The sequence below is a fragment of the Mesoplodon mirus genome (assembly GCF_964341445.2).
Source record: "Mesoplodon mirus genome assembly, contig: HAP1_SCAFFOLD_196, whole genome shotgun sequence".
NCBI classification, from domain to species: Eukaryota; Metazoa; Chordata; class Mammalia; order Artiodactyla; family Ziphiidae; genus Mesoplodon; species Mesoplodon mirus.
In genome coordinates, this window is record NW_028295695.1 from 875577 (window position 1) to 947665 (window position 72089).

Sequence of the window (72089 nt, forward strand, 5' to 3'; positions counted from 1 at the left end):
CAATGGAATGTCACTCAGACATAAAATCAATGTCATAAGACCAATAGCAGCATAATGAGTGGCTTTAGGTACGATGATGCTAAGTGAAATGAGCCACAAAGAAAAAGAAACTTATTGTAATATATCACTTATAGAGGAAATGTAAACATGGCTATACATGTACTGAATTTCAAAAGAGAACAGAGTTACACATTTAGAAAACACACTTATGCCTCCTTAAGGGGAAAGGTGACGTGGGGTGATGTGTAAAAGCAGAGTTTGAAATTAGCACAGATCCTATTCCATATACCAAATAGTTAATAGACAAGACCTACTCCTTTCTCAATGAACTTGACACAAAACACCCTATTCACTGAAGAGAAATATATCTGACTGGTAATAACCTTGAAACCTATGTATTTATATGTCTCCATAATGGAATCAATTGTATGTAGATTGGCATAAACACAGATCAATGGAACAGGACAGAAAGCCCAGAGATAAACCTACATACCTATGGCTATCTCATCTATGACAAAGGAGCTAAGGATATACAATGGAGAAAAGACAGTCTCTTCAGTAATTGGTGCTGGGAAAACTGGACCCCTACACATAAAAGAATGAAATTAGAACACTCCATAACACCATACACAAAAATAAACTCTAAATTGATTAGAGATCTAAATATAAGACCAGACACTATAAAACACTTAGAGGAAACCATAGGCAGAACACTCTATGACATAAATCACAGCAAGATCCTTTTGGACCCACCTCCTAGAGAAATGGAAATAAAAACAGAAATCAACAAATGGGACCTAATGAAACTTAAAAGCTTTTACACAGTACAGGAAAACATAAACAAGATGCAAAAACAACCCTCAGAATGGGAGAAAATATTTTCAAATGAAGCAATTGACAAAGGATTAATCTCCAAACTTTACAAGCACCACATGTAGCTCAATATCACAAAAACAAACAACCCAATCCAAAAACGGGCAGAAGACCTAAACAGACATTTCTCCAAAGAAGATATACAGATTACCAAGAAACACATGAAAGGATGCTGAACATCACTAATCATTAGAGAAATGCAAATCAAAACTACCCTGAGGTATCACCTCACAGCAGTCAGAGTGGCAATCATCAAAAAAATCTACAAAACAATAAATGCTAGACAGGCCTTTATTGGAGAAAATGGAACACACTTGCACTGTGGTTGGGAATGTAAATTGATATGGGCACTAGGGAGAACAGTACGGAGGGTCTTTAAATAACTAACAATAGAAGTACCATACGACACAACAATCCAACTACTGGGCATTTGCCTTGCGAAAACCATAATTCAAAAAGAGTTATGTACAAAAATGTTCATTGCAGCTCTATTTGCATTAGCCAGGACATGGAAGCAACCTAAGTGTTCATCGACAGATAAATGGATAAAGAACATCTGGCACATATATACAATCAAATATTACTCAACCATAAGAAGAAGCAAAACTGAGTTATTTGTACTGAGGTGGATGGACTTAGAATCTGTCCTACACAGTGAAGTAAGTCAGAAAGGGAAAAACAAATACTGTATGTTAACAGAGATATATGGAATCTAATGAAGAAAAGAAAAAGATTTTGAAGAACCTAGTGGCAGGAGAGGATTAAGGACACAGACATAGAGAAAGGACTTGAGGGCACCGGAAGGGGGATGGGTAAGCTCGTACGAAGTGAGAGAGTGGCATGTACATAAATACATTACCAAATGTAACACCGATAGCTACTGAGAATCAGCCACATAGAACAGGGAGATCAGCTCGGTGCTTTGTGACCACATAAAGGGGTGGGATATGGAGTGTGGGAGGGAGATGCAAGAGGGAGGGGATCTGGTGATATTTGTATATGTATAGCTGATTCACTTTTTTATACAGCAGAAACGAACACTCCATTGTAAAGCAATTATACTCCAATAAACGTGTAAAAGGAAAAAAAAAAAAAGAAAGCCCAAGGATAAACCTACACACTTATGGTCAACTAATCTATGACAAAGGAAGCAAGACTATACAATGGAGATAAGACAGTCTCTTCAATCATTGGTGCTGGGAAATATGGACAGCTACATGTAAAAGAATGAAATTAGAACACTCCCCAACACCATACATAAAAATATATTCCAAATGAATTAGAGACCTTAATGTAAGACCAGACAGTATAAAACTCTGAGAGGAAAACTTACGAAGGATACTCTGACGTAAATCACAGCAAGATCTTTTTTGATACACCTCCTATAGTAATGAAATAAAAAAGAAAACTAAACAGATGGGACTAATGAAACTTAAAAGCTTTTGCAAAGCAAAGGAAACTACAAACAAGACGAAAAGACAACACTCAGAATGGCAGAAAATATTTGCAAATGAATCAATGGACAAATGATTAATCTCCAATATATATAAACAGCTCATGCAGCTTAATATTAATAAAACAAACAACCCAATACAAAATGTAAGATCTAAATAGACATTTCTTCCAAGAAGACATAGAGATGGCCAGTACGCACATGAAAATCTGCTGAACATCAATAATTATTAGAGAAATGGAAATCGAAACTACAATGAGGTATCACGTCACACCTGTTAGAATGGGCATCATCAGAAAATCTACAAACAACAAATGCTGGAGAGGGTGTGGAGAAAAGGAACCTTATTCCACTATTGGTGGGAATGTAAATCGATACAGTCTCTATGGAGAACAGTATGGAGGTTCCTTAAAAAACTAAAAATAGAATTACCATATAATCCAGCAATCCCACTACTGGGCATATACCCAGAGAAAACCATAAATCAAAAAGACACATTCACCACAATGTTCACTGCAGCACTATTTACAATAGACAGGTAATGAAAGCAATCTAAGTGCCCACAGACAGACGAATGGATAAAGACGTGGTACATATATACAACGGAATATTACTCAGTCATACATAGGAATGAAATTGGATCATTTGTAGACACCTTGATGGATCTAGAGACTGTCATACAGAGTGAAGTAAGTCAGAAAGAGAAAAACAAATATTGTATATTAATGCATATATGTGGAACCTAGAAAAGTGGTACAGATGAACCAGTTTGCAGGGCAGAGATAGAGACAGATGTAGAGAACAAACATATGGACACCAAGGAGGGAACGCCATGTGAGGGTGGTGGTGGGATGAATTGGGAGACTGGGATTCACATGTGCACACTTATATGTATAAAATATATATCCAATAAGAACCTGCGGTATAAAAGAAATAAATTTAAAAAAATTAAAAATAAATAAATAACATTTAATAAAATAAAACAGAAAAAAAGTTTTTCCCTTCACATAGACGTCTTTATATTAATGCATTATTTCCATGTATATATCTCCAAATTAAAAAAAAAGAGGATTAAATAAAATCTAACTTGAACCAAAAAGAAAAAAAAAAAAAAAAACAGAACTCACCAGTTATACAGAGGAAAATTGTATCAGGGCACTGGCTCCAGGGGTAAAAAATTCTTAAGTTGGTCAGAGTTGGGAAATCGTCTCCCATGCCATCAGCAGTGCTCCCCCCCACAAGGAGCATCCTCATTGCAAAGCTGGGGGACAGTGTCGAGGCGTCTGTGAGTAAATGTGAGCTGATCCCCAGTCCTGCTGCAGCTGAACTCTTCCCACCCTTTCCAGGTAAAACACCTGAATATGTACAAGCACTTGCAAGCCTACAGGAAGGGCTGTGGAGCCACACTAGCGAGAGCACGCAGGCCGACTTGGTGCCTGCAGGCCAGCCAGGATGGTCCTGGCCCCAGATGCTCTTCTGGAAGCTTTCCATTTCCCTGCCTGAGATACCCCTCCTGCCACAGCCCCCACTGCTTTTTTACTTCCTCACCTCTGCCTGGGGAGAAATTCCAGTGGCAGGTATGGGTGACACATCCTCTTCTTTAGCAGGTGGCAGCCTGGCAACTCCTGCAGAAAGTCCAGCAGAGCCCAAATCACACTGGGCCACCCACAAAGCCACGGCCCCTCACTCCCTCCCACCACCCCAGCCCCGAAACTGCTGACGGGGCAGAGAATATGGCGTCAGTCACAGCTACAGGTGCTCTTGCTGACTGGAGAGGTGTTTATATTGACCTCAACCCAGGCACACCTGTGGGGTGGGGGCTGGCAGGCAGTGTCAGGCTGCCCAAATCAGCCAAACCTCACCCCTCAGGGGCTCACAGTTGCAGAAAATGAACCTTGCTAAACGGGTCAGTCCCAAGGAACAGTTGTGGGCCTTGAGAGTCAGGCTAGACAAGGGGCTGCAGCTGCGGCTTGTTTTCTTATCATTTTATCTGGTCCATGTGTGGAAAACAACTTCAAGAAGACCCTATCCTAATGAGAGGAACCCAGGAGTCAGGGAGAGGAGTGATTGTGGGTGGAGACAGAGGCCTGGTGCCCTGGCTGCAGTGGAAGTGTCTGGAAGACCAGGCAGGGAGAGGCTGCACAGAGTGATAGCCAGGGTCACAGACCTGTCAGAGCTACTGTTTGTTAGTTCAAGTCCTGCTCTGAGGTGTTCTGTGTCAGCTGTGAGCGACAGGTGAGCTGGGGGTTCTCTGCAAGGTGGGCTATGTGCACAGTTCCTGTGTGTCCAGCCCTGCTGGGGTACCTGCCCAGGGGAGTTCCGTATCCTGGGAAGGGCCTGACTATGAGAGCCCCATGGGCTGCTGGGTAGCTGCACAGGTGAGCTCCATACCCTGGGAGGGACTTGAACACGAGAGCCCCGTGGGCTGTGGGGTGCTGGATGCAGCCCAGGTGAGCTCCATATCCTGGGATTGGCCTGACCACGAGAGCCCCATGGGCTGCTGGAGACCTGGTAAAGGATATCAGGACAGTCAGTGAAGCCACCGAGGATATACATCTAGTAGATCCTATTTCCTAAACCCTGCTGCTCATTCTACCATCCAACAGGCCATGGCATTCTGTATTACACTTCAATGATGCCTTCTTCTGTATTCCATTCATCTCAGAGTCACAAGAATTTTTGGCTTGTGAGTGGCAGGACACAACATGCAACAAAACCAATAATGCTGGGCCGTCCTGCCCCAATGGTTCAAAAATCTCCACACCATCATTGGGGAAATGTCCTCTAAAGACCTAAAGGTTCTACCTCTGTAAAAGGGAACCCTCCTTCAATATGCAGATGACATTCTGATCGCCAGGCCTACTAAAGACGCCTCGGAACTACCTAGCCAAGAAAGGATAGAAGGTGTCCAAGAAACAGGCTCAAATATCCCAGGCTCATGTGACTTGCCTGGGCTTCATTCTCACAGATATTTGGAGAAACGCATCCCAGGATAGGGAAGAAGCCATTTGCAGCCTTACCTCTTTTAAACTAGAAGACAGCTTAGGGGTTCCTGGAGAGGCCAAGGTTTTCTGCATCTGGATCCCTAACTACAGTCTAATAGCTGGGCCTCTACCTGAAACACTGACACGAAAAGATGATGATCCTTTTGAATAGAATCCAGAAGCAGCCTTTCAAGAATGGAAAAAGCAGTCAATTCAGATCCTTGCCCAGGAACTCACTAATTTAGCTAAACCCTTTGACCTTTACATACCCGGTCAAAGGTTAATCACCCTTGGAGACTTAGTGCAAAAAAAGGGACCAATTGAAATGGAGCAACACAAGAATGCCCTTCAGGTATGATAAACTATGTTCACCAAGGGCTTTGCCCACTGACTCATCAGGCCAGGATACTGGGGTATCTAAAAAGCTGGAAATCAGCAGCCCACAAGTCCAGCTCCCTCCTAAGGGAATAGGACACCACGCGGTGATCCTAACCACCCATCATGTCCTGAAGTTGTAGGGGTCGCTCTGTGGACACACTGACCTCGAGTGAGGAGGCCCTCCAACTTCAACCTCCAGAGAGACAAATGGGGGCAACAGGCCCCCAAGATGACTCGTGTGACCATCACTTGACCTGGAGTTTCTCTCAGAAAACAAGAAGACTGTGCCCCGAAAGAGCAGACTACTGCTTGCAGGACTTACTGCTCCCAGAGGGGAGCTATTATGCTTGGCGGGGGAAACGTATATCACGCTTTCACCATAGAAAACCCTACAGACACCACGATGATGGTGGCCAATATGGCCGGCTGGACTGCTGGCTAATTCTAAAGACCGTTGACTCAGTGGACGTCATGGTCCTGGATCACCACTGACCCTGGACTGTCTGGGAGTTGCACGGGCAGGGCTCTGACACATGGTGCTGTTTGTACATTAGTTCAGGGACCTAATTAAAGAAAGCACAGACTACTGGTCAGAGCATCTAGGCTGGCAAAAAAGTCAGCCTAATGTCACTGAACAAATGTGGGGTGGGGTGAAACCTGCCACCACAGCATCTCTGCGCATCTCTTTCCTGGACCCTTAAAGGTCATTAGAATCTATAACACTTCCAATGCTGGTGCTCAGGCGGACGAGAAGTGAGGCAGCAGGCTTTGGGACAATCAACCTCACCTGGAGGCTGGTGGGGAGACGTTTTGCCCCTCCCCCTAGGTATCAGGGCTCCCACCACAGCATGAAGCAGTTACAAAAGAGGGGTCTTCACCCTCAACACCCCAAGAATGAGGAATGGAACAAAAAGCAGAGGAGGTGTTCGTCTCTGGCAACATTCATTAAAAATTCCTGGGAGATAAAAAGAGAATCTGGGCAATAAAATAAAGTCTAACCAGTTTTTCCTTTGAGCTTTGTCTAATTTCACATGCTCCTATGGTTCCGCATGCAGAGGTCCCACACCCGGCACTTCAGACCCGATTTCCTAGTGCAGAATGGCTGGGTCGACACCTCAGCTAGCGGGGTCACATGCAGACTCCACGGCATAGAGCCTGAGCTGCAGCCAACCCGGCCCTCGAGACCTCCATCCCCTAACTCCCACTGACGCTGCCGGGATACCTACTCAGCATCCCAGCCCACAGCCCGTGGGGGAGTGCACATTCTCACCTCTCCATTCGGTTTTCAAAATAATGTTTCCTTTGCTTCTGATCCAAACTCAGTCTTGATCTGTTGGCTCCAATGACACTGGGCATGGGGACTACTGTTGGGGTCCCCTCTGGATGATCAGTAACAGAAATTGAGAACTTTGTAATTTCATTGAACAGATGTGTGAGCCAAACTGTAGTTAACATAGAGCAGTGTATAATGCTCGGGTAAAATAAGATGTTTCTAAGACTTACATTTGATATTTCCATCACTTTACTATAAGCAAGTTCAGTGAAGACGTCTGTCTTATTTGTCAGGTCAACATTAGAGAAATGAAGTGATTTATTTCCATGGTTGTACATCGAATACTCTTGGCTGAAGCTTCAATCTTGTTTTGAATGCTTTTCCATTGAAAAGGATACCTCTCTTTCAGCTCCCCCATTTCTGAGAAGTATAAAATCTTATAATTTATTATTACCAAAGGGGAAAGGTAGGAGAAGGGATAAATTAACAGTTTGAGATTAACACATACACACTGCTATGTATAAAATAGATCATCAACAAGGAACTACTGTATAGCACAGGGAACTACACTGAATATTTTGCAATAACCTATAAGGGGAAATAATCTGAAAAAGAATCGATATTTTTATTGACATCATCTATCAATGACAGATAAAATGTAACCTAAGCAAGGCCGATGGTGAGTGCTTCTGAACCTGAAGATTTCAATCATCTAAAGTTTGGGCTCTGCCTATTTCCCAAGGCCCTTAATGGACATACGTGTAGCCGTAGCTTAAAAATTCCCCAGTTTGGGGTTCGGGGAGGCACTGATTTGGAAAAATCCCTGGTGTTCTCCTTCCATGCACGGGACCCTTCCTACAGCTAAAACATGCCTGTCACACCTAGAGGAGGTACACCGTTTGACCGGAAAGAGTTTGGAAAAGGCACCTCATCTCCTCATCGCCTGGTGCTCGGGTTCACCCCTCCAGCATCTTTCCTGACAATCTCCTCACTTGGGGATATCAGCACCGTCAACATCCTGTTGCACACAGTTTGGAATCTGTCCAGAGGATGAAGCGGAAGGATGAGAAAAATTTAGAGACAAGTCTTAGGTGTTTGGACAGGCACATGCCACTCTAATTTCCTATCCGGAAGACAAATTCATCAAAGGCTAGAATTACCCACAGAAAGAGAATAGGGCTAGAGGAAATCCTGCTGTTTTGTGTCGAGTTTCCAAAAACACAAGTTGAAAAATGGAACTCAGGGGCACTAAAATTCATGAAACTGCAGAGTTGAAAATATCTATTGTTGAAAAATGTCTTGAGGAAAGTCACAGTAAAGGACTTGTAAACAAGGGAGAGTGGCAGTAATCAGATTTGAAGAGGTAGAAAGGTCTCCCCATTAAAGCACAAGAAAAGGGGCTGAACATCGCCAATGATGCACTTGACCCAAAAGGGCGTATGCATTTTTTTCTGAATATATTCAAGTAAAGGCCATTCACACTTTTTATCCAACCAAACAGGTGGGCACTGGAAATCAATACTACAAAATGTATCACTTCACATCAGTCAGAAGGGCCATCCACATAAAGTGTGAACACCAGAAATGCAGGACTGGGTGAGGAGAAAAGGGAGCCCTGTGAGGCTGATAGTGGAAATGTAATTTGCCAACGGCCACTCTGGAGAAGTGTATTGTGTTTGCTAAAACATCTGAAAACTGAGCTACAGAGCATAGGGCACTTGCACTCATGGGTGTATACCTTGGGAAAAACAAAAAATGACAGAAAACAGGCACCCCAAAGTTTACCACCTCTCTGTTAAAAAGGGCCTCCACTTGGATATAACCTAAATGTCCCTGGAAGGATAAAATGGATAAAAGAGATGGGGTACTTATGTAGAGTGGAATATTACTCATCCAGAAATCAATGAAATAAGGCCAGTTGTAACAACTCTGGAGGAGTTACATACGATCATTCTAAGTGACACATGTCAGAAAGAAAAAGACACATATCATAAGATGACACTTAAAGGTGGAATCAAAAATGGCTACACATGAAATAAACTACAAAACAGAAACACAGTCAAATATGTAGAAAATAGACATAAGGCTGCTAAATGGGAAAGGTGGGGAATGGTGAGGTATTATCCAGGAGGTTGAAATTAGCAAAAATACCATTCCAATTACCAAATTGAATAACTGGCAAGGCCTACACGGTACCTCAAAGAACTGCACTCAGTCCACTCAAGTCACTGGAAAATAATACATATGACTCATAAGCATCTGAGAAAGAATTTATTGTTGTCTCACAGTACATGAATCAAGTGGATGTACAGCAGCAAAAAACAGAGCTTTGAAAATCAGCTGTAGCCAATATAAAAATAAATTTAAATATATTTATAAAAACAGTGAGACAGACAAAAATTCTTACAACTTGTTGAAGGGCTACGATGTAACATGGATTGAACACATGTAGACACACAGCAGGATGATATATAAGGCTGGAAGCTATGCACGCTAAGAGATGTTAGAGAGGCTGGGTGAGGAAATGCAGACCTTTTAAAGTAATACTGCCTGGTACCCATTCCATGGGTCCCAAATCTGCACTTTCAAGGGAATCTTCTGACAGTGAAAACATGCCTGGGAAACCGAGATGAATGTACACCGTGTGCTCAGGAGAGGTGTCTAAAATGCACCTCATTTTTGATCTCCTGGTGCTGGGGTTCGCCATTCCAGCCACATTACTAACAATCTCCCCACTTGGAGAATCAGCACCTTTAACCTCCTGTTTCACACAGTTTGCAAATTTTGCAGAGGATAAATGGGAAGAGGAGGAACCAATGAGAGATTAGCTGTAGTAGTTTTGACAGGCACATGTCACTCTAATTTCCCATTAGGAAGAAGAATTAACCAAAGGCTCAGCCTGCCTCCCCAGAATCAGAATAGGGCCGGAAGCAATCCAATGATTTGGCGGCCAGCTCACAAAAAAAGCGAGTTGCAAAATGGAGCTCAGGAGCAGACAATTCAAAGACCTGCAAAGATATAAATGATAACCAAAGTCCAAAAATATATTCAGGTAAGGCAACGAAGAGGTTCTGAATGAGAGGCAGAATTGCAGGAAACATTTTTCAAAAGGTAGATTGTACTCACATTTAAAGCATATGAAAAGCAGCAGAATTTCTAAAATGATGCAGTTGGGCAAAAGGGTGTATGCGTTTTTTTCGTGAATATCTTCAGGAAAAAAACACATACAGAGTTTTTGGCCAACCAAGCAAGAGGGAAATGCAAATCCGCACAATAAAGAAGTCTCAATTTCCACTGCTCAGAAAGTCCATCCAAAAAATGTGTACAAATCAAAAATGCAGGAGAGGCCATGGAAAACAGGGAGACTAGTCACGCTGATGGGTGGGGTATAAATATCCAAGAGCTACTCTGAAGAAGTGTATGCTGTTTCCTAAAACATCTAAAATACAAAGCCCCCGAGCAAAGGGGACTTCAACTCATGGACATATAACTTGGGAAGACTAAATATCAACAAGACACAGGCACCACAAAGTTTAGGGCTGTTCTGCATACAAGAACCTCAACTTCGGTACACCTAAAGTATCCCAGGAAAAAGAGAAATGCATAAAGAACTTGTGGTAATTTTGTACAACGGAATATCACTCAGACGTGAAATCAATGTCATAAGGCCAGTAGCAGCATAATGAGAGGATGTAGGTATGATGATTCTAAGGGAAATTAGTCACACAGAAAAAGAATCTTATCATAAGATATCACTTACAGAGGGAATGTCAACATCACAACACATGAACTGAATTAGGAAAGAGAGCAGCGTCTCACATTTAGAAAACACTCTTATGCCTCCTTAAGGGGAAAGGAGAGGTGGGGTGATGCATAAAACCAGAGTTTGATATTAGCACAGGTACCATTCCATAAACCAAATACAGAATAGACAAGACCTACACCTTCCTCAGTGAACGGGACTCAAAGCCCCTATTCCCCACAGAGGAATATATCTGATTAGTAAGAATCTTAAAACCTATGTACTGATATGCCTCTGTAAGGGAATCAAGTGTGTCTAGACCGGCATAAACACGTCAGTGAAAATCAGCTCAACCCCATTATAAAAATGAATTTCAAAAACAAAACAAAAAACAGCGAAATTCTTACACAATTCCTTCAGGGGTTCTGATGAAACCTAGAATGACCCTATCTGCAAAGACAGCTGGATGAGACATAAGGCTGGACACTTGGGACTGAGAGGACTGGTGAGATTGGGAGAGAAAATGCAGACCCTTTAAAGTAGTAATGCATGCCACCATTCCATGGGTCCCAAATTTCCAGGTAGAAGGGAATATCACTACAGTTATAACATGTATGGGAAACCTAGAGAATGGACACCCTGTGATGGCGAAAGGTTTCTGAAAGTCTCCTACTTTTTCCTCTCCTTGTGCTACAGTTTGGCATTCCAACTACTTTACTATCAATCTCCCAACTTAGGAGAGTCATCCCCTATAACCTCCTGGTTCGCACAGTTTGCTAATTGTGCAGAGGATGAAAGGGAAGAGGGAGAACCAATCAGAGAGTAGATGTAGGCCTTTGGACGGACACATGTCACTCTAAATTCCCGTCAGGAAGAAGAATTAACCAAAGCCTCAGCCACCCACAGGGAACCAGTATAGCCACCCCTGGAACCAGTATAGCTCCTGAAGCAAAATTGTGGATTTGCGGTCAGCTCCCAAAAATGGGATTTGAAAATTGGAGCTCAGGGGCAAAGCAAATCAAAAACCTGCAGAGTTATAAAGGACTACTCTCTTCCAAAAATCTGTTGAGGGAAGGCAACAAAGCGGACTTGAAAATGAGGCGGAATTGCACAAAACATATATCAAGAGGTAAATTGGAATCGCCTTTAAAGCACAGGAAAGGGATCACAAATTCGAGAATGATGCACTTGGCCAAAAACAGCATATGAATTTTCTCCTGAATATATTCAGGAGAAAAGGCATAGGCCCTTTTTGGCCAATCAAGCAAGTGTGCAATGCAAATCCACACTACAAAGAATTGTCACTTCCCACCGTTCAAAAAGGACATCCGAAAATCTGTAAAAACCAGAAAGGCAAGATAGAGATAACAAGGGCATAAAGCAATATGATCCCAAGTGTCATGGAGGATTGTGATGACAAGCACATGGAGCATTGTGATGACAAGATTATATATCATTTTGCTGTCAAAGGCATTGTGATGACAAGGTTCATGGAGCACTGTGATGACAAGCATCATGGAGCATTGTGATTACAGGGTTCATGGAGCATTGGGATGACAACGGCATGGAGCATTTTGATGACAAGATTCCCGGATCATTGTGTTGTCAGGGTTCATGGAGCATTGTGATGACAGTGGTCATGGAGCATTGTTATGGCAGAGGTCATGGAGCATTGTGATGAGAACGTCATGGTGCATTGGGCTGAAAATGTTCATGGATTATTGTGATGACAGGGGTCAAGGAGCATTGTGAAGACACGGTACTGCAGCATTGTGATGAGAAGACCATGGAGCCATGTGATGACAAGTCTCATGGAGCATTCTGATGAAAAGGGTCATGGAGCATTGTGATTACAGGGGTCTTGGAGCATTGTGATGACAAGGGCATGGAACATTGGGATGAGAATGTCATGGAGCGTTCTGATGACATGCATCATGGAGCTTTGTGATGACAAGGGCATGGAACATTGTGATTACAGGGCTCTTGGAGCATTGTGATGACAAGGGCAGTGAACAATGGGATGAGAATGTCATGGAGCGTTCTGATGACATGCATCATGGAGCTTTGTGAGGACAAGGGCATGGAACATTGTGATTACAGGGGCCTTGGAGCACTGTGAGGGAAAGGGCATGTAACATTGTGATGAAAAAGGCATGGAGCCTTGTCATGACAGGGTTCAAGGAGCATACTGATGACAAGTGTCAGGGACCTTTGTGATGACAAGGGTATTGAGCATTGTGATGACAAAGATCATGGAGCATTCTGATGAGAAGACCATGGATAATTGTGATGACGAGCGTCATGGAGCACAGTAATGACAAGGGGTATGGAGCATTGTGATGACAGTGGCCATGGAGCATTGTGATGACAAGTGTCATGGAGCATTCTGATGACAAGCTTGTGGAGTATTGTGATGACAATGGCATGGAGCATTGTGATGAAAAGGGCATGGAGCATTGTGATAAAAAAGGCATGAAGCCATTTCATGACAGGTTTCAAGGAGCATACTGACGACAAGTGTCAGGGAACATTGTGATGACAAGTGAATTGAGAATGGTGATGAAAAAGATCATGGAGCATTTTGACGAAAAGGGCATGGAGTATTGTGATGACAGGCATCATGGAGCGTTGTGATGACAAGTGCTATGGAACATTGTGATGACAAGTGCTATGGAACATTGTGATCACAAGGGTTTGGAGCATTGTGTTGATAGAAGTCATGGATAATTTTGTTTTCAAGGATCATGGAGCATTGGGATGACAAGGGCATGAAGCAATGTGATCCCAAGGTTCATGGAGGATTGTGATGACAATGGTAATGGAGTATTGTGATGAAAAGCAAATGGAGCATTGTGATGACAATGTCATGTAGCATTTTGCTGACACAGGCATGGAGCATTGTGATGATAAGGGTCATGGAGCACTGTGATGAGAAGCATCACGGATCATTGTGATTACAGGGGTCATGGAGCATAGGGATGGCAAGGCCATGGATCATTGTGATGACAAGTGTCATGGAGCATTGGGGTGAAAATATTCATGGAGCATTGTGATGACTAGGGAATGGTGCATTGTGATGACAAGAGTCCCGGATCACTGTGTTGTCAGGGGTCATGGAGCGTTGTGATCACAGTGGTCATGGAGCATTGTGATGATAGGGATCATGAAGCATTGTGATGAGAAGTTCCTGGAGAATTGGACTGAAAATGTTCAGGAAGTATTGTGAGGACAGGGGTCATGGAGCATTGTGATGACAAGGGAATGGAGCACTGTGATGAAAAGTTCCTGGAGCATTGTGATGAGAAGACCATGGAGCCTGGTAATAACAAGTCTCATGGAGCATTCTGATGAAATGGGGCATGGAGTATTGTGATTACAGGGGTCTTGGAGCATTGTGATGACAAGGGCATGGAGCACTGTGATTACTGGTGTCTTGGAGCATTGTGATGAAATTGGCATGGGTCATTGTTATGAAAATGGTATGGAGCCTTGTCTTGACATGTTTCCAGGAGCATACTGATGACAAGTGTCAGGGAGCATTGTGATGACAAGTTTATAGAGCATTGTGATGACAAAGGTCATGGAGCACTGTGATGAGAAGAGTATGGATAATTGTGATGATGAGCGTCATGGGGCATTGTGATGATAATTGTTATAGAACATTGTGATCACAAGGATTTGGAGCATTGTGATGAGACAGATGATCGAATATTTTTATTTCATAGTGATGACAAGAGCCTGAAGCATTATGATGATGGGCATGGTGCATTTTGATGACAGGGTTCATGAAGCATTGAGATGCAAAGGGGCATGGAGCATTGAGATTAGAGGGTTCATGGAGCATTGTGATGACAATGGCATGGATCATTGGGATGCCAAGTGTCATGGAGCTTTGTGATGACAAAGGTCATGGAGCAATTTGATGACAAGGGGTGGTGCAATGTGATGAGAAGGGCAGGGAGCATTGTGATGACAGGGTCATAGAGCAATTTAATGAAAAGTGTCATGAAATATTTTGATGACAGGGGTTATGGAACATTGTGATATCAGTGGTCATGGAACATTGTGATGATAAGTGCATGTAGCATTGCAAAGACAGGAGTCATGGAACATTGTGATGACAGTGGTGAGGGAGTATTGTGATGAATAGTGATGTAACATTGTGATATCTGTGGTGAGAGAGCATTTTGATGAGAAGTGCATGGAGAATTGTGATGACAAGTTTTATAGAGCATTGTGGTGACAAGATTGTGGAACACTGTGATGACAAGTGCAGGGTGCATTGTGATGACATGGGTCATGGTGCATTGTGCTGACAAGCGCATGGAGCATTGTGATGACAAGGGTCATGGAGCATTGTGCTGAGGAAGGCATAGAGCATTGTGATGACAAGGGTCAAAGAGCACTGTGATGAGAATTTCATGGAGCATTGTGGTTAAATATGTCACAGAGACTGTGGATGACGAGGGCATGGACCATTGTGATGACAAAGGTCATGAAGCATTGTGATGAATCGATTCATGGAGCATTGTGATGACAGGGGTCATAAAGCATTGTGATAACAAGGGCATGGAGCATTGTTATGACAAGGGCAGGGAACATTGCTCTAATAAGTTTCATGGATTATTGCGATGACAGTTGGAATGGCGCATTGTGATGACAAGGGCATGGAGCATTGTGATGACCAGGTCATGCAATATTGTGAAGACAGGTGTCAGGGAGCATAGTGATGACATATGTAATGGCCCATTGTGATGACAATGGCATGGAGCATTGTGATGCCAAGTGTCATGGGGGATTCTAATGACAATGGAAATGGAGCATTGTGATGACAATGGCTTGGAGCATTGTGATGACAAGGGTCAGGGAGCATTGTGCTGACAAGTGCATGGAGAATTGTGATGACAAGCGTCATGGAGCATTCTGATGACAATCTTGTGGAGTATTTTGATGACAATGGCATGGATCATTGTTATGAAAACGGCATGGGCATTGTGATGAAAAAGGCATGGAGCATTTTCGTGACAGGGTTCAAGGAGCATTCTGATGACAAGTGTCAGGGAGCATTGTGATGACAAGTGTATTGAGAATTGTGATGACAAAGGTCATGGGGCATTGTGATGAAATAGGTATGGAGTAATGTGATGACAGGCATCGTAGAGTGTTGTGATGACAAGTGTTATGGAATATTGTGATCAAAAGGGTTTGGAGCATTGTGATGACAGAGGTCATGGATCATTTAGATTTCAAGGAGCATGGAGCATTTTGATGACAACGGCATGAAGCAATGTGATCCCAAGGTTCATGGAGGACTGTGATGACAATGGGAATGGAGAATTGTGATGACAACCGCATAGAGCATTGCAATGACAAGGTCAGGTAGTATTTTGCCGACAAATGCATGGAGCATTGTGATGACAGGTGTCATGGCGCACTGTGATGACAAGCGTCACGGAGCATTTTGAATACAGGGTTCATGGAGCATTGGGATGACAAGGGCATGGATCATTGTGATGACAAGGGTCATGGAGCATTGGGCTGAAAATGTTAATGGAGTATTGTGATGACAGGGGTCATGGAGCATTTTGATGAGAAGGTCATGGAGCACTTTGATGAGAAGACAATGGAAACTTGTGATGACAAGTCTCATGGAGCATTCTGATGAAAAGGGACATGGAGCATTGTGATTACAGGGGTCTTGGAGCATTGTGATGACAAGGGCATGGAGCATTGTGATGAGAAGGCCATGGAGCATTCTGATGACATGCATCATTGAGCTTTATGATGACAAGGGCATGGAGCATTGTGATTACAGGTGTCTTGGAGCATTGTGATTAACATGGCATGGATCATTGTGATGAAAAAGGCATGGAGACGGGTCATGACAGGGTTAATGGAGCATACTGATGACAAGTGTCAGGGAGCATTGTGATGACAAGTGTATTAAGCATTGTGATGACAAAGGTCATGGAGCATTGTGATGAGAAGACCATGGATAATTGTGATGATGAGCGTCAAGGGGTGTTGTGATGATAAGTATTATGGAACATTGGGATCACCAGGGTTTGGAGCATTGTGATGACAGAGGTCATGGAGCATTTTGATTTCATTGTGATGACAATAGCCTGAAGCATTATGAGGATGGGCATGGTCCATTGTGATGACATGGTTCATGGAGCATTGAGATGAAAACACGCATGGAGCATTTTGATTACAAGGGTCTTGGAGCATTGTGATGACAAGGGCATAGAGAATTTTGATGACAGGACCATGGAACATTCTGAAGACATGCGTCATGTAGCTTTTTGATGACAAGACAAGCTTTTGGAGTATTTTGATGACAATAGCATGGAGCATTGTGATGAAAACGGCATGGGGCATTGTGATGAAAAAGTCATGGAGACTTTTAGTGACAGGGTTCAAGGACCATTCTGATGACAAGTGTCAGGGAGCACTGTGATGACAAGTGTATTGAGAATTGTGATCACAAAGGTCATGGAGCATTGTGATGAATAGGGCATGGACTATTGTGATGACAGGCATCATGGAGCATTGTGATGACAAGTGTTATGGAACACTGTGATCACAAGGTTTGGGAGCATTGTGATGACAGAGGTCATGGATCATTTTGATTTCAAGGAGCATGGAGCATTGTGATGACAAGGGCATGAAGCAATGGGATCCCAAGGTTCATGGAGGATAGTGATGACAATGGTAATGCAGTATTGTGATGACAAGCACATAGAGCATTGTAATGACAAGGTCATGTAGCATTTTGCTGACAAAGGCATAGAGCATTGTGATGACAGGTGTCATGGGGCACTGTGATGAAAAGCGTCACAGAGCATTGTGAATACAGGGGTCATGGAGCATTGGGATGACAAGGGCATGGATCATTGTGATGACAAGGGTCATGGAGCACTGGGCTGAAAATGTTCATGGAGTATTGTGATGAAAGGGGTCATGGAGCATTGTGATGACTAGGGAAAGGATCATTGTGATGACAAGAGTCCCGGATCATTGTGTTGTCAGGTGTCATTGAGTGTTGTGATGACAGTGATCATGGAGCATTGTGATGATATTGGTCTTGGAGCATTGTGATGAGAAGGTCATGGGGCATTGGGCTGAAAATATTCATGGAGTATTGTGATGACAGGCTTCATGGAGCATTGTGATGACAAGGGAATGGAGCATGGTGATGACAAGTTCCTGGAGCATTGTGATGAGATGACCATGGAGACTTGTGTTGACAAGTCTCATGGAGCATTCTGATGAAAAGGGGCATGGAGCATTGTGATTACAGGGGTCTTGGAGCATTGTGATGACAAGGGCATTGAGCTTTCTGTGGAGAAGGCCATGGAACATTCTGATGACATTCGTCATGGAGCTTTGTGATGACAAGGGCATGGAGCTTTGTGATTACAGGGGTCTTGGTGCATTGTGATGACAGAGGTAATGGAGAATTGTGATGAGAAGAGAATGGAGCATTGTGATTACAAGGTTTATGGAGCATTGCGATGACAAATTTCTGGACCGTTGGGATGAAAAGCGTGTTGCACATTGTGATGACAAGTGTCATGGAGCATTTTTCTAACAAAGGCATGGAGCATTGTGATGACAAGTGTCACGGAGCATTGTGATGAAAATTTCATGGAGCATTGTGGTTACAAAGGTAACAGTGCCTTGTGATAACACGGGTATCGACCATTGTGATGACAAATGTTATGAAGAATTGTGATGACTGGAGTCACGGAGCATTGTGATGACAGGGGTCATGGAGCATTGTGATGAAAAGAGCATGGAGCATTGTCCTGAGAATGGCATAGAGCATTGTGATGACATGTGTCATGGAGCCTTGTGATGACAAAGCGTCACGGAGCATTGTGAATACAGGGGTCATGGAGCATTAGGATGACAAGGGCATGGATCATTGTGATGACAAGGGTCATGGAGAATTGGGCTGAAAATATTCCTGGAGTATTGTGATGACGGGGGTCATGGAGCATTGTGATGACAATGGAATGGAGCATGGTGATGACAAGGTCCTGGAGCATTGTGATGAGATGACCAGGGAGACTTGTGATGACAAGTTTCATGGAGCATCCTGATGAAAAGGGGCATGGAGCATTGTGATTACAGGGTTCTTGGAGCATTGTGATGACAAGGGCATGGAGCATTGTGAGGAGAAGGCCATGGAACATTCTGATTACATGCGTCATGGAGCTTTGTGATGAAAAGGGCATGGAGCATTGTGATTACAGGGGTCTTGGAGCATTGTGATGACAAGGGTCATGGAGCCTTGTGATGAAAAGGCCGTGGAACATTGTAATGGCTGGTGTCATAGAGCATTGTTATGATAGAGGTAATGGAGCATTGTGATGAGAAGGTCATTGAGCATTGGTCTGAAAAGTTTCATGGATTATTGTGATGAGAGTGGGCATGGAGCATTGTGATGACAAGGGCACGGAACACTGTGATACATGGGTCATGGAGGATTGTAATCACAAGGGCATGGAGCATTGTGATGAGATGGGCATCGAGCATTGAGATGACAAGTGTCATGGTGCTTTGTGATGACAAGGGCAAGGAGCCATGTGATGAGAGGGTTCATGGAGCATTGTGATGACAATGTCATGGAGCCATGTGATGAGAGGGTTCATGGAGCATTGTGATGACAATGACATGGAGCATTGTGATGCCAAGTGTTATGGAGCTTTGTGATGACAAAGGTCATGGAGCATTTTGATGACAATGGTGTGGTGCATTGTGATGAGAATGGCAGGGAGCATTTTTATGACAGGGTCATGCAGCAATTTGATGAAAAGTGTAATGGTACATTTTGGTGACAGGGGTTATAGAACATTGTGATGCCAGGGGTCATGGAGCTTTGGGATGAAAAGGTTCATGGAGCATTTTGATGACAGGGGTTATGGAACATTGTGATATCAGGGGTCATGGAACATTGTGCAGATAAGGGGATGTAGCATTGTGATGACAGGGGTCATGGAACATTGTGATAACAGGGATGAGGGAGGATAGTGATGACTAGTGATGGAACATTGTGATATCTCATGTGAGAGAGCATTTGGATGAGAAGTTCATGGAGCATTGTGATTACAAGTTTTATGGAGCATAGCGATGATAAGTTTGTGGATCATTGTGATGAAAAGCACATGGCACATTGTGAGGACAAGGGGAATGGAGCATTGTTCTGACAAAGGCATGGAGCATTGTAATGACAAGGGTCACGGAGCACTGTGATGAAAAGTTCATGGAGCATTTTAGTTAAAATTGTCACAGAGCCTTGTGATATCGCGGGCATGGACCGTTGTGATGACAAACGTCATGAAGCATTGTGATGACTGGAGACACGGGGCAGTGTGATGACAGGGGTCATGGAGCATTGTGATGACAAGGGCATGGAGCACTGTGATGACAGGGGCATGGAGCATTGGTCTGACAAGTTTCATAGATGATTGTGATGACATTGGACATGGTGCATTGTGATGACAAGGGCATTGAGCATTATGATGACAAGGTCATGGAGTATTGTGAAGACAGTTGTCAGGGAGCACTGTGATGACATATCTCATGGTCCATTGCGATGACAATGGCATGGAGCATTGTGATGCGAAATGTAATGAAGGATTGTAATGACAAATATAATGGAGCATTGTGATGACTAGGGCTTGGAGCATTATGATGACAAGGGCCATTGAGAATTTTCATGACAATGTCGTGAAGCATTGTGATGACAAGGTCCTGGAGCATTGTGATGAGAAATCCTTGGAGCCTTGAGATGACAAGTCTCTTGGAGCATACTGATGAAAAGGGGCAAGGAACATTCTGATTACAGGGGTCTTGGAACATTGTGATAACAAGGGCATGGAGCATTGTGATGACAAGGGCATGGAGCATTGGTCTAATAAGATTCATGGATTATTGCGATGACAGTTGGAATGGCGCATTGTGATGACAAGGGCATGGAGCATTGTGATGACCAGGTCAGGCAGTATTGTGAAAAGAGGTGTCACGGAGCATTGTGATGACATATGTATTAGCCCATTGTGATGACAATGGCATGGAGCATTTTGATGCCAAGTGTCATGGAGGATTCTGATGACAAAGGTAAAGGAGCATTGTGATGACAATGGCTTGGAGCATACTGATGACAAGGTTCAGGGAGCATTGTGCTGACCAGTGCATGGATAATTGTGATGACATGGGTCATGGAGCATTCTGATAAAAAGCTTGTGGAGTATTTTGATGACAATGGCATGGAGCATTGTGATGAAAACGGCATGGGGCTTTGTGAAGAAAAATGCAAGTAGCCATTTTGTGACAGGGTTCAAGGAGCCTTCTGGCGACAAGTGTCAGGGAGCATTGTGATGACAAGTGTATTGAGAATTGTGATCACAAAGGTCATGGAGCATTGTGATGAAAAGGGCATGGAGTATTGTGATGACAGGCATCATGGAGCATTGTGATGAAAAGTGTTATGGAACATTGTGATCACAAGGGTTTGGAGCATTGTGATGACAGAGGTCATGGTTCATTTTGATTTCAAGGAGCATGGAGCATTGTGATGACAAGGGCTTGAAGCATTGGGATCCCAAGGTTCATGGAGGATAGTGATGACAATGGTAATGCAGTATGGTGATGACAAGCACATAGAGCATTGTAATGACAAGGTCATGTAGCATTTTGCTGACAAAGGCATAGAGCATTGTGATGACAGGTGTCATGGGGCACTGTGATGAAAAGCGTCACAGAGCATTGTGAATACAGGGGTCATGGAGCATTGGGATGACAAGGGCATGGATCATTGTGATGACAAGGGTCATGGAGCACTGGGCTGAAAATATTCATGGAGTATTGTGATGAAAGGGGTCATGGAGCATTGTGATGACTAGGGAAAGGAGCATTGTGATGACAAGAGTCCCAGATCATTGTGTTGTCAGGTGTCATGGAGTGTTGTGGTGACAGTGATCATGGAGCATTGTGATGATATTGGTCTTGGAGCATTGTGATGAGAAGGTCATGGGGCATTGGGCTGAAAATATTCATGGAGTATTGTGATGACAGGCTTCATGGAGCATTGTGATGACAAGGGAATGGAGCATGGTGATGACAAGGTCCTGGAGCATTGTGATGAGATGACCATGGAGACTTGTGTTGACTAGTCTCATGGAGCATTCTGATGAAAAGGGGCATGGAGCATTGTGATTACAGGGGTCTTGGAGCATTGTGATGACAAGGGCATGGAGCATTGTGTGGAGAAAGCCATGGAACATTTTGATGACATGCGTCATGGAGCTTTGTGATGACAAGGGCATGGAGCTTTGTGATTGCAGGGGTCTTGGTGCATTGTGATGACAGAGGTAATGGAGAATTGTGAGGAGAAGGGAATGGAGCATTGTGATTACAAGGTTTATGGAGCATTGCGATGACAAATTTCTGGACCGTTGGGATGAAAAGCGTGTCACACATTGTGATGACAAGTGTCATGGAGCATTTTTCTAACAAAGGCAGGAGCATTGTGATGACAAGTGTCACGGAGCATTGTGATGAAAATTTCATGGAGCATTGTGGTTACAAAGGTAACAGTGCCTTGTGATAACACGGGTATTGACCATTGTGATGACAAATGTTATGAAGAATTGTGATGACTGGAGTCACGGAGCATTGTGATGACAGGGGTCATGGAGCATTGTGATGAAAAGAGCATGGAGCATTGTGCTGAGAATGGCATAGAGCATTGTGATGACATGTGTCATGGAGCCTTGTGATGACAAGCGTCACGGAGCATTGTGAATACAGGGGTCATGGAGCATTAGGATGACAAGGGCATGGATCATTGTGATGACAAGGGTCATGGAGAATTGGGCTGAAAATATTCCTGGAGTATTGTGATGACGGTGGTCATGGAGCATTGTGATGACAATGGAATGGAGCATGGTGATGACAAGGTCCTGGAGCATTGTGATGAGATGACCAGGGAGACTAGTGATGACAAGTTTCATGGAGCATCCTGATGAAAAGGGGCATGGAGCATTGTGATTACAGGGGTCTTGGAGCATTGTGATGACAAGGGCATGGAGCATTGTGAGGAGAAGGCCATGGAACATTCTGATTACATGCGTCATGGAGCTTTGTGATGAAAAGGGCATGGAGCATTGTGATTACAGGGGTCTTGGAGCATTGTGATGGCAAGGGTCATGGAGCCTTGTGATGACAAGGCCGTGGAATATTGTGATGGCTGGTGTCATAGAGCATTGTTATGACAGAGGTAATGGAGCATTGTGATGAGAAGAGCATTGAGCATTGGTCTGAAATATTTCATGGATTGTTGTGATGAGAGTGGGCATGGAGCATTGTGATGACAAGGGCAGGGAGCATTGTGATGAGAAGGGCATCGAACATTGTGACGACAAGTGTCATGGTGCTTTGTGATGACAAGGGCATGGAGCCATATGATGAGAGGGTTCATGGAGCATTGTGATGACAATGACATGGAGCATTTTGATGCCAAGGGTCATGGAGATTTGTGATGACAAAGGTCATGGAGCATTTTGATGACAAGGGTGTGGTGCATTGTGATGAGAAGTGCAGGGAGCATTTTGATGACAGGGTCATGCAGCAATTTGATGAAAAGTACAATGGAACATTTTGATGACAGGGGTTATAGAACACTGTGATGCCAGGGGTCATGGAGCTTTGGGATGAAAAGTGTCATGGAGCATTTTGATGACAGTGGTTATGGAACATTGTGATGTCATGGGTCATGGAACATTGTGATGATAAGGGGATGTAGCATTGTGATGACAGGGGTCATGGAACATTGTGATAACAGGTGTGAGGGAGGATTGTGATGACTAGTGATGGAAAATTGTGATATCTCTGGTGAGAGAGCATTTGGATGAGAAGTTCATGGAGCATTGTGATTACAAGGTTTATGGAGCATAGCAATGACAAGGTTGTGGATCATTGTGATGAAAAGCGCATGGCACATTGTGATGACAAGGGTCATGGAGCATTGTTCTGACAAAGGCATGGAGCATTTGATGACAAGTGTCATGGAGCATTGTGATGAAAATTTCGTGGAGCATTGTGGTTTAAACTGTCACAGAGCCTTGTGATGACGCGGGCATGGACCGTTGTGATGACAAACGTTATGAAGCATTGTGATGACTGGAGTCACGGGGCATTGTGATGACAGGGGTCATGGAGCATTGTGATGACAAGGGCATGGAGCACTGTGATGACAGGGGCATGGAGCTTTGGTCTGACAAGTTTCATAGGAGATTGTGATGACAGTGGACATGGTGCATTGTGATGACTAGGGCATGGAGCATTGTGAAGACAAGGGCATGGAGTATTGTGAAGACAGGTGTCAGGGAGCATTGTGATGACCTATGTCATTGTCCATTGCGATGACAATAGCATGGAGCATTGTGATGCCAAATGTAATGGAGGATGTGATGACAAATATAATGGAGCAGAGTGATGACTAGGGCTTGGAGCATTATGTTGACAAGGGCCATTGAGAATTTTCATGACAATGTCGTGACGCATTCTGATGACAAGGTCCTGGTGCATTGTGATGAGAAAACCATGGAGGCTTGTGATGACAAATCTCAAGGAGCATACTGATGAAAAGGGGCCTGGAGCATTTTGATTACAGGGGACATGGAACATTGTGATACAAGGGCATGGAGCATTTTGATTACAGGTGACTTGGAACATTGTGATACAAGGGCATGGAGCATTGTGATGACAAGGGCATGCAGTATTGTGAAGAGTGGTGTCAGGGAGCATTGTGATGACATATGTAATGGCCCATTGTGATGACAATGGCATGGAGCATTGTGATGCCAAGTGTCATGGAGGATTCTAATGACAAAGGTAATGGAGCATTGTGATGACAAGGGTTTGGAGCATTGTGATGACAAGGGTCATTGAGCATTGTGTTGACAAGTGCATGGATAATTGTGATGACAAGAGACATGGAGCATTCTGATGACAAGCTTGTGGAGTATTTTGATGACAATTGCATGGAGCATTGTGATGAAAATTGCATGGGGCATTGTGATGAAAAAGGAATGGAGACTTTTGGTGACAGGGTTCAAGGAGCACTCTGACGACAATGTCAGGGAGCATTGTGAGGCAAAGTGTATTGAGAATTGTGATGACAATGGTCATGGAGCATTGTGATGAAAAGGGCATGGAGTATTGTGATGACAGGCATCATGGAGCTTTGTGATGACAAGTGTTACGGAACATTGTGATCACAAGGGTTTGGAGCATTGTGATGACAGAGGTCATGGATCATTTTGATTTCAAGGAGCAGGGAGCATTGTGATGACAAAGGCATGAAGCAATGTGATCCCAAGTTTCATGGAGGATTGTGATGACAATGGTAAAGGAGTATTGTGATGACAAGCGCAAAGAGCATTGTAATGACAAGGTCATGTAGCATTTTGCTGACAAATGCATGGAGCATTGTGATGACAAGTTTCTTGGAGCACTGTGATGACAAGCGTCACGGAGCATTGTGAATATAGGGGTCCTGGAGCATTGGGATGACAAGGGCATGGATCATTGTGATGACAAGGGTCATGGAGCATTGGGCTGAAAATGTTCATGGAGTACTGTGATGATATGGGTCATGTAGAATTTTGATTTCATTGTGCTGACAATAGCCGGAAGCATTATGATGATTGGCATGATGCATTGTGATGACAATGTTCATGGATCATTGAGATGAAAAGGGGCATAGAACATTGTGATTACAGTGTTCTTGGAGCCTTGTGATGAGAAGGGTCATGGATCCTTGTGATGACAAGGCCAAGGAACATCGTGATGGCAGGGGTCATGGAGCATTGTTATGAGAGGGGTAATGGAGCATTGTGATGGCAAGGGCATGGAGCATTGTGATGAGAAGGTCATGGAGCATTCTGATGACATGTGTCATGTAGCTATGTGAAGACAAGTGCATGGAGCAATGTGATGAGAGCGTTCATGGAGCATTGTGATGACAATGACATGGAAGATTGTGATGCCAAGGGTCATGGATCTTTGTGATGACAAAGGTCATGGAGCATTTTGATGGCAAGGGCGTTGTGCATTGTGATGAGAATGGCAGGGAGCATTGTGATGACAGGGTCATGGAGCAATTTGATGAAAAGTGTCATGGAACATTTTGATGACAGGTGTTATGGAACATTGTGATGTCATGGGTCATCGAACATTGTGATGATTTGTGCATGTAGCATTGTGATGAAAAGAGTCATGGTTCATTGTGATGACAGTGGTGACGGAGTATTGTGAAAAAATAGTTATGTAGCATTGTGATATCAGTGGTGAGAGAGCATTTTGATGAGAAGTGCATGGACCATTGTGATGACAATTATTATGGAGCATTGTGATGACAAGATTGTGGAGCACTGTGATGACAAGCGCATGGTTCATTGTGATGACATGTGTCACGGAGCATTGTGCTGACAAGCGCATGGAGCATTGTGATGGCAAGGGTCATGGAGCACTGTGCTGAGAAAGGCATAGAGCATTGTGATGACAAGGGTCAAAGAGCATTGTGATGAATAGTTCATGGAGCATTGTGGTTAAAATGGTCACAGAGACTGTTGATGACGAGGGCATGGACCATTGTGATGACCAAGGTCATGAAGCACTGTGATGACTGGAGTCACGGAGCATTGTGATGACAGGGGTCATGGAGCATTGTGATAAAAAGGACATGGAACATTGTTATGACAAGGGCATGGAGCATTGTGATGACGAAGTCATGCAGTATGGTGAAGACGGGTGTCAGGGAGCATTGTGATAACATATGTAATGGCCCATTGTGATGACGATGGCATGGAGCATTGTGATGCCAAGTGTCATGGAGGATTCTGATGACAAAGGTAATGGAGCACTGTGATGACAATGGCTTGGAGCATTGCGATGACAAGGGTCAAGGTGCGTTGTGCTGACAAGTGCATGGAGAATTGTGATGACAAGTGTCGAGGAAGACTCTGATGACAAGCTTTTGGAGTATTTTGATGACAGTTGCATGGAGCATTGTGTTGAAAACGGCATGGAGCATTGTGATGAAAAAGGCATGGAGCCTTTTCTTGACAGGGTTCAAGGAGCATTCTGATGACAAGTGTCAGGGGGCATTGTGATGACAAATGTATTGAGAATTGTGATGACAAAAGTCATGGAGCATTGTGATGAGAAGGCCATGGATAATTGTTATGATGATCGTCATGGGGTGTTGTGACGATAAGTGTTATGGAACATTGTGATCACAAGGTTTTGGAGCATTATGATGACAGAGGTCATGGAGAATTTTGATTTCATTGGGATGACAATAGCATGAAGCATTATGATGATGGGCATGATGCATTGTGATGACAGGATTCATGGAGCATTGAGATGAAAAGAGGCATGGAGCATTGTGATTACAGGGATCTTGGAGCATTGTGATGACAAGGGCATGGAGCATTGTGATTACAGGGTTCTTGGAGCATTGTGATGACAAGGGTCATGGAGCCTTGTGATGACTATGCCGTGGAACATTGTGATGGCAGTGGTCATGGATCATTGTTATGACAGAAGTAATAGAGCATTTTGATGAGAAGGGCATTGAGCATTGGTCTGAAATATTTCAAGGATTATTGTGATGAGAGTGGGCATGGAGCATTGTGATGAGAAGTGCACGGAAGACTGTGATACATGGGTCATGGAGGATTGTAATGACAGGGGCATAGAGCATTGTGATGAGAACGCATCGAGCATTGTGATGACATGTGTCATGGAGCTTTGTGATGACAAGGGCATGGAGCAATGTGATGAGAGGGTTCATGGAGCATTGTGATGACAATGACATGGAGCATTGTGATGCCAAGGGTCATGGTGCATTGTGATGAGAAGTGCAGGGAGCAGTTTGATGACCGGGTAACGCAGCAATTTGATAAAAAGTGTAATGGAACATTTTGATGGCAGGTGTTATACAACATTGTGATGTAAGGGGTCTTGGAGCTTTGTGATTACAAGTGTCATGGTGCATTGTGATGACTAGGGAATGGAGCAATGTGATGACAAGAGTCCTGGATCATTGTGTTTCAGGTGTCATTGAGTGTTGTGATGACAGTGGTCATGGAGCATTGTGATGATATTGGCCATGGAGCATTGGAATGAGTAGGTCGTGGAGCATTGGGCTGAAAATGGTCATGGATTACTGTGATGACAGGTGTCATGGAGCATTGTGATGACAAGTGTATTTGAGAATTTTTATGACAAAGATCATGGAGCATTGTGATGAGAAGACCATGTATAACTGTGATGACGAGCGTCATGGGGCATTGTGATGACAAGTGTTTTGGAATATTGTGATCACAAGGGTTTGGAGCATTGTTATGACAGAGGTCATGGAGCATTTTGATTTCATTGTGATGACAATAGCATGAAGCATTATGATGATGGGCATGGTGCATTGTGATGACAGGGTTCATGGATCATTGAGATGAAAATGGGCATACAGCATTGTGATTACAGGGTTCTTGGAGCATTGTGATGAGATGGGTCATGGAGCTTTGTGATGAAAAGGCCATGGAACATAGTGATGGCAGGGCTCATGGAGCATTGTTATGACAGGGGTAATGGAGCATTGTAATGGCACGGGCATGGAGCATTGTGATGAGAATGTCATGGAGCATTCTGATGACATGTGTCATGGAGCTTTGTGAAGACAAGGGCATGGAGCAATGGGATGAGAGCGTTCATGGAGCACTGTGATGACAATCACATGGAGCACTGTGATGCCAAGGGTCATGGATCTTTGTGATGACAAAGGTCATGGAGCATTTTGATGGCAAGGGCATTGTGCATTGTGATGAGAAGGGCAGGGAACATTGTGATGACAGGGTCATGGAGCAATTTGATGAAAAGTGTCATGGAACATTTTGATGACAGGTGTTCTGGAACATTGTGATGTCAGTGGTCATCGAACATTGTGATGATAAGAGCATGTATCATTGTGATGACAGCAGTCATGGAACATTGTGATGACAGGGGTGAGGGATTATTGTGACAAATAGTGATGTAGCATTGTAATATCAGTGGTGCGAGAGCATTTTGATGAGAAGTACATGGAGCACTGTGATGACAAATTTTATGGAGCATTGTGATAACAAGATTGTGGAGCACAGTGATGACAAGCGCATGGTGCATTGTGATGACATCTGTCATGGAGCATTGTGCTGACAAGCGCATGGAGCATTGTGATGACAAGGGTCAAAGAGCATTGTGATGAAAAGTTCATGGAGCACTGTGGTTAAAAAGGTCACAGAGACTGTTGATGACGAGGGCATGGACCACTGTGATGACAAAGTCATGAAGCATTGTGATGACTGGAGTAACGGAGCAGTGTGATGACAGGGGTCATGGAGCATTGTGATAACAACGGCATGGAGCATTGTGATGACAAGGGAATGGAACATTGGTCTAATAAGTTTCATGGATTATTTCGATGACAGTTGGAATGACACATTGTGATGACAAGGGCTTGGAGAATTGTGATGACCAGGTCATGCAGTATTGTGAAGACAGGTGTCAGGGAGGATTGTGATGACATATGTAATGACCCATTGTGATGACAATGGCATGGAGCATTGTGATGCCAAGTGACATGGAGGATTCTGATGACAAAGGTAATGGAGCATTGTGATGACAATGGCTTGGAGCATTGTGATGACAAGGGTCAGGGAGCATTGTGCTGACAAGTGCATGGAGAATTGTGATGACAAGGGTCATGGAGCATTCTGATGACAAGCTTGTGGAGTATTTTGATGACAATGGCATGGAGCACTGTAATGAAAACGGCATCGGGCATTGTGATGGAAAAGGCATGGAGACTTTTCATGACAGGGTTCAAGGAGCCTTCTGATGACAAGTGTCAGTGAGCATTGTGATGACAAGTGTATTGAGAATTGTGATGACAAAGGTCATGGAGCATTGTGATGAAAAGGGTATGGAGTATTGTGATGACAGGCATCATGGAGCATTGTGATGACAAGTGTTATGGAACAATGTGATCACAAGGTTTTGGAGCATTGTGATGACAGAGGTCATGGATCATTTTGATTTCTAGGAGCATGGAGCATTGTGATGACAAGGGCATGAAGCAATGTGATCCCAAGGTTCATGGAGGATTGTGATGACAATGGAAATGGAGTATTTTGATTACAAGTGCATAGAGCATTGTAATGACCAGGTCATGTAGCATGTTGCTGACAAAGGCATGGAGCATTGTGATGACATGTGTCATGGAGCACTGTGATGACAAGGGAATGGAGCATGGTGACGACAAGTTCCTGGAGCATTGTGATGAGAAGACCATGGAGACTTGTGATGACAAATCTCATGGAGCATTCTGATGAAAAGGGTCATGGAGCATTGTGATTGCATTGGTCTTGGAGCACTGTGATGACTAGTGCATGGAGCATTGTGATGAGAAGGCCATGGAGCATTTTGATCACATGCGTCATGGAGTTTTGTGATGACAAGGGCATGGAGCATTTGTGATTACAGGGATCTTGGAGCATTGTGATGAAAAGGGCATGGATCATTGTGATGAAATAGGCATGGAGCCTTGTCATGACAGGGTTCAAGGAGCATACTGACGACAAGTGTCAGGGAGCATTGTGATGACAAGTGTATTGAGCATTGTGATGACAAGATCATGGAGCTTTGTGATGAGAAGACCATGGTTAATTCTGATGATGAACGGCAGCATTGTGATGATAAATGTTATGGAACATTGTGATCACAAGGGTTTGGAGCATTATGATGACAGAGGTCATGGAGAATATTGATTTTATTGTGATGACAATAGCCTGAAGCATTATGATGATGGGCATGGTACATTGTCATGACAGAGTTCATGGAGGATTGAGATGAAAAGGGCGTGGAACATTCTGATGACATGCGTCATGGGGCTTTGTGATGACAAGTGCATGGGGCATTGTGATTTCAGGGGTCTGGAACATTGTGATGACAAGTGTTATGGAACCTTGTGATGACTAGGCCGTGGAACATTGTGATGGCAAGGGTCATGGAGCATTGTTATGACAGTGGTCATGGAGTATTTTGATTTCATTGTGATGACAATAGCATGAAGCATTATGATGATGGGCATGGTGCATTGTGATGACAGGGTTCATGGATCATTGAGATGAAAAGGGGCATAGAGCATTGTGATTAGAGGGTTCTTGGAGCATTGTGATGAGAAGGGTCATGGAGCTTTGTGATGACAAGGCCATGCAACATCGTGATAGCAGGGGTCATGGAGCATTGTTATGACAGGGATAATGGAGCATTGTGATGGCAAGGGCATGGAGCATTGTGATGCCAATTCATTGAGCATTTTCATGACAAGGGTGTGGTGCATTTTGATGAGAAGGGCAGGGAGCATTTTGATGACAGGGTCATGGAACAATTTGATGACAGGTGTTATGGAACATTGTGATGTCAGGGGTCATGGAGCATTTTTATGAAAAGGTTCATGGAGCAGTTTGATGACAGGTGTTATGGAACATTTTGATGTCAGGGGTCATCGAACATTGTGATGATAAGTGCATGTAGCATTGTGATGACAGATGCCATGAAACATTGTGATGACAGTGGTGAGAGAGTATTGTGACAAATAGTGATGTAGCATTGTGATATCAGTGGTGAGAGAGCATTTTGATGAGAAGTGCATGGATCATTGTGGTGACAAGTTTTATGGAGCATTGTGATGACAAATTTGTGGATCATTGTGATGACAAGTGCATGGTGCATTGTGATGACATGTGTCATGGAGCATTGTGCAGAGAAAGGCATAGAGCATTTTGATGACAAGGGTCAAAGAGCATTGTGATGAAAATTTCATGGAGCATTGTGATTAAAAAGGTCACAGAGACTGTTGATGACGAGGACATGGACAATTGTGATGACAAAGTTCATGAAGCATTGTGATGACTGGAGTCACGGAGCATTGTGATGAACGGGGTCATGGAGAATTGTGATAACAAGGGCATGCAGCATTGTGATGACAAGTGGATGGAACAGTGGTCTATTTAGTTTCATGGATTATTGTGATGACATTTGCAATGGGGCATTGTGATGACAAGGGCATGGAGAATTGTGATGCAAATTGTCATGTAGGATTCTGCTGTCAAAGATAATTGAGCATTGTGATGACAATGGCTTGGAGTATTGTGATGACAAGGATCAGGGAGCATTGTGCTGACAAGTGCATGGAGGTTTGTCATGACAAGGGTCATGGAACATTCTGATGACAAGCTTGTGGAGTATTTTGATGACAATGGCATGGAGCATTGTGATGAAAACGGCATGGGGCATTGTGATGAAAAAGACATGGAGCCTTTTCGTGACAGGGTTCAAGGAGAATTCTGACGACAAGTGTCAGTGAGCATTGTGATGACAAGTGTATTGAGAATTGTGATGACAAAGGTCATGGAGCATTGTGATGAAAAGGGCATGGATTTTTGTGATGACAGGCATCATGGAGCGTTGTGATGACAAGTGTTATGGAACACTGTGATCAGAAGGGATTTGAGCATTTTGATGACAGAAGTCATGGATCATTTTGATTTCAAGGAACATGGAGCATTGTGATGACAAGGGCATGAAGCAATGTGATCCCAAGGTTCATGGAGGATTGTGATGACAATGGTAATGGAGTATTGTGATGACAAGTGCATAGAGCATTGTAATGACAAGGGCATGTAGCATTTTGCTGACAAAGGCATGGAGCATTGTGATGACAGGTGTCATGGAGCACTGTGATGAAAAGCGTCACGGAGCATTGTGAATACAGGTGTCATGGAGCATTGGGATGACAAGGGCATGCATCACTGTGATGGCAAGGTTCATGGAGCATTTGGCTGAATATGTTCATGGAGTATTGTGATGACAGGGGTCATGGAGCATTGTGATGACAAGGGAATGGAGCATGGTGATGACAAGTTCCTGGAGCATTGTGATGAGAAGACCATGGAGACTTGTGATGACAAGTCTCATGGAGCATTCTGATGAAAAGGGTCATGTAGCATTTTGATTACAAGGGTCTTGCAGCATTGTGATGACAAGGGGATGGATTATTTTGATGACAAAGGCATGGAGCCTTTTCATGAGAGGGTACAAGGAGCATACTGACGACAAGTGTCAGGGAGCATTGTGATGACATATGTATTGAGCATTGTGATGACAAAGATCATGGAGCATTGTGATGAGAAGACCATGGATAATTGTGATGATGAGCGTCATGGGGTGTTGTGGTGATAAGTGTAATGGAACATTGTGATCACAAGGGTTTGGAGCATTATGATGACAGACATCATGGAGAATATTGATTTCATTGTGATGACAATAGCCTGAAGCATTATGATGATGGGCATGGTGCATTGTGATGACAGGGTTCATGGAGCATTGAGATGAAATGGGGCATGGAGCATTGTGTTTACAGGGGTCTTGGAGCATTGTGATGACAACGGCATGGAGCATTGTGATGAGAAGGCCATGGAACTTTCTGATGACAAGCGTCATGGAGCTTTGTGATGACAAAGGCATGGAGCATTGTGATTTAAAGGGCCTTCAGCATTGTGATGACAGGTGTCATGGAACCTTGTGATGACTAGTCCGTGGAACATTGTGATGGCAGGGGTCATGGTGCATTGTTATGAAAGAGGTAATGGAGCATTGTGATGAGAAGGGTATGGAACATTTGTCTGCAATGTTTCAGGGATTATTGTGATGAGAGTGGGCATGGAGCATTGTGATGACAAGGGTACGGAACACTATGATACATGGGTCATGGGGGATTGTAATGACAAGGGCATGGAGCATTGTGATGAGAAGGGCATCGAGCATTGTGATGACAAGTGTCATGGAGCTTTGTGACGACAAGGGCAATGAGCAATATGATGGGAGGGTTCATGGAGCATTGTGATGACAATGACATGGAGCATTGTGATTCCAAGGGTCATGGAGCTTTGTGATGACATGTCATGGAGCATTTTGATGACAAGGGAATGGTGCATTGTGATGAGAAGGGCAGGGTGCATTTTGATGACCGGGTCGTGCAGCATTTTGATGAAAAATGTAATGGAACATTTTGATGGCAGGGGTTATAGAACATTGTGATGTCAGGGGTCTTGGAGCTTTGGGATGAAAAGGATCATGGAGCATTTTGATGACAGGGGTTATGGAACATTGTGATGTCAGGGGTCATGGAACATTGTGAAGATAAGGGGATGTAGCAGTGTGATGACAGGTTCATGGAACATAGTGATTACAGGGGTGAGGGAGTATTGTGATGACTAGTGATGGAACACTGTGATATCTCTGGTGAGAGAGCATTTTAATGAGAAGTGCATGGAGCATTGTGATTACAAGTTTTATGGAGCATGGCAATGACAAATATGTGGGCCGTTGTGATGAAATGCGCGTGGCATATTTTGAAGACAATGGTCATGGAGCATTGTTCTCACAAAGAAATGGAGCATTGTGATGACAAGGGTCACAGAGAATTGTGATGAAATGTTTATGGATCATTGTGGTTACAAAGGTCACAGAGCCTTGTGATGACACGGGCATGGACCATTGTTATGACAAACGTTATGAAGCATTGTGATGACTGGAGTCACGGAGCATTGTGATGTCATGGGTCATGGAGCATTGTGATGACATTTGTCATGGAGCACTGTGCTGACAAGTGCATGGAGCATTGTGCTGACAAGGGTCATGGAGCGTTGTGCTGAGAAAGGCATAGAGCATTGTGATGACAAGTGTTAAAGAGCATTGTGAAGAAAAGTTCATGGAGCATTGTGGTTAAAATGTTCACAGAGACTGTTGATGATGAGGGCATGGACCATTGTGGTGACAAAGGTTATGAAGCATTGTGATGACTGGAGTCACGGAGCATTGTGATGGCAGGGGTCATGGAGTATTGTGATAACAAGGGCATGGAGCATTGTGAGGACAAGGGCATGGATCATTGGTCTAATAAGTTTCATGGATTATTGCGATGACAGTTGGAATGGTGCATTGTGATGACAAGGGAATGGAGCATTGTGATGACCAGGTCATGCAGTATTGTGAAGACAGGTGTCAGGGAGCATTGTGATGACATATGTAATGGCCCATTGTGATGACAATAGTATGGAGCATTGGGATGCCAAGTGTCATGGAAGATTCTTATGACAAAGGTAATGGAGCATTGTGATGACAATGGCTGGGAGAATTGTGATGACAAGGGTCATGGAACATTCTGATGACAAGCTTGTGGAGTATTTTGATGACAATGGCATGGAGCATTGTAATGAAAACGGCATGGGCATTGTGATGAAAAAAGCATGGAGCCTTTTCGTGACAGGGTTCAAAGAGCATTCTGATGACAAGTGTCAGGGAGCATTGTGACGACAAGTGTATTGAGAATTGTTGTGACAAAGGTCATGGAGCATTGTGATGAAAAGTGCATGGAGTATTGTGATGACAGTCATCATGGAGCGTTGTGATGACAAGTGTTATGGAACTTTGTGATCACAAGGGTTTGGAGCATTTTGATGACAGAGGTCATGGAGAATATTGATTTCATTGTGATGACAATAGCCTGAAGCATTATGATGATGGGCATGGTGCACTGTGATGACAGGGTTCAAGGAGCATTGAGATGAAAATGGGCATGGAACATTGTGATTACAAGGGTCTTGGAGCATTGTGATGAAAAGGGCATGGAGCATTGTGATTTCAGTGGTATTGAGCATTGTGATGACAAGTGTCATGGAACCTTGTGATGACTAGGCCGTGGAACATTGTATTGGCAGGGGTCATGGGGCATTGTTATGACAGGTGTAATGGAGCATTTTGATGAGAAGGGCATGGAACATTGGTCTGGAATGTTTCATGGATTTTTGTGATGAGAGTGGGCGTGAAGAATTGTGAGGATAAGGGCACAGAACACTATGATACATGGGTCATGCAGGATTGTAATGACAAGTGCATGGAGCATTGTGATGAGAAGGGCATCGAGCATTATGATGACAAGTGTCATGGAGCCTTCTGATGACAAGGGCATTGAGTAATGTGATGAGAGGATTCATGGAGCATTGTGATGACAATGACATGGAGCATTGTGATGCCAAGGGTCCTGGAGCTTTGTGATGACATGTCATGGAGCATTTTGATGACAAGGGCATGATGCATTGTGATGAGAAGGGCAGGCAGCATTTTGATGACCGGGTCATGCAGCAATTTGATGAAAAGTGTAATGGAATATTTTGATGGCAGGGGTTATAGAACATTGTGATGTCAGGGGTCTTGGAGCTTTGGGACGAAAAGGGTCATGGAGCATTTTGATGACAGGGGTTATGGAACATTGTGATGTCAGGTGTCATGGAGCATTTTGATGACAAGTGTTATGGAACATTGTGATCACAAGGGATTGGAGCATTGTGATGACAGAGGTCATGGATCATTTTGCTTTGAAGGAGCATGGAGCATTGTGATGACAAGGGCATGAAACAATATGAACCCAATGTTCATGGAGGATTATGATGACAATGGTAATGGAGTATTTTGATGACAAATGCATAGAGGATTGTAATGACAAGGCCATGTAGCATTTTGCTGACAATGGCATGGAGCATTGTGATGACAGGGGTCATGGAGCACTGTGATGACAAGCGTCACGGAGCATTGTGAAAACAGTGGTCATGGAGCATAGGGATGACAAGGACATGGATCATTGTGATGACAAGGGTCATGGAACATTGAGCTGAAAATGTTCATGGAGTATTGTGATGACAGGTGTCATGGAGCATTGTGATCACTAGGGAATGGAACATTGTGATAACAAGAGTCCCGAATCATTGTGTTGTCAGGTGTCATGGAGTGTTGTGATGACAGTGGTCATGGAGCATTGTGATGTTATTGGCCAATGAGCACTGTGATGAGAAGACATTGGGTAATTGTGATGTCGAGCATCATGGAGCACTGAAATGACAAGGGGCATGAAGCATTGTGATGACAGGTGTCACGGAGTATTGTGATGACAGGGGTCATGGAGCATTGTGATGACAAGGGCATGGAGCTTTGTGATGACATGTGCATGGAACATTGTGATGACAAGTGCATGGAGCATTGCAATGTCAAGTGGATGGAGAATTGTGATGACAAGAGCATGTAACGTTTTGATGAGAAGTGTCATGTAGCCTTGTGATTACAAGGACGTGGAGAATTGTGATGACAAGGGACATGGAGCATTGTGATAACCAGGGCATGGTGCATTGTTATGACATGGGTCATGGAGCATTATTATGAGAACGGCCATGGTGCATTCTGACATAAGATATCACTTATGAAGGGAATGTAAACATGGCTACATATGAACTGATTTAGGGAAGAGAAAAGAGTCTCAGATTTAGAAAAAAAATCTAACGCTTGCTTAAGGGGAAATAGAGGTGGGGAGATGCACAAAACATAACATTGATATTAGCACAGGTACCGTTCCATAGTCCAAAAACAGAAGAGACAAGCCCTACTCCTTCCTCAGGGAACGGAACTCAACATCCCTATTCCCCACAGAGAAATATATCTGACTAGTAAGAATTTTAAAACCTATGTATTCATATGTCTCTGTAAGGGAACCAAGTGTGTCTAGAACGATATAAACATGGCAGTGAGAATCAGCTCAAACCCACTATAGAAATGAATTTCAAAACAAAACATAAAAACAGTAAAATTCTTACACAATACCTTCAGGGGTTGTGATGAAACCTGGAATGACCCTATCTGCAATGACAGCTGGATGTGGCATAAGGCTGGTCACTTGGGACTGAGAGGATTGGTGAGATTGGGTGAAAAAATGCAGACCCTTTAAAGCAATAATGCCTGCCACCCATTCCATGGTTCCCAACTCTCCAGGTAGAAGGGAATATCACTACAGTTATAACGTGTATGGGAACCTAGAGAATGGAAACCAGCTGATGGTGAAAGGTTTCTAAAACTCTACTACTTTTTTCTCTCCTTGTGATCCAGTTTGACATTCTAACTGCTTTACTATCAATCACCCAACTTGGAAAGTCAGCCCCTATAACCTCCTGGTTCGCACAGTTGGCAAATTGTGCAGAGGATATAAGGGAAGACAGAGAACCAATGAGAGAGTACCTGTAGGCATTTGGACGGCCACATGTCTCTCTAAATTCCCGTCACAAAGAGGAATTAACCAAAGTCTCAGCCTGCCCCCCAGAACCAGTATAAGTCCAGAAGCAAAACGGTTGATTTGCAGTCATCTCACAAAAACGCGAGTTGAAAAATGGAGCTCAGGGCCACAGCAATTCACTAACCTGCAGAGTTATAAAGGACTACTCGTTTCGAAAAATCTGTTGAGGGAAAGCCACGAGGCGGAAGGGAAAATGAGGAAGAATGGCATGAAACAGATTTCAAGAGATACATTGGAATCGCCTTTAAACACAAGAAAAGCATTACAACTTTGAAAATTATGGAAATGGCCATAAAGGGCATATGGGTTTTCACGTGAATATATTCAGGAGAAAACGCATATGCCCTTTTTGGACAAGCAAGCAAACGGGCAATGCAATTCGGCACTACAAAGAAGTATCACTTCCCACTGTTCAAAAGGGACATGCGCAAAATGTGTAAAAGCCAGAAAGGCAAGACAGGCCCTGGAGAACAGGGAGCCTTGTTATGCTGATGGGCGGGATGTAAATTGCCAACTGCATCTCTGGAGGAGTGCTTCGTGTTCCCTAAAACAAGTAAACAACAGAGCTACAGAGCCAAGGGCACTTCCAGTCTAGGGAATATACCTTGGGAAAAATGAAAATCAATAAGACAGAGCCACCCCAAAATTTAGGGCTGCACTGCTTACAAAAACCTCAACTTTGGTGCACCTTAAATTCCCCAGGAAAGACAAAAATGGTTCAAGAAATTGTGGTAATTATGTAAGATGGAATATCCCTCAGCCATGAAATCAATGTCATAAGACAAGTAGCAGCAAAATGAGTGGATTCAGGTATGATGATTCTAAGTGAAATAAGTCACACAGAAAAAGAAACTTATCATAAGATATCACTTATGAAGAGCCTGTAAATATGGCTACACATCAACTGAGTTAAAAAAGAGAACAGAGTCTCACATTTAGAAAACACACTTATGCCTGCTTAAGGGGGAAGGAGAGGTGGGGTGATGCATAAAACCAGAGTTTGATATTAGTACAGGTACCGTTCCAAAAATCAAATGTGGAATAGACAAGACCTACAACTTCCTCAGTGAAAGGGACTCAGAAGCCCATATTCCCCGCAGAGGAATATATCTTACTAGTAAGAATTTTAAAACCTATGTATTGATATGTCTCCATAAGGGAATCAAGTGTGTCTAGAATGGCATAAACATGGCAGTGAGAATCAGCTCAAACCCACTATAAAAAGGACTTTCAAAAAAAACCCCAAAAAACAGGGAAATTCTTTACAATTCATTCAGGGTCTATGATGAAACCTGGAATGAACCTATCTACAGCAACAGCTGGAAGTGGCATAAGGCTGGACACCTGGGACTGAGAGGATTGGTGAGATTGGGTGAGCAAATGCACACCCTTTAATGCAATAATACGTGGCACCCATTCCATGGGTCCCAACTCTCCATGTTGAAGGGAATATTGCAACAGCTATAACATGTACCGGAAACCAAGAGAATGTACATTTCCAAAAACCTAATATGGAATAGACAAGACCTACACCTTCCTCAGGGAAAGGGACTCAACAACCCATATTCCCCGCAGAGGATTTTATCATACTATTAAGAATCTAAAAACCTATGTATTGTTATATCTCCATAAGGGAATCACGTATATCTAAACTGACATAAACATGGCAGTGAGAGTCAGCTCAACGCCACTATAAAAAGGAATTTCAAAATCAAAAGAAAAACACCGGGAAATTCTTTACAAGTCCTTCAGGGTCTCTGAAGAAACCTGGTATGACTCTACCTACAATGACAGCAGGATGTGGCATAATGCTGGACACTTGGGACTGAGAGGATTGGTGAGATTGTGTGAGCAATTGCAGACCCTTTAAAGCAATAATGCATGGCACCCATTCCATGTGTCCCAACTCTGCAGGTTGAAGGGAATTTTACTACAGCTATAACGTGTACAGGAAACCTAGAGATTGGACACACAGTGAGTAGGAAAGGTCTCTAAAACTCAACGAATAGTCCCTCTCCTGGTGCTCCAGTTTGACTTTCCAACTGCTTTACTATCAATCTCCCAACTTGCAGAGACAGCCTCTTTAACCTCCTGGTTCGCACAGGTTGCCAATATGGCAGAGCATGAAAGGGAAGAGGGTGAACGAATGAGAGAGTAGCTGTTAGGCATTTGGACGGGCACATGTCACTCTTATTTCCTGGGAGGAAAAAGAATTAACCAACGACTCAGCGACACGCCGGGAACCAGTATAGGTCCTGAACCAAAATTTTGGACTTGCATTCAGCACACAAAAAATGAGTTGAAAAATGGAGATCAGGGGCAGACTAATTCACAAACTGGCAGAGGAGTAATGGACCGCTATCGTGCAAAAATCTGTTGAGGGAAGGCAACGAGGTGGACTTGAAAGCGAGGCAGAATAGGCGGAAACAGATTTCAAGAGGTACGTTGGATGTGCCGTTAAAGCACAGGAAGAGGGGCAAAACTTCGACAATGATGCACTTGGCCAAAAAGGGCGTATGAGTTTTCTCCTGAATATTTTCAGGAGAAAACACATAGAACCTTTTTGGCCAGGCACGCAAACGGGCAATGCGCATCTACACTACAAAGAAGTATCACTTCCCACCGGTCAAAAGGGACATCCACAAAATGTGTAAAAACCAGAAACGCAAGACAGGCCCTGGAAAACAGGGATCTTTGTTATGATGATGGTGGGGACGTAAGATGCCAACTGCCTCTCTGGAGGAGTGCATTGTGTTCCCTAAAAAAATAAACAACAGAGCTACAGAGCCAAGGGCACTTCCAGGCTAAGGAATATAACTTGAGAAAATTGAAAACCAATAATCCAGAGCCACCCCAAAATTTAGGTTTGCACTGCTTAAAAGATCCTCAACTTGGGACCACCTTAAATATCTCAGGAAATACAAAAAGGGTTTAAGAAATTGTGGAACTTACGTACGAAGGAATATCCCTCAGCCATGAAATCAATGTCTTAAGGCCAGTAGCAGCCAAATGAGTGGATTCAGGTACGATGATTCTAAGTGAAATAAGTCACACAGAAAAAGAAACTTATCATAAGATGTCACTTATGAAGATCCTGTAAACATGGCTACACATGAACTGAGTTAGGAAAGAGAACAGAGTCTCACATTTAGAAAACACTCTCATGCCTCCTTAAGGGGGAAGGAGAGGTGGGGTGATGAATAAAACCAGAGTTTGATATAAGCACATGTACCGTTCCAAAAACCAACGATGGAATAGACAAGGCCTACACCTTCCTCAGTGAAAGGGTCCCAAAACCTCATATTTCCCGCAGAGGAATATATCTGACTAGTAAGAATATTAAAATCTATGTATTGATATGTCCCCATAAGGGAATCAAGTGTGTCTAGACTGGTATAAACATAGAAGTGAGAATCAGCTCAAACCCACTATAAAATGGAATTTCAAAAACAAAACAAAAATACAGGGAAATCCTTTACAATTCCTTCAGGGTCTCTGATGAAACCTGGAATGACCCTATCTACAACGACAGCTGGATGTGGCATAAGGCTGGACAGTTGGGACTGAGAGGATTGGTGAGACTGGATGAGCAAATGCAGACCCTTTAAAGCAATAATGTGTAGCACCCATTCCATGGGTCCAACTCTCCATGTTGAAGGGAATATTACTACAGCTATAACATGTACGGGAAACTTAGAGAATGGACACACTGTGAATATGAAAGGTTTCTATAAGTCAACTAATAGTCCCTCTCCTGGTGCTCTGTTTTGATTTCCAACTGCTTTACTATCAATCTCCCAACTTGGACAGACAGCCCCTTTATCCTCCTGGTTCACACAGGTTGCCAATTTGGCAGAGTATGAAGGGAAGAGGAAGAACCAATGAGAGAGTAGCTGTTAGGCATTTGGACAGGTACATGTCACTCTAATTTCCCGAGAGGAAGAAGAATTAACCAAAGTCTCAGCCACCCGCTTGGAACCAGTATAGGTCTTGAACCAAAACTTTGGACTTGCTGTCAGCTCCCAAATGACGAGTTAAAAAATGGAGCTCAGGGAAACAGCAATTCTCAAACTGGCAAAGGAGTAAAAGACCACTATCGTGCAAAAATCTGTTGAGGGAAGGCACCGAGGCGGACTTCAAAGAGAGGCAGAATAGCCGGAAACAGATTTCAAGAGGTACGTACGAAGTGCCTTTAAAGCACAGGAAGAGGGGCACAACTTCGACAATGATGCACTTGTCCAAAAAGGGCGTATAAGTTTTCTCCTGAATATATTCAGGCGAAAACACATACGCCCTTTTTAGCCATGCAAGCAAGCGGGCAATGCAAATCTGCACTACAAAGAAGTATCACTTCCCACCAGTCATAAGGGGCATCCGCAAAATATGTAAAAACCAGAAAGGCAAGACAGGCCCTGGAGAACAGGGTGCCTTCTTATGCTGATTGGCGGGAATAAGTTGCCAACTGCCTCTCTGGAGGAGTGCATTGTGTTCCATAAAACAAATAAACAACAGAGCTACAGAGCCAAGGGCACTTCCAGTCTAGGGAATATACCTTTAGAAAACTGGAAATCAGTAAGACAGAGTCACCCCTAAATTTAGGGCTGCACTTCTTTCAAGAACATCAACTTGGGTACACCTTAAATATCCCAGGAAAGACAAAAATGGTTCAAGAAATTGGGGTACTTATGTACAAGGAATATCCCTCCGCCATGTAATCAATTTCATAAGGCCATTAGCAGCAAAATGAGTGGATTCAGGTACGATGATTCTAAGTGAAATAAGTCACACAGAAAAAGAAAATTACCATAAGATATCACTTATGAAGATACTGTAAACATGGCTACACATGAACTGTGTTAGGAAAGAGAAGAGAGACTCACATTTAGAAAACATTCTTATGCCTACTTAAGGGGGATTGAGAGGTGGGGTGATGCATAAAACCAGAGTTTGAATTAGTACAGGTACCTTTCCAAAAACCTAATACGGAATAGACAAGACCTACATCTTCCTCAGGGAAAGGGACTCAACAACCCATATTCCCCTCAGAGGAATATATCTAACTATTAAGAATCTTAAAACCTATGTATTGATATATCCCCGTAAGGGCATCATGTATGTCTAGACTGGCATAAACATGGCAGTGAGAATCAGCTCAAACCCACTATAAAAAGGAATTTCAAAATCAAACCAAAAAAAACAGGGAAATTCTTTACAATTCCTTCAGGGTCTCTGATGAAACCTGGTATGACTCTATCTACAATGACAGCAGGATGTGTCATATGGCTGGACACTTGGGAATCAGAGGATTGGTGAGATTGGGTGAGCAAATGCAGAACCTTTAAAGCAATAATGTGTGGCACACATTCCATGGGTACCAACTCTCCAGGTTGAAGGAAATATTACTACAGCTATAACATGTACGGGAAACCAAGAGAATGGACCCACTGTGAACACGAAATGTTTCTAAAACTCAACTAATAGTCCCTCTCCTGGTGCTCCGGTTTGACTTTCCAATGGCTTTACTATCAATCTCCCAAATTGGAGAGACAGCCCCATTAACATCCTGGTTTGCACAGGTTGCCAATTTGGCAGAGGATGAAAAGGAAGAGGAAGAACCAATGGGAGAGTAGCTGTTAGGCATTTGGAGGGGCACATATCACACTAATTTCCCGGCAGGAAGAAGAATTATCCAAAGTCTCAGCCACCCGCCAGGATCCAGTATAGGTCCTGAACCAAAATTTTGGACTTGCATTCAGCTCACAAAAAACGAATTGAAAAATGGAGCTCAGGGGCGCAGCAATTCACAAATTGGCAGAGTAGTAAAGGACGACTATCCTGCAAAAATCTGTTGAGGGAAGGCAACGAGGCAGACTTGAAAGCGAGGCAGAATAGCCGGAAAGAGATTTCAAGAGGTACGTTGGAAGTGCCTTTAAAGGACAGGAAGAGGGGCACAACTTCGACAATGATGCACTTGGCAAAATAGGGCGTATGAGTTTTCTCCTGAATATATTCAGGAGAAAACACATACACACATTTTGGCCAAGCAAGCAAGCGGGCAATGCAAATCTGCACTACAAAGAAGTATCACGTCTCACCGGTCAAAAGGGGCATCCGCAAAATCTGTATAAACCAGAAAGGCAAGACAGGCACTGGAGAACAGGGAGCCTTGTTATGCTGATTGGCTGGAATAAGTTGCCAACTGCCTTTCTGGAGGAGTGCATTGTGTTCCGTAAAACAAATAAACAACAGAGCTACAGAGCCAAGGGCACTTCCAGTCTAGGGAATAAACCATAGGAAAACTGGAAATCAATAAGACAGAGCCACCCCCAAATTTAGGGCTGCACTTCTTTCAAGAACCTCAACTTGGTTACACCTTAAATTTCCCAGGAAAGACAAAAATGGTTCACGAAATTGTGCTACTTATGTAAAAGAAATATCCCTCAGCCATGTAATCAATGTCATAAGGCCATTAGCAGCAAAATGAGTGGATTCAGGTATGATGATTCTAAGTGAAATAAGTCACACAGACAAAGAAGCTTATCATAAGATATCACTTATGTAAATCCTGTAAACATGGCTACACATGAACTGAGTTAGGAAAGAGAACAGAGTCTCACATTTAGAAAACACTCTTATGCCTGCTTAAGGGGGAAGGAGAGGTGGGGTGATGCATAAAACCAGAGTTTGATATAAGCACATGTACCGTTCCAAAAACCTACTATGGAACACACAATACCCATACCTTCCTCAGTGAAAGGGACTCAACACACCATATTCCCCACAGAGGAATATATCTGACTAGTAAGAATCTTTAAACCTATGAATTGATATGTCTCCGTAAGGGAATCAAGTGTGCCTAGACTGGCATAAACATGGCAGTGAGAATCAGCTCAAACCCACTAAAAAAAGGAATTTCAAAAACAAATGAAAAAAACTGGGAAATTCTTTACAATTCCTTCAGAGTCTTTTTTTTTTTTTTTTTCTTTTTGCGGTATGCGGGCCTCTCACTGTTGTGGCCTCTCCCGTTGCGGAGCACAGGCTCTGGATGCGCAGGCCCAGCGGCCATGGCTCACGGGCCCAGCTGCTCCGCGGCATATGGGATCCTCCCAGACCGGGGCACGAACCCGTATCCCCTGCATCGGCAGGCGGACTCTCAACCACTGCGCCACCAGGGAGGCCCCCTTCAGAGTCTTTGATGAAACCTGGAATGACCCTATCTACAACGACTGATGGATGTGGCATAAGGCTGAGACACTTGGGACTGAGAGGATGAGTTAAATTGGGTGAGCAAATGCAGACCATTTAAAGCAATAATGTGTGGCACACATTCCAAGGGTCCCGACTCTCCAGGTTGAAGGGAATATTACTACAGCTGTAACACGTAAGGGAAACCTAGAGAATGGACACACTGTGAATAGGAAAGTTCTCTAAAACTCAACGAATACTCCCTCTCCTGGTGCTCAGGTTTGACTTTCCAACTGCTTTACTATCAATCTCCCAACTTGGAGAGACAGCCGCTTTAACCTCCTGGTGTGCAAAGTTTGCCAATTTGGCAAAGGATGAAAGGTAAGAGGGAGAACCAATGAGAGAGTAGCTGTTAGGCATTTGGAGGGGCACATGTCACTCTAATTGCCCGGCAGGAAGAAGAATTAACCAAAGTCTCAGCCACCCGCCGGAAACCAGTATAGGTCATGAACCAAAATTTTCGACTTGCGGTCAGCTCACAAAAAACGAGTTGAAAAATGGAGCTAGGGGCACAGCAATTCACAAACTGGCAGAGTAATAAATGACAACTATCGTCCAAAAATGTGTTGAGGGAAGGCAAAGAGGCAGACTTGAAAGCGAGGCAGAATAACAGGAAACAGATTTCAAGAGGTACATTGGAATCGCCTTTAAACACAGGAAGAGGGGCACAACTTCGAAAATGTTGCAGTTGGCCAAAAAGGGTGTATGCGTTTTCCCTGAATATATTCAATTCAAAACGCATATGCCCTTTTTGGCCAAGCAAGCAAGCAGGCAATGCAAATCTGCACTACAAAGAAGGATCACTTCCCACCAGTCAAAAGGGACATCTTCAAAATGTGAAAAAACCAGAAAGGCAAGACAGGCCCTGGAGAACAGGGAGCCTTGTTATGCTGATGGGCGGGATGTAAATTGCCAACTGCCTCTCTGGAGGAGTGCATTGTGTTCCCTAAAACAAGTAAACAACAGAGCTACAGAGCCAAGGGCACTCCCAGTCTTGGGAATATTCCTTGGGAAAACTGAAAATCAATAAGACACAGCCACCACATATTTTAGGGCTGCACTGCTTACAAGTACCTCAAGTTGGGTACAACTTAAATATCCGAGGAAAGAAAAAAATGGTTCAAGAAATTGTGGTACTTACGTATGATGGAATATCCCTCAGTCATGATATCAATGTCATAAGGCCAGTAGCAACAAAATGAGTGGATACAGGTACGATGATTCTAAGAGAAATAAGTCACACAGAAAAAGAAACTTATCATAAGATACCAAGTATGACGGTCCTATAAACATGGCTACACATGAACTGAGTTAGGAAAGAGAACAGAGCCTCACATTTAGAAAACTCTCCGTTGCCGGCTTAAGAGGGAAGGTGAGGTGGGGTGATGCATAAAACCAGAGTTTGATATTCGTACAGGTAACGTTCCAAAAACCAAATACGGAATAGACAAGACCTACAACTTCCTCAGTGAAAGGGACTCATCAAACCATATTCCACGCAGACGAGTATATCTGACAAGTAAGAATCTTAAAACCTATGTATTGATATGTCTCCATAAGGGAATCAAGTCTGTCTAGACTGGCATAAACATGGCAGTGATAATCACCTCAAACACACTATAAAAATGAATTCCCCCCGCAAAAAAAACTGGGAAATTCTTTACAATTCCTTCAGGGTCTCTGATGAAACCTGGAATGACCCTATCTACAATGACAGCTGGATGTGGAATAAGGCTGGACACATGGGACTGAGAGGAATGGTGAGATTGGGTGAGCAAATGCAGACCCTTTAAAGCAATAATGCATGGCACCCATTCCATGTGTCCCATGTCTCTAGGTTGAAGGGAATATTACTACAGCTATAACATGTACGGGAAACCTAGAGAATGGACACACTGTGAATACGAAAGGTCTCTAAAACTCAACGAAAAATCCCTCTCCTGGTGCTCCGGTTTGACTTTCCAACTGCTTTACTATCAATCTCCCAGCTTAGAGAGACAGCGCCTTTAACCTCCTGGTTCGCACAAGTTGCCAATTTGGCAGTGGATGAAAGGGAATAGGGAGAACCAATGAGAGAGTAGCTGTTAGGCATTTGGACGGGCACATGTCACTCTTATTTCCCGGGAGGAAGAAGAACTAAACAAAGTCTCAGCCACCCACCGGGAACCAGTATAGTTCCTGAACCAAAATATTGGACTTGCATTCAGCTCACAAAAATGAGTTAAATAATGGAGCAAAGGGGCACAGCAATTCACAAACAGGCAGAGTAATAAAGGACAACTATCGTCCAACAATCTGTTGAGGGAAAGCACCGAGGCGGACTTGAAACCGAGGCAGAATAGCAGGAAACAGATTTCAAGGGGTACGTTGGAACTGCCTTTAAAGCACATGAAGAGGGGCACAATTTTGACAATGATGCACTTGGCCAAAAAGGGCATAAGCGTTTTCTCCTGAATATATTCAGGAGAAAACACATACGCCCTTTTTGGCCAGGCAAGCAAGTGGGCAATGCAAAGCTGCACTACAAAAAAGTATCACTTCCCACCGGTCAAAAGGGACATCAACAAAATGGGTAAAATTCAGAAAGGCAAGACAGGCCCTGGAGAACAGGGAGCCTTGTTATGCTGATGGGCGGGATGTAAATTGCCAACTGCCTCTCTGGAGGAGTGCATTGTGTTCCCAAAACAAGTAAACAACTGATATACCGAGCCAAGGGCACTTCCAGTCTAGGGAATATACCTTGGGAAAACTGAAAATCAATAAGACAGAGCCACCCCAAAATTTAGGCCTTCACTGCTTACAAGAACCTCAACTTGGGTACACCTTAAGTATCCCAGGAAAGTTAAAAATGGTTTAAAAAATTTTGGTATTTACGTACGATGGAATATCCCTCAGCCATGAAATCAATATCATACGACCAGTAGCAGCAAAATGAGTGGATTCAGGTACGATGATTCTACGTGAAATAAGTCACACAGAAAAAGAATCTTATCATAAGATATCACTTATGATGGTCCTGAAAACATGGCTACACATGAAATGAGTTAGGAAAGAGAAGAGAGATTGACATTTAGAAAATATTCTTATGCCTGCTTAAGGGGGAAGGAGAGGTGGGGTGATGCATAAAACCAGAGTTTGATATAAGCACAGGTACCGTTCCAAAAACCAACTATGGAATAGACAAGACCTACACCTTCCTCAGTGAAAGGGACTCAAAACCCCATATTTCCCGCAGAGGAATATATCTGACTTGTAAGAATCTTAAAACCTATGTATTGATATGTCTCCGTAAGAGAATCAAGTGTGTCTAGACTGGCATAATCATGGCAGCGAGAATCAGCTCAAACCCACTATAAAAAGGAATTTCAAAAAGAAAACAAAAAAAAACAGGGACATTCTTTACAATTCCTTCAGGGTCTCTGATGAAACCTGGAATGACCCTATCTACAACGACAGCTTGATGTGGCATAAGGCTGGACACATGGGACTGAGAGGATTGGTGAGATTGGGTGAGCAAATGCAGACCCTTTAAAGCAATAATGCATGGCACCCATTCCATGGGTCCCAACTCTCCAGGTTGAAGGGAATATTACTACAGCTATAACATGTACGGGAAACCTAGAGAATGGACACACTGTGAATAAGAAAGGTCTCTAAAACTCAACGAATAGTCCCTCTCCTGGCGCTCCGGTTTGACTTTCCAACTGCTTTACTATCAATCTCTGAACCTGGAGAGACAGCACCTTTAACGTCCAGTTTCGCACAGGTGGCCAATTTCGCAGAAGATGAAAGGGAAAAGGGAGAACCAATGAGAGAGTAGCTGATAGGCATTTGGACGGGAATATGTCACTGTTATTTCCCTCGAGGAAGAAGAATTGACCAAAGTCTCAGCCACCCCCCGGGAACCAGTATAGGTTCTGAACCAAAATATTGGACTTGCGTTCAGCTCAGAAAAAACGAGTTAAAAATGGAGCTCAGGGGCACATCAATTCACAAACTGGCAGAGTAATAAAGGGCAACTATCGTCCAAAAATATGTTGAGGGAAGGCAACGAGGCGAATTTGAAAGGGAGGCAGAATAGCAGGAAACAGATTTCAAGAGGTACGTTGGAATCGCCTTTAAAGCACAGGAAGAGGGGCACAACTTCGACAATGATGCACTTGGCCACAAAGGGCGTATGCATTTTCTCCTGAATATATTCAGGAGAAAACGCATATGACCTTTATGGCCAAGCAAGCAAGTGGGCAATGCAAATCTGCACTACAAAGAACTATCACTTCCCACCGGTCAAAAGGGACATCCCAAAAATGGGTACAAACCAGAAAGGCAAGACAGGCCCTGGAGAACAGGGAGCCTTGTTATGCTGATGGGTGGCATGTAAATTGCCAACTGCCACTCTGGAAGAGTGCATTGTGTTCCCTAAAACAAGTAAACAACAGAGCTACAGAGCCAAGGGCACTTCCAGTCTAGGGAATATACCTTGGGAAAACTGAAAATCAATAAGACAGAGCCACCCCAAAATTTAGGGCTGCACTGCTTACAAGAACCTCAAATTGGGTACACCTTAAGTATCCCAGGAAAGGTAAAATTTGTTCAAAAAATTGTGGTACTTACGTATGATGGAATGTCCCTCAGCCATGAAAACAATGTCATAAGACCAGTAGCAGCAAAATGAGTGGATTCAGGTACGATGATTCCAAGTGAAATAAGTCACACAGAAAAAGAAACTTATCATAAGTTATCACTTATGAAGATCCTGTAAACATGGTTACACATGAACTGAGTTAGGAAAGAGAAGAGAGTCTCACATTTAGAACACACTCTTATGCCTGCTTAAGGGGGAAGGAGAGGTGGGGTGATGCATAAAACCAGAGTTTCATATAAGCACAGGTATCGTTCCAAAAACCAACTATGGAATAGACAAGACCTACAGCTTCCTCAGGGAAAGGGACTCAAAACCCCATATTTCCCGCAGAGGAATATATCTTACTAGTAAGAATCTAAAAACCTATGTATTGATATGTCTCCGTAAGGGAATCAAGTGTGTCTAGACTGGCATAAAGATGGCAGCGAGAATCAGCACAAACCCACTATAAAAAGGAATTTCAAAAACAAAACAAAAAAACAGCGAAATTCTTTATAATTCCTTCAGGATCTCTGATGAAACTTGGAATGACCCTATCTACAACGACAGCTGGAGGTGGCATAAGGCTGGATACATGGTATTGAGAGGATTGCTGAGATTCGTGAGCAAATGCAGACCATTTAAAAGAATAATGCATGGCATCAATTCCATGTTTGCCAAACTCCAGGTTGTAGAGAATATTACTACAGCTATAACCTGTATGTTAAACCAAGAGAATGGACACACTATGAATATGAAAAGTTTCTAAAACTCAACGAATAGTCCCTCTCCTTGTGCTCCAGTTTGACTTTCTAACTGCTTTACTATCAATCTCCCAACCTGGAGAGACAGCACCTTTAACCTCCTGGTTCGCACATGTTGCCAATTTGGCAAAGGAAGAAAGGGAAGAGGGAGAACCAAAGAGAGAGTAGCTGTTAGGCATTTGGACGGGCACAAGTCACTCTTATTTCCCAGGAGGAAGAAGAATTAACCAAACTCTCAGCCACCCACCGGAACCAGTATAGGTCCTGAACCAAAATATGGGACTGGCGTTCAGCTCACAAAAAACTAGTTAAATATGGAGCTATAGGGCAGAGCAATTCACAAACTGTCAGAGTAATAAAGGACAACTATCATCCAAAAATCTGTTGAGGAAAGGCAATGAGGCGGACTTGAAAGTGAGGCAGAATAGCAGGAAACAGATTTCAAGAGGTATGTTGGAATCGCCTTTAAAGCACAGGAAGAGGGGCACAACTTCGACAATGATGCACTTGGCCAAAAAGGGCGTATGCGTTTTCTCCTGAATATATTCAAGAGAAAATGCATATGCCATTTTTGGCCAAGCAAGCAAGCGGAGAATGTAAGTCTGCACTACAAAGAAGTATCACTTCCCACCGGTCCAAAGGTACATCCACAAAAATGGTAAAAACCAGAAATTCAAGTCAGGCCCTGGAGAACAGGAAGCCTTGTTATGCTGATGGGCGGGATGTAAATTGCCAACTGCCTCTCTGGAGGAGGGCATTGTGTTCCCTAAAACAAGTAAACAACAGAGCTACAGAGGCAAGGACACTTCCAGTCTGGGGAATATAGCTTGGGAAAACTGAAAATCAATAAGAGAGGGCCACCCCAAAATTTAGGGCTGCACTGGTTACAAGAACCTCAACTTGGGTACACCGTAAATATCTCACGAAATATAAAAATGGTTCAAAAAATTGTGGTACTTACGTATGATAGAACATCCCTCAGACAAGAAATGTATGTCATAAGACCAGTAGCAGCAAAATGAGTGGATTCAGGTACGATGATTCTAAGTGAAATAAGTCACACAGAAAAAGAAACGTATCATAAGATATCACTTATGAAGATCCTGTAAACATGGCTACACATGAAGTGAGTTAGGAAAGAGAACAGAGTCCCACATTTAGAAAACACTCTTATGCCTGCTTAAGGGGGAAGGAGAGGTGGGGTGATGCATAAAACCAGAGTTTGATATAAGCACATGTACCGTTCCAAAAACCAACTATGGAATAGAGAAGACTTACACCTTCCTCAGTGAAAGGGATTCAAAATCCCATATTTCCCACAGAGGAATATATCTGACTAGTAAGAATCTTAAAACCTATGTATTGATATGTCTCCATAAGGGAATCAAGTGTGTCTAGACTGGCATAAACATGACAGCGAGAATCATCTCAAACCCACTATAAAAGGGAATTTCAAAAACAAAACAAAAAAAACAGGGAAATTCTTTACAATTCCTTCAGGGTCTCTGATGAAACCTGGAATGACCCTAACCACAATGACAGCAGGATGTGGCATAAGGCTGGAAACATGGGAATGAGAGGATTGGTGAGATTGGGTGAGCAAATTCAGACCCTATAAAGCAATAATGCATGGCAACCATTCCATGGGTCCCAACTCTCCAGGTTGAAGAGTATATTACTACAGCTATAAAATGTACGGGAAACCTAGAGACTGGACACACTGTGAATACGAAAGGTCTCTAAAACTCAATGAATAGTCCCTCTCCTGGTGCTCAGGTTTGACTTTCCAACTGCTTTACTATCAATCTCCCAGCTTGGAGAGACTGAACCTTTAACCTCCTGTTTCTCACAGGTTGCCAATTTGGCAGAGGATGAAAGGGAAGAGGGAGAACCAATGAGAGAGTAGCTGTTAGGCATTTGGACGGGCACATGTCACTCATGTTTCCCGGGAGGAAGAAGAATTAACCAAAGTCTAAGCCACCCAACGGGAACCAGTATAGGTCCTGAACCAAAATATTGGACTTGTGTTCAGCTCACAAAAAACGAGTTAAAAAATGGAGCTCAGGGGCACAGCAATTCACAAACTGGCAGAGTAATAAAGGACAACTCTCGTACAAAAATCTGTTGAGGGAAGGCAATGTGGCGGAATTGAAAGCAAGGCAGAATAGAAGGAAACAGATTTCAACAGATACGTTGGAATCGCTTTTAAAGCACAGGAAGAGGGGCACAACTTCCAAAATGATGCACTTGCCCAAAAAGGGCGTATGCGTTTTTTCCTGAGTATTTTCAGGAGAAAACGCATACGCCCTTTTTGGCCAAGCAAGCAAGCGGGCAATGCAAATCTGCACTACAAAGAAGTATCACTTCCCAAAGGTCAAAAGGGATATCCACAAAATAGGTAAAAAGCAGAAAGGCAAGACAGGGCCTGGAGTACAGGGAGCCTTGTTATGCTGATGGGCGGGATGTAAATTGCCAGCTGCCTCTCTGGAGGAGTGCATTGTGTTCCCTAAAACAAGTAAACAACAGAGCTACAGAGACAAGGGCACTTCCAGTCTAGGGTATATAACTTGGGAAAACTGAATATCAGTAAGACACAGCCACCCCCAAATTGAGGGCTGCACCGCTTACAAGAACCTCAACTAGGCTACACCTTAAATATCCCAGGAAAGACAAAAATTTTTCAAGAGATTGTGGTAATTACATACGATGGAATATTTCTCTGCCATGAAATCAATGTCATCAGGCCAGTAGCATCAAATTTAGTGGATTCAGTTATGAGGATTCTAAGTGAAATTAGTCACAGAGTAAAATAAACTTATCATAAGATATCACTTATGAACGTCATGTAAACATGGCTACACATGAACTGAGTTAGTAAATAGAAGAGAGTCTCACATTTAGAAAACACTCTTACACCTGCTTAAGGGGTAAGGGGAGGTGGGGTGTTGCATAAAACCAGAGTTTGATATTAGTAAAGGCTCCATTCCAGAAACCAAATACAGAGTAGAAAAGATCTAAACCTTCCTCACTGAAAAGGAATCAACACCCCATACTTCCCTCAGAGGAATATATCTGACTAGTAAGAATCTTCAAACCTATATATTGATATGTCTCCGTAAGGGATCAAGTGTGTCTAGACTGGCATAAACATGGCAGTGGGAATCAGCTCAAACTCACTATAAAAAGGAATTTCAATAACAAAACAACAAAACAGGGAAATTCTTTACAATTCCTTCAGGGTCTCTGATGAAACCTGAAATGAACCTATCTACAACTACAGCTTGATTTGGCATAATGCTGGACATTTGGGACTGAGAGGATTGGTGAGACTGGGTGAGCAAACACAGACCGTTTAAAGCAATAATGCATGGCCTCCATTCCATGGTTCCATACTCTCCAGGTGGAAGGGAATATTACTACAGCTATAACATGTACAGGAAGCCTAGAGAATGGACACACTGTGTATACGAAAGGTTTCTAAAACTCAACTAATTGTCCTTCTCCTGGTGCTACAGTTTGACTTTCCAACTGCTTTACTATCAATCTCTCAACTTGGAGAGACAGCCCCTTTAACCTCCTCGATAACACAGGTTGCCAATTTGGCAGAGGATGAAAGGGAACAGGGAGAACCAATGAGAGAGTAGCTGTTAGGCATTTAGATGGGCAAATGTCACTCTAATTGCCCGGCAGGAAGAATAATTAGCCAAGGACTCATCCCCCTGCCGGGAACCAGTATAGGTCCTGAACCCAAATTTTGGACTTGCGGTCAGCTCACAAAAAACGATTTGATAAATGGAGCTCAGGGGCACAGCAATTCACAAACTGGCAGAGTAATAAAGGACAACTATCGTCCAAAAATATTTTGAAGGAAGGCAACGAGGCGGACTTGAAACCGAGGCAGAATTGCAGGAAACAGATTTCAAGTGGTACGTTGGAATCACCTGTAAAGCACAGGAAGAGGGGCACAATTTCGACAATGATTCACTTGGCCAAAAATGGTTTATTCGTTTTCTCCAGAATATATTCTGGAGAAAACGCATACACAGTTTTTGGACAAGCAAGCAGGCGGGCAATGCAAATCTGCACTACAAAGAAGTATCCCTTCCCACCGGTCAAAAGGGACATCTGCAAAATGTGTAAAAACCAGAAAGGCAAGAGAGGGCCTGCAGAACAGGGAGCCTTGTTATGCTGATGGGCGGGATGTAAGTTGGCAACTGCCTCTCTGGAGGAGTGCACTGTGTTCCCTAAAACAAGTAAACAACAGAGCTACAGAGCCAAGGGCACTTCCAGTCTAGGGAATATACCTTGGGAAAACTGAAAATCAATAAGACAGAGCCACCCCAAAATTTAGGGATGCACTGCTTACAAGAACCTCAACTTGGGTACACTTTAAGTATCCCAGGAAAGTTAAAAGTTGTTCAAAAAATTGTGGTATTTACGTACGATGGAATATCCCTCAGCCATGAAATCAATGTCATAAGACCAGTAGCAGCAAAATGAGTGGATTCAGGTATGATGATTCTAAGTGAAATAAGTCACACAGAAAAATAATCTTATCATACGATATCACTTAAGAAGATCCTGTAAACATGGCTACACATGAAGTGAGTGAGGAAAGAGAACAGTGTCTCACATTTAGAAAACACTCTTATGCCTGCTTAAGGGGGAAGGAGAGGTGGGGTGATGCATAAAACAAGAGTTTGATATAAGCACAGGTACCGTTCCAAAAACCAACTATGGAATAGACAAGACCTACAACTTCCTCGGGGAAAGGGACTCAAAATCGTGTATTTTCTGCAGAGGAATATATCTGACTAGTAAGAATCTTAAAACCTATGTATTGATATGTCTCCGTCAGGGAATCAAGTGTGTCTAGACTGGCATAAACACGGCAGTGAGAATCAGCTCAAAACCACTATAAAAAGGAATTTCAATAACAAAACAACAAAACAGGGAAATTATTTACAATTCCTTCAGGGTCTCTGATGAAACGTGGAATGAACATATCTACAACTACAGCTTGATGTGGCATAAGGCTGGACACTTGGGACTAAGAGGATTGGTGACACTGGGTGAGCGAACACAGACCGTTTAAAGAAATAATGCATGGCCTCCATTCCATGGTTCCAAACTCTCCAGGTTGAAGGGAATATTACTACAGCTATAACATGTACGGGAAACCTAGAGAATGGACACACTGTGTATACGAAAGTTTTCTAAAACTCAACTAGTTGTCCCTCTCCTGGTGCTACAGTTTGACTTTCCAACTGCTTTACTATCAATCTCCCAACTTGGAGAGACAGCGCCTTTAATCTCCTGGATAACACAGGTTGCCAATTTGGCAGAGGATGAAAGGGAACAGGGAGAACCAATGAGAGAACAGCTGTTAGGCATTTGGACGGGCACATGTCACTCTAATTGCCTGGCAGAAAGAAGAATTAACCAAAGACTCATCCCGCTGCCGGGAACCAGTATAGGACCTGAACTGAAATTTTGGACTTGTGGTCAGCTCACAAAAAACGATTTGATAAATGGAGCTCAGGGGCACAGCAATTCACAAACTGGCAGTGTAATAAAGGACAACTATCGTCCAAAAATCTTTTGACGGAAGACAACGATGTGGACTTGAAAGCGAGGCAGAATAGCAGGAAAAAGATTTCAAGGGGTACTTTGGAATCACCTGTAAAGCACAGGAAGAGGGGCACAACAACGACAATGATGCACTTGGCCAAAAATAGTGTATGTGTTTTCTCCTGAATATATTCAGGAGAAAACACATACGCCCTTTTTGGCCAAGCCACCAAGCAGGCAATGCAAATCTGCAGTACAAAGAAGTATCACTTCCCACCAGTCAATAGGGACATCCACAAAATGTGTAACAATCAGAAAGGCAAGAGAGAACCTGAAGAACAGTGAGCCTTGTTATGCTAATGGGTGGAATGTAAGTTGCCAACTGCCTCTCTGGAGGAGTGCATTGTGTTCCCTAAAACAAGTAAACAACAGAGCTACAGAGCCAAGGGCATTTCCAGTCTAGGGAATATACATTGGGAAAACTGAAAATCAATAAGACAGAGCCACCCCAAAATTTAGGGATACACTGCTTACAAGAACCTCAACTTGGGTACAACTTAAGTATCCCAGGAAAGATAAAAATGGTTCAAAAATTGTGGTACATACGTATGATGGAATATCCCTCAGCCATGAAATCAATGTCATAAGACAAGTAGCAGCAAAATGATTGGATTCAGGTACGATGATTCTAAGTGAAATAAGTCACACAGAAAAAGAAACGTATCATAAGATATCACTTATGAAGATCCTGTAAACATGGCTACACATGAAGTGAGTTAGGAAAGAGAACAGAGTCCCACATTTAGAAAACACTCTTATGCCTGCTTAAGGGGGAAGGAGAGGTGGGGTGATGCATAAAACCAGAGTTTGATATAAGCACAGGTACCGTTCCAAAAACCAACTATGGAATAGACAAGAGCTACACCTTCCTCAATGAAAGGGACTCAAAACCCCATATTTCCCGCAGAGGAATATATCTGACTAGTAAGTATCTTAAAACCTATGAATTGATATGTCTCCATAAGGGAATCAAGTTTGTCTAGACTGGCATAAACATGGCAGTGAGAATCAGCTTAAACCCACTATAAAAAGGAATTTGAAAAACAAAAAAACAGGGAAATTATTTACAATTCCTTCAGGGTCTCTGATGAAACCTGGAATGACCCTATCTACAATGACAGCTGGATTTGGCATAAGGCTGGACACATGGGACTGAGAGGATTGGTGAGATTGGGTGAGCAAATGCAGACCCTTTAAAGCAATAATGCATGGCACCCATTCCATGTGTCTCATCTCTCCAGGTTGAAGGGAATATTACTACAGCTATAACATGTATGGGAAACCTAGAGAATGGACACACTGTAAAAACGAAAGATCTCTAAAACTCAACGAATAATCCACCTCCTGGTGCTCCGGTTTGACTTTCCAACTGCTTTACTATCAATCTCCGAACCTAGAGAGACAGCACCTTTAACCTCCTGTTTTGCACAGGTTGCCAATATGGCAGAGGATGAATGGGAAGTGGGAGAACCAATGAGAGAGTAGCTGTTGGGCATTTAGACGGGCATATGTCACTCTTATTTCCCTGGAGGAAGAAGAATTAACCAAAATCTCAGCCACCCACCAAAAACCAGTATAGGTCCTGAACCAAAATATTGGAATTGCATTCAGCTTACAAATTAACGAGTTAAATAATGTAGCTCAGGGGCACAGCAATTCACAAAAAGGCAGAGTAATAAAGGGCAACTATCGTCCAACAATTTTTTGAGGGGAGGCAACGAGGCGGACTTGAAAACGAGGCAGAATAGCAGGAAACAGATTAAAGAGGTACGTTGGAATCGCATTTAAAGCACAGGAAGAGGGGCACAACTTCGACAACGATGCACTTGGCCAAAAAGGGCGTATGCGTCTTCTCCTGAATATATTCAGGAGAAAACCGCATACACCCTTTTTGGCCAAGCAAGCAAGTGGGCAATGCAAGTCTGCACTACAAAGAAGTATCACTTCCCACCGGTCAAAAGGGACATACACAAAATGGGTAAAATCCAGAAACACAAGACAGGCCCTGGAGAACAGGGAGCCTTGTTATGTTGATAGGCGGGATGTAAATTGCCAACTGCCTCTCTGGAGGAGTGCATTGTGTTCCCAAAAACAAGTAAACAACAGAGCTACAGAGCCAAGGGCACTTTCAGTATAGGGAATATACCTTGGGAAAACTGAAAATCAATAAGACAGAGCCACCCCAAAATTTAGGGCTACACTGTTCACAAGAACCTCAACTTCGGTACACCTTAAATATCCCACGAAATATAAATATGGTTCAAAAAATTGTGGTACTTACGTACGATGGAATATCCCTCAGCCATGAAATCAATGTCATAAGACCAGTAGCAGCAAAATGAGTGGATTCAGGTACGATGATTCTAAGTGAAATAAGTCACACAGAAAAAGAAACTTATCATAAGATATCACTTATGAAGATCCTGTAAACATGGCTACACATGAACTGAGTTAGGAAAGAGAAGAGAGTCTCACATTTAGAAAACACTCTTATGCCTGCTTAAGGGGGAAGGAGAGGTGGGGGGATGCATAAAACCAGAGTTTGATATAAGCACAGGTACCGTTCCAAAAACCAACTATGGAATAGAGAAGACTTACACCTTCCTCAGTGAAAGGGATTCAAAATCCCATATTTCCCGCAGAGGAATATATCTCACTAGTAAGAATCTTAAAACCTATGTATTGATATGTCTCAGTAAGGGAATCAAGTGTGTCTAGACTGGCATAAACATGGCAGTGAGAATCAGCTCAAACCCACTATAAAAAGTAATTTGAAAAACAAAAAATAATGGGAAATTCTTTACAGTGGCTTCAGGATTTCTTATGCAACCTGGAATGACCCTATCTACAATGACAGCTGGATGTGGCATAAGGCTGGACACATGGGACTGAGAGGATTGGTGAGATTGGGTGAGCAAATGCAGACCCTTTAAAGCAATAATGCATGGCACACATTCCATGGGTCCCATGTCTCAAGGTTGAAGGGAATATTACTACAGTTATAAAATGTACGGGAAACCTTGAGAATGGAAACACTGTGAATACGAAAGGTCTCTAAAACTCAAAGAATAGTCCCTCTCCTGGTGCTCCGGTTTGACTTTCCCACTGCTTTACTATCAATCTCCCAAATTGGAGAGACAGCACCTTTAACCTCCTGGTTCGCACCGGTTGCCAATTTGACAGAGGAGGCAATGGAAGAGGGAGAGCAAATGAGAGAGTAGCTGTTAGGCATTTGGACGGGCACATGTCACTCTTATATCCCGGGAGGAAGAAGAATTAACCAAAGTCTCAGCCACCCACCGAGAACCAGTATAGGTCCTGAAACAAAATTATGGATTTGCGTTCAGCTCACAAAAAACAAGTTAACAATGGAGATCAGGGGCACAGCAATTCAAAAACTGGCAGAGTAATAAAGGACAACTATCGTCCAAAAATCTGTTGAGGGAAGGAAACATGGCGGACTTGAATGCGAGGCAGAATAGCAGGAAACAGATTTCACGAGGTACGTAGGAATCACCTTTAAAGCACAGGAAGAGGGGCACAACATCGACAATGATGCACGTGGCCAAAAAGTGCGTAAGCTTTTTCACCTGAATATATTCAGGAGAAAACGCATACAGCCTTTTTGGCCAAGCAAGCAAGGGGGCAATGCAAATCTGCACTACAAAGAAGTATCACTTGCCACCGGTCAAAAGGCACATCCACAAATTGGGTAAACACCAGAAAAGCAAGACAGGCCCTGGAGAAAAGGGAGCCTTGTATGCTGATGGGCGGGATATACATTGACAACTGCCTCTCAGGAGGAGTGCATTATGTTCCCTAAAACATGTAAACAACAGAGCTACAGAGCCAAGGGCACTTCCAGTCTGGGGAATATACCTTGGGAAAACTGAAAATCAATAAGACAGAGCCACACCAAAATTTAGGGCTGTACTGCTAACAAGAACCTCAACTACGGTACACATTAAATATACCAGGAAATATAAAAATGATTCAAAATTGTTGTACTTACATAGGATGGAATATCCCTCAGTCATGAAATCAATAACAAAAGACCAGTAGAAGCAAAATGAGTGGATTTAGGTACGATGATTCTAAGTGAAATAAGTCACACAGAAAAAGAAACGTATCATAAGATATCACTTATAAAGTTCCTGTAAACATGGCTACACCTGAACTGAGTTAGGAAAGAGAACAAAGTCTCACATTTAGAAAACACTCGTATGCCTGCTTAAGGGGGAAGGAGAGGTGTGGGGATTCATAAAACCAGAGTTTGATATAAGCACAGGTACCATTCCAATCACCAACGATGGAATAGACAAGATCTACATCTTCCTCAGTGAAAGGGACTCAAAACCCCATATTTCCCGCAGAGGAATATATCTGACTAGTAAGAATCTTAAAACCTATGTATTGATATGTCTCCGTAAGAGAATCAAGTGTTTCTAGACTGACATAATCATGGCAGCGAGAATCAGCTCAAAACCACTATAAAAAGGAATTTCAAAACAAAACAAAAAAACAGGGAAATTCTTTACAGTTCCTTCAGGGTCTCCTTTGAAACCTGGAATGACCCTATCTAAAACGACAGCATGATGTGGCATAAAGCTGGACACATGGGACTGAGAGGCTTGGTGAGATTGGGTGAGCAAATACAGACCCTTTAAAGCAATAATGCATGACACCCATTCGATGGGTCCCAACTCTCAAGGTTGAAGGGAATATTACTACAGCTATAACATGTATGGGAAACCTAGAGAATGGACACACTGTGAATACGAAAGGTTTCTAAAACTCAATGAATAGTGCCTCTCCTGGTGCTCCAGTTTGACTTTCCAACTACTGTACTATCAATCTCCAAACTTGGAGAGACAGCAACTTTAAACTCCTGGTGCGCTCAGCTTGCCCATTTGGCAAAGGATGAAAGAGAAGAGGGAGAACCAATGAGAGAGTAGCTGTTAGGCATTTGGACGGGCACCTGTCACTCTTATTTCCTGGGAGGAAGAAGAATTAACCAATGTCTCAGCCACCCACCGGGAACCAGTATAGGTCCTGAAGCAAAATATTGGACTTGTGTTCAGCTCACAAAAAACGAGTAAAAAAATGGAGCTATGGGGCAGAGCAATTCACAAACTGGCAGAGTATTAAAGGCCAGCTATCATCCAAAAATGTGTTGAGGGAAGGCAACGAGGCGGACTTGAATGCGAGGCAGAATAGCAGGAAACAGATTTCAAGAGATTGTTGGAATCGCCTTTAAAGCACAGGAAGAGGAGCACAACATCGACAATGATGCACTTGGCCCAAAAGGGCATATTCGTTTTCTCCTGAGTATATTCAGGAGAAAAGGCATACGCCCTTTTGGGCCAAGCAAGCAAGTGGGCAATACAAGTCTTTACTACAAAGAAGTATCATTTCCAACCGGTCAAAAGGAACATCCACAAAATGGGTAAAATTCAGAAAGGCAAGACAGGCCCTGGAGAACAGGGAGCCTTGTTATGCTGATGGGTGGGATGTAAATTGCCAACTGCCTCTCTGCAGGAGTGCACTGTGTTCCCTAAAACAAGTAAACAACAGAGCTACAGAGCTAAGGACACTTCCAGTCCAGGGAATATACCTCGGGAAAATTGAAAATCAATAAGACAGAGCCACCCCCAACTTTAGGGCTGCACTGCTTACAACAACCTCAACTTGGGTACATCTTAAATATCCCAGGAAATATAAAAATGGTTCAAAAAATTGTGGTACTTGCGTACGACGGAATATCCTTCAGCCATGAAATCAATGTCTTAATTCCAGTAGCAGCAAAATGAGTGGATTCAGGTACGATGATTCTAAGTGAAATAAGTCACACAGAAAAACAAACTTATCATAAGATATCACTTATGAAGGTCCTGTAAACTTGGATACACATGAACTGAGTTAGGAAAGAGAATAGAGTCTCACATTTAGAAAACACTCTTATGCCTGCTTAAGGGGGAAGGAGAGATGTGGTGATGCATTAAACCAGAGTTTGATATAAGCACAGGTACCGTTCCAAAAACCAACTATGGAATAGACAAGACCTACACCTTCCTCAGTGAAAGGGACTCAAAACACCATATTTCCCGCAGAGGAATATATCTGACTCGTAAGAATCTTAAAAACTATATATTGATATGTCTCCATAATGAATTATGTGTGTCTAGACTGGCATAAACATGGCAGCGAGAATCAGCTCAAACCCACTGAAAAAAAGGAATTTCAAAAACAAAACAAAAAAACAGGAAATTTCTTTACAATTCCTTCAGGGTCTCTGATGAAACCTGGAATGACACTATCTACAACGATAGCTAGATGTGGCATAATGCTGGACCCATGGGACTGAGATGATTGGTGAGATTGTGTGAGCAAATGCAGACCCTTTAAAGCAATAATGCATGGCACCCATTCCATGGGTCCCAACTCTCCAGGTTGAAGGGAATATTACTATAGCTATAACATGTATGGGAAACCTAGAGAATGGACACACTGTGAATACGAAAGGGCTCTAAAACTCAACGAATACTCCCCCTCCTGGGGCTCCGGTTTGATTTTCCAACTGATTTACTATCAGTCTCCAACCCTGGAGAGACAGTAACTTTAACCTCCTATTTCGCACAGGTTGCCTATTTGGCAGAGGATGAATGGGAAGAGGGAGAACCAATGAGAGAGTAGCTGTTAGGCATTTGAACGGGCACATGTCACTCTTATTTCCCGGGAGGAAGAAGAATTAAACAAAGTTTCAGCCACCCACCGAGAACCAGTATAGGTACTGAACCAAAATATTAAACTTGCGTTCAGCTCATAAAAAACGAGTTAAATAATGTAGCCCAGGGGCACAGCAATTCACAAACAGGCAGTGTAATAAAGGACAACTATCTTCCAAAAATCTGTTGAGGGAAGGCAACGAGGCGGACTTGAAAGCGAGGTAGAATAGCAGGAAACAGATTTCAAGCGGTACATTGGAATCACCTTTAAACCACAGGAAGACGGGCACAACTTCGACAATGATGCACTTGGCCAAAAAGGGCGTATGCGTTTTCACCTGAATATGTTCAGGAGAAAACGCATACGACCTATTTGGCATAGAAAGCAAGTGGGCAATGCAAATCTCCACTACAAAGAAGTATCCCTTCCCATCGGTCATAAGGGACATCCACAAAATGGATAAAATCCAGAAAGGCAAGACAGGCATTGGAGAACTGGGAGCCTTTTTATGCTGACGGGCGGGATGTAAATTGCGAACTGCCTCTCTGGAGGAGTGCACTGAGTTCCCTAAAACAAGTAAACAACAGAGCTACAGAGCCAAGGGCAATTCCAGTCTAGGGAATATACCTTGCGAAAACTGAAAATCAATAAGACCGAGACACCCCAAAATTTAGGGCTGCACTGCTTACAAGAAACTCAACTTGGGTACACCTTAAGTATCCCAGGAAAGGTAAAAATTGTTCAGAATATTGTGGTACTTACGTATGATGGAATATCCCTCAGCCATGAAATCCATGTCATAAGACCAGTAGCAGCAAAATGAATGGATTCAGGTACCATGATTCTAAGTGAAATAAGTCACACAGAAAAGGAAACTTATCATAAGATATCACTTGTTTAAGATCCTGTAAACATGGCTACACATGAACTGAGTTAGGAAAGAGAACAGAGTCTCACATTTAGAAAACACTCTTATGCCTGCTTAAGGGGGAAGGAGAGGTGGGGTGATGCATAAAACCAGAGATTGATAAAAGCAGAGGTACTTTTCCAAAAACCACCTATGGAATAGTCAAGACCTACACCTTCCTCAGTGAAAGGGACTCAAAACCCCATATTTCCCGCAGAGGAATATATCTGACTAGTAATAATCTTAAAACCTATGAATTGATATGTCTCCGTAAGGGAATCAAGTGTTTCTAGACTGGCATAAACATGGCATCGAGAATCATCTCAAACCCACTATAAAAAGGAATTTCAAAAACAAAACAGAAAAACAGGGAAATTCTTTACAATTCCTTCAGGGTCTCTGATGAAACGTGGAATGACCCTGTCTACAATGACAGCTGGATGTGGCATAAGGCTGGACACATGGGAATGAGAGGATTGGTGAGATTCAGTGAGCAAATGCAGCCACTTTAAAACAATAATGAATGGCACCCATTCCATGGGTCCCAACTCTCCAGGTTGAAGGGAATATTACTACAGATATAACATGTATGTGAAACCTAGAGAATGGACACATTGTGAATACGAAAGGTCTCTAAAACTCAACGAATAGTCCCTCTCCTGGTGCTCTGGTTGGACATTCCAACTGCTTTACTATCAATCTCCCAAATTGGAGAGACAGCCCCTTTAACCTCCTGGTTCGCACAGGTTGCCAATTTGGCAGAGGATGAAAGGGAAGAGGGAGAACCAATGAGAGAGTAGCTGTTAGGCATTTAGACGGGCACATGTCACTCTTATTTCCGGGGCGGAAGAAGAATTGACCAAATACTCAGCCACCCACAGGGAACAAGTATAGGTTCTGAACCAAAATATTGGACTTGCGTTCAGCTCAGAAAAAACGAGTTAAAAATGGAGCTCAGGGGCACAGCAATTCACAAATTGGCAGAGTAATAAAGGACAACTATCATCGCAAAATCTGTTGAGGGAAGGCAACGAGGCTGAATTGAAAGCGAGACAGAATAGCAGGAAACCGATTACAAGAGGAATTTTGGAATCGGCTTTAAAGGACAGGAAGAGGGGCACAACTTCGACAATGATGCACTTGGCCAAAAAGGGCGTATGTGTTTTCCCCTGAATATATTCAGGAGAAAACGCATACGCCATTTTTAGCCAAGCAAGCAAGTAGGCAATGCAAATCTGCACTACAAAGAAGTATCACTTCCCACCTGTCAAAAGGGACATCCACAAAATGGACAAAAATCAGAAAGGCAAGACAGGCCCTGCAGAACAGGGAGCCTTTTTATGCTGATGGGCGGGATGTAAGTTGCCAACTGCCTCTCTGGAGGAGTGCATTGTGTTCCCTAAAACAAGTAAACAACAGAGCTACAGAGCCAAGAGCACTTCCAGTCTAGGGAATATACCTTGGGAAAACTGAAAATCAATAAGACAGAGCCACCCCAAATTTAGGGCTGCACTGCTTACAAGAACATCAACTTGGGTTCACCTTAAGTATCCCAGGAAAGATAAATATGGCTCAAAAAATTGTGGTACTTATGTACAATGGAATATCCCTCAGCCATGAAATCAATGTCATAAGACCAGTAGCAGCAAAATGAGTGGATTCACGTACGATGATTCTAAGTGAAATAAGTCACACAGAAAAAGAAACTTATCATAATCTATCTCTTATGAAGATCCTGTAAACATGGCTACACATGAACTGAGTAAGGAAAGAGAACAGAGTCTCACATTTGGAAAACACTCTTATGCCTGCTTAAGGGGGATTGAGAGGTGGGGTGATGCATAAAACCAGAGTTTGATATAAGCACAGGTTCCGTTCCGAAAACCAACTATGGAATAGACAAGACCTACCTATACCTTCCTCAGTGAAAGGGACTCAAAACACCATATTTCCTGCAGAGGAATATATCTGACTAGTAAGAATCTTAAAACCTATGTATTGATATGTCTCCATAAGGGAATCAAGTGTGTCTAGACTGGCATAAACATGGCAGCAAGAATCAGCTCAAACCCACTATAAAAATGAATTTCAAAACCAAAACAAAAAACAGGGAAATTCTATACAACTCCTTCAGGGTCTCTGATTAAACGTGGAATGACCCTGTCTACAATGACAGCTGGAGGTGGCATAAGGCTGGACACTTGGGACTGAGAGGATTGGTGAGATTGGGTGAGCAAATGCAGACCCTATAAAGGAATAATGCATGGCACCCATTCCATGGGTCCCAACTCTCCAGGTTGAAGTGAATATTACTACAGATATAACATGTACGGGAAACCTAGAGAATGGACACACTGTGAATACAAAAGTTCTCTAAAACTCAACGAACAATCCCTCTCCTGGTGATCCGGTTTGACTTTCCAACTGCTTTACTATCAATCTCCCAACTTGGAGAGACAGCCCCTTTAACCTCCTGGTTGGCACATGTTGCCAATTTGGCAGAGGATGAAAGGGAAGAGGGAGAACCAATGAGAGAGTAGCTGTTAGGCATTTGGACGGACACATGTCACTCTTATTTCCCGGGAGGAAGAAGAATTAACCAAAGTCTCAGCCACCCCCTGAAAACCAGTATAGTTTCAGAACCAAAATATTGGACTTGCGTTCAGCTCACAAAAAAACGAGATAAAAATGGAGCTCAGGGGCACAGCAATTCAAAAACTGGCAGAGTAATAAAGGGCAACTATCATCCAAAAATGTGTTGAGGGAAGGCAACCAGGTGGACTTGAAAGCGAGGCAGAATAGCAGGAAACAGATTACAAGAGGTACGTTGGAATCACCTGTAAAGCACAGGAAGAGGGGCAAAACTTCTACAATGATGCACTTGGACAAAAAGGGCGTATGCTTTTTCGCCTGAACATATGCAGGAGATAACGCATACGCCCTATTTGGCCAAGCAAGCAAGCGGGCAATGCAAATCTGCACTACAAAGAAGTATCACTTCCGACCGGTCAAAAGGGACATCCACAAAATGTGTAACAACTAGAAAGGCAAGACAGGCCCTGGAGAACAGGGAGCCATGTTATGCTGATGGGCGGGATGTAAATTGCCAACTGCCTCACTGGAGGAGTGCATTGTGTTCCCTAAAACAAGTAAACAACAGAGCTACAGAGCCAAGGGCACTTCCAGTCTAGGGAATATACCTTGGGAAAAATGAAAATCAAAAAGACAGAGCCACCCTCAAACTTAGGGCTGCACTGCTTACAAGAACCTCAGCTTGGGTACACCTGAAATATCCTAGGAAATATAAAAATGGTTCAAAAAATTGTGTTACTTACGTACTAGGGAATATCCCTCAGCCATGAAATCAATGTCATAAGACCAGTAGCAGCAAAATGAGTGGATTCAGGTACGATGATTCTAAGTGAAATTAGTCACACAGAAAAATAAGTTTATCATAAGATACCACTTATGAAGATCCTGTAAACATGGCTACACTTGAACTGAGTTAGGAAAGAGAACAGAGTCTCACATTTAGAACACACTCTTATGCCTGCTTAAGGGGGAAGGAGAGGTGGGGTGATGCATAAAACCAGAGTTTGATATAAGCACAGGTACCGTTCCAAAAACCAACTATGGAATAGACAAGACCTACCTATACTTTCCTCAGTGAAAGGGACTCAAAACCCCATATTTCCGGCAGGGGAATATATCTGACTAGTAAGTTTCTTAAAACCTATGTATTGATATGTCTCCGTAAGGGAATCAAGTGTGTCTATACTGGCATAAACATGGCAGCAAGAATCAGCTCAAACCCACTATAAAAAGGAATTTCAAATACAAAACAAAAAAACAGGGACATTCTTTACAATTCCTTCAGGGTCTCTGATGAAACCTGGAATATCCATGTCTACAATGACATCTCGATGTGGCATAAGGCTGGAAACTTGGGACTGAGAGGATTGGTGAGATTGGGTGAGCAAATGCAGACCCTTTAAAGCAATAATGCATGTCACCCATTCCATGGGTCAGAACTCTCCAGGTTGAAGGGAATATTACTACAGCTATAACTTGTACGGGAAACCTAGAGAATGGACACACTGTGAATACGAAAGGTTTCTAAAACTCAACGAATAGTCCCTCTCCTGGTTCTCTGGTTTGACTTTCCAACTCATTTACTATCAATCTCCCAACTTGGAGAGACAGCCCCTTTAACCTCCTGGTGTTCACAGTTTGCCCATTTGGCAGAGGATGAAAGGGAAGAGGGAGAACCAATGAGAGAGTTGCTGTTACGCATTTGGACTGTCATATGTCACTCTAATTTCCCGGCAGGAAGCAGAATTACCCAAAGTTGTAGCCACCCACCGGGAACAAGTATAGGCCCTGAACCAAAATTTTAGACATGCGTTCAGCTCACAAAAAACTAGTTAAAAAATGGAGCTCAAGGGCACAGCAATTCACAAACTGCCAGAGTAATAAAGGACAACTATAATCCAAAAGTCTGTTGAGGGAAGGCAACGAGGCGGATTTGAATGCGAGGCAGAATAGCAGGAAAGAGATTTCAAGAGGTACGTTGGAATCACCTGTAAAGCACAGGAAGAGGGGCACAACTTCGACAATGATGCACTTGGCCAAAATGGGCATATACATTTTCTCCTGAATATATGTAGGAGAAAACGCATATGCCCTTTTTGGCCAAGCAAGCACGCGAGCAATGCAAATCTGCACTACAAAGAAGTATCACTCCCGACCGGTCAAAAAGGACATCCACAAAATGTGTAAATGCCAGAAAGGCAAGACAGGCCCTGGAGAACAGGGAGCCTTGTTATACTGATGGGAGGGATGTAAATTGCGAACTGCCTCACTGGAGGAATGCATTGTGTTCCCCAAAACAAGTAAACAACAGAGCTACAGAGCAAAGGGCACTTCCAGTCTAGGGAATATACCTTGGGAAAATTGAAAATCAATAAGACAGAGCCACCCCCAAATTTAGGGCTGCACTGCTTACAAGAACCTCAACTTGGGTACAACTTAAATATCCAAGGAAAGATAAAAATGGTTCAAAAAATTGTGGAACTTACGTACGATGGAATATCCCTCAGCCATGAAATCAATGTCATAAGACCAGTAGCAGCAAAATGAGTGGATTCAGGTACGATGATTCTAAGTGGAATAAGTCACACAGAAAAAGAAGCTTATCATAAGATATCACTTATGAAGATCCTGTAAACGTGGCTACACATGAACTGAGTTAGGAAAGAGAACAGAGTCTCACATTTAGAAAACACTCTTATGTCTGCTTAAGGGGGAAGGAGAGGTGGGGTGATGCATAAAACCAGAGTTTGATATAAGCACAGGTACCGTTCCAAAAACCAACTATGGAAGAGACAAGACCAACCTATACCTTCCTCAGTGAAAGGGACTCAAATCCCCATATATCCAGCAGAGGAATATATCTGACTAGTAAGAATCTTAAAACCTATGTATTGATATGTCTCTGTAAGGGAATCAAGTGTGTCTAGACTGGCATAAACATGGCAGCGAGAATCAGCTTAAACCCACTATAAAAAGGAATTTCAAAAACAAAACAAATAAACAGGGACATTCTTTCCAATTCCTTCAGGGTCTCTGATGAAACCTGGTATGTCCCTGTCTACAATGACAGCTCAATGTGGCATAAGGCTGGACACTTGGGACTGAGAGGATTGGTGAGATTGGGTAAGCAAATGCAGACCCTTTAAAGCAATAATGCATGGCACCCATTCCATGGGTCCCAACTCTCCAGGTTGAAGGGAATATTACTACAGCTATAACATGTACGGGAAACCTAGAGAATGGACACACTGTGAATACGAATGGTCTCTAAAACACAATGAATAGTCCCTCTCCTGGTTCTCCGGTTTGACTTTCCAACTGCTTTACTATCAATCTCCCAACTAGGAGAGACAGCCCGTTTAACCTCCTGGTTCTCACAGTTTGCGAATTTGGCAGAGGATGAAAGGGAAGAGCGAGAACCAATGATAGAGTAGCTGTTAGGAATATGGACGGGCATATATGACTCTAATTTCCCGGCAGGAAAAAGAATTAACCAAAGTCTCAAACACCCTCTGGGAACCAGTATAGCTCCTGAAACAAAATTTTGTACTTGCATTCAGCTCACAAAAAACGAGCTGAAAAATTGAGCTCAGCGGCAGAGCAATTCACAATCTGGCATAGTAATAAAAGCCAACTATCGTCCAGAAATTTGTTGAGGGAAGGCAACGAAGCGGACTTGAAAGTGAGGCCGAATAGCAGGAAACAGATTTCAAGAGGTACGCTGGAATCGTCTGTAAAGCACAGGAAGAGGGGCACAACTTCGACAATGATGCACTTGGCCAAAAAGGGCATATGGATTTTCCCCTGAATATATGCAGGAGAAAATGCATACGCCCTTTTTGGCCAAGCAAGCAAGCAGGCAATGCAAATCTTCACTACAAAGAAGTATCACTTCCCACTTGTCACAAGGGACATACACAAAATGGTTAAAAACCATAAATTCAAGACAGGCCCTGGAGAACAGGGAGCCTTTTTATGCTGATGGGCGGGATGTAAATTGCCAACTGCCTCTCTGGAGGAGGGCATTGTGTTCCCTAAAACAAGTAAACAACAGAGCTACAGATCCAAGGACACATCCAGTCTAGGGAATATACCTTGGGAAAACTGAAAATCAGTAAGACAGATCCACCCCAAAATTTAGGGCTGCACTGCTTACAAGAACCTCAACTTGGGTACACCTCAAATATCCCAGGAAATATAAAAATGGTTCAAAAAATTGTGGTACTTACGTACGATGGAATATCCGTCAGCCATGAAATCAATGTCATAAGACCAGTAGCAGCAAAATGAGTGGATTCAGGTTCGATGATTCTAAGTGAAATAAGTCACACAGAAAAAGAAACTTATCATAAAATATCACTTATGAATATCCTGTATACATGGCTACACATGACCTGAGTTAGGAAAGAGAACAGAGTCTCACATTTAGAAAACACTCTTATGCCTGCTTAAGGGGGAAGGAGAGGTGGGGTGATGCATAAAACCAGAGTTTGATATAAGCACATGTACCGTTTCATAAACCAACTATGGAATAGACAAGACCTACACCTTCTTCAGTGAAAGGGACTCAAAACCCCATATTTCCCGCAGAGGAATATATCTGACTAGTAAGAATCATAAAACCTATGTATTGATATGTCTCCATAAGGGAATCAAGTGTTTTAGACTGGCATAAACATGGCAGAGAGAATCAACTCAAACCCACTATAAAATGGAATTTCAAAAACAAAACAAAAAAACAGGGAAATTCTTTACAATTTCTTCAGGGTCTCTGATGAAACCTGGAATGACCCTATGTACAACGACAGCTGGATGTGGCATAGGGCTGGACACATGGGACTGAGAGGATTGGTGAGATTGGGTGAGCAAAGGCAGACCCTTTAAAGCAATAATGCATGGCAACCATTCCATGGGTCCGAACTCTCCAGGTTGAAGGGAATATTACTACAGCTATAACATATATGGGAAACCTAGAGAATGGACACACTGTGAATATGAAAGGTCTCTAAAACTCAACGAATATTCCCTCTCCTGGTGCTCCAGTTTGACTTTCCAACTGCTTTACTATCAATTTCTGAACCTGGAGAGACAGCACCTTTAACCTCCTGTTTCGCTCATGTTGCCAATTTTGCAGAGGATGAATGGGAAGAGGGAGAACCAATGAGAGAGTAGCTGTTAGGCATTTGGACAGGCATATGTCACACTTATTTCCCGGGAGGAAGAAGAATTGACCAAAGTCTCAGCCACCCACCGGGAACCAGTATAGGTCCTGAACCAAAATATTGGATTTGCATTCAGCTCACAAAAAACGAGTTAAAAAATGGAGCTCAGGGGCACAGCAATTCACAAACTGGCAGAATAATAAAGGGCAACTATCGTCCAAAAATCTGTTGAGTGAAGGCAACGAGGCGGACTTGAAAGCGAGGCAGAATAGCAGGAAACAGATTTCAAGAGGTACGTTGGAATAACATGTAAAGCACAGGAAGAGGGGCACAATTTCGACAATGATGCACTTGGCCAAAAAGGGCGTATGCATTTTCTCTTGAATATATACAGGAGAAAACGCATACGCCCTTTTTGGCCAAGCAAGCAAGCGGGCAATGCA